This window comes from Erpetoichthys calabaricus, chromosome 9 (genome assembly GCF_900747795.2).
Source record: "Erpetoichthys calabaricus chromosome 9, fErpCal1.3, whole genome shotgun sequence".
Lineage (NCBI taxonomy): Eukaryota > Metazoa > Chordata > Cladistia > Polypteriformes > Polypteridae > Erpetoichthys > Erpetoichthys calabaricus.
In genome coordinates, this window is record NC_041402.2 from 103,754,713 (window position 1) to 103,826,801 (window position 72,089).

The following is a 72,089-nucleotide window of genomic DNA, read 5'->3' on the forward strand; positions in this document are numbered from 1 at the left end:
CATGGATTGCAAAAAGAAAAATGACGTACAATACACACTGGCCAATAACAACGGCAACCTAACAGAGGAACTTAACAGTTTGTTTGCACAGTTTGACAAGGACAATAACCAGCCTCCAGTCAGCTTCGAGCTGACTGGAGACTCACAGCCTTTGGTCGTGCACATACATGATGTGCGGTGGGCACTCGAAAACAACAATAAAAGGAAGACAGCAGGTCCTGATAATGTGCAAGGACGTGTGCTCCAGGCCTGCGCTGACCAATTAGCGAGGTATTTACACCTTACACACATATTCAACCTCTCTCTCTCCTCAGGTGTAGTCCCTTGTGCCTGAAATCCACAACTATTGTACCTGTTCCCAAAAAAAGAGGATAACCTGTCTTAATGACTATCGACCAGTCGCACTCACCCCTGTCATCACAAAGTGTTTTGAACGACTGGTAATCACCCACATCAAAGCCTCTATCCCAGCTGATCTAGACCAACACCAGTTTGCCTAACGGTCAAACAGATCAACTGAGGACGCCATCTGTGTGGCTCTACATGCTGCTCTCTCGCACCTGGAAAAGCCCAACAACTATGTTAGGATACTCTTCATTGACTACAGCTCTGCATTTAATACCATCATACCTAACCAACTGATCCAAAAACTCTATGCACTAGGACTTGCTCTGTCCATATACAACTGGTTACTGGATTTTCTCACCAACTGCCCCCAGTCTGTCAGGATGGGCAAACGCACATCCTCCACCCTTACCCTGAGCACTGGTGTGCCGCAAGGATGTCTACTAAGTCCCCTTCTCTATGCACTCTTCACCCATGACTGTCAACCCATCCACCAATCAAACATTATTGTCAAATTTGCGGATGATACGACTGTCATTGGGCTTGTAACAGACAACAATGAAGTTGCATATAGGGAAGATGTTCAGAATCTGACAGCATTGTGCAACAGCAACAACCTGGTCTTAAATACCAAAAGGACCAAAAAAGTTATTCTGGACTTTAGGACCACTAAAAAGACCAATCACAGTCAGATAACAATCAATGCAGATGCTGTGGAGAGAGTTTCCAGCTTTAAGTTTCTAGGAGTCACCAACTCAGAGGCCCTGTCCTGGGCTGACAACAACTTGGCTATAATAGGCAAAGCACAATAACGCCTCTATTTTCTCAGGAAGCTAAGGAGAGCTGACCTCCCCCAGAAGCTGCTGGTTCATTTCTATAGATGCACTATAGAGAGCATCTTAACTAACTGCATGATGGCCTGCTACAACAGCTGCACCAAGGCTGCTAAAGAAGCCCTGCAGCGGGTTGTAAAAACAGCCATTATTGGGACTGAACTGCCATCACTCAAACTCTTGTATAAGACTTGCTGTGTGAGAAGGGCCAAAAACATTCTCAAGGACAAAACTCATCCAGGAAATTCTTTGTTTGAGCTCCTCCCGTCAGGAAGACGCTTTAGGTCAGGGGTCTGCAACCTTCACTATCAAAAGAGCCATTTTGCCCCCTCTTCCTCCAAAGAAAAATAGTCTGGAGCCGCAAAACATAACACAGCTTATAAACTTTTAAAAGTTTTAATCTTTTTTTAGATTTTACATGTTACAACCACGGAATACAACAAACAGAAGTGCAGTGTGCATGTGTAGGCCTACTTTGAAATAAATTTAACTGAACTCTGCAGGCCTATTTGAGTCCTTCCTATACCTGTATAAAATTAAAATAAAAACTAGCCCACTTTAATATAAATAAAACATTTAGCTGTAGCTTAGCAGCTTTAAAAAAGTAAACATAAAATTCCATTTTAGTGTGCTCTCATCCTCTTCAGGTTTCCCTCTCAGCCAGCAATCAACTGAAGCACCTGAACATACAAAAAAAACCTACATCAGCTCCAGGTCTGAAATAAATGTGTGTTTTTTTTTTTTTTTTTTTTAAATATTAGCCTATTAAATGCTTTTGTTCTCACCTGTTTAATGTGACTTCTGTTTCTGAAGTTCGCTGCAGATCATCTCTAGCACTTTGAGCTACTTTTTGTATGAAAATGTGCTATATAAATAAATGTTGTTGTTGTTCTATGTCGGGGCTATACGATGTGACTTTGACCTTCACACAGGACTGCAGGCTCATGTGTGAGGTGGGAGAGATATTTGGACTTTATGAAGTTCATGCTTGAGAAAACTTGCTCACATAAGTATGTTGAGCCAAAGATGGACAGGACTCCAAATGCATATTTCTTCATGTTCATATATGTTTCGGGAATGGCACTCCATGTATTGAAAACAAGTTTGTCGGGTTTGGGGAGGTTTTCAATATCAGTCCATTTGTGCACTTTAGCGAGAGTAGCCTTCTGACGGGCGACTTCTTCAAGATCCGCTGTCAGGCATTTGAACTTGGACACCCATAAATCTTTATCCGCTATGCGGCCAGTTCAATTTCTAGATCGGGCTTACTTACTCCTGTGAATGCGGATGTGTTCAGCAGGGATGGGTCGATGTCCAGGGAAGGAGAGAGTGTTTTTTTTCTTTCTGAACTCACTGAATCTTTCTCTAAATGCAGCTTGCATTGCAATAATTGTACGGTGGAAATAATCACAATTTAAGTGAATGTTCACTGCTTTGAACTCTCTCAGGGAGGGGAAGTGAGAGAGTGTACCTTTCTGTACATCTCTGGCAAACACTGTCATCATGCGCTCAAACACCAAAACATCCTACGCCAAAACATTTAAAGTCAGAGAATAGATGCTCTGATATTTTTATGAACGATTCTTTCATGTATTCTCCGTCTGTGAACGGCTTACCCCTCCTTACGATCTCTTGAGCTGCCACAAAACTAGCAGCTGTAGTTGATTGTGGAGAAGTGATCCACTTTTTTTGTTTGCTCTGTTCAGCTTTCCGTTGCAGTTCCGAAATTGCTCTCTTTCGCTCATCTTCACTTGGGTATTTTTCAGTGAATGCTGAGTGCTTGTTTCGAAAATGTCTTTCAACGTTACATTTTTTGTTGTTCGATAATTTATCGCCACATATTAAGCACACCGGTAAGCCAGCGTCGTTGGCGGTGAAGGCAAATGCTTCTGTCCACGCAGAATTAAACTCTCTGTTCTCTTCTGGGATTTTTCATTTTTGGGATTTTTTCATGGTTAGTGCAGGGGTCGCACACTCCAGAAGCCACCTGCAGGTAAAAGCGAGGGCTATAGACGTAGATGTGACGCATATTTTAGTTGACAAATTATAAATAAAAAATAAAAATAAAAATTAGATGTTAAAGTGTATAACAGTAATAGTAGTAAATAAACATTATATATATTACATATATTATATACAAATTAAATTAAGAAATTGCCGTTATTCATTTTCATGTTTTTTTTTTTTTTTGTCAAGGCCAAAAGGAGCCATTACAAGGAGGCTGAAGAGCCGCATGCGGCTCCAGAGCCGCGGGTTGCCGACCCCTGCTTTAGGTCAATCCGTGTAGCTTTTTCCCATCTGCCATAAACTTTCTGAACTCTGAATCTTCTCAGTCTGAGATCATTTTTAATTGAACATGTGCAATAAGCTATATTGGTAATGTGCAATATATTAATGTAATACAATATATAATATGTAATGTACTATTCATTAACAGGTGCAATAACAATTTATGCTGCTGTACTTTGAGCAATAATAATTTGCTCTGGTTACTTGATCACTTAACACTGTATATGACATATTTGGAATTATTTGACTTTTCTTTAAATGCACCTTGGGGCTGTCACAAAAAGTAATTTTGCTGTGTTACACAATGACAATAAAGTGCTTGAACTTGAACTTGAACAAAGCTATTCAGCTATAACGTTGCGTCTCTTAAATTCTTGTTGAGCACAGCAATGACCATTTGCATTTTTCTGTTATGCTGCTTCACCTAAAAAAATAAGGACACACATAGCCAAATGGGCATTTGTCATAATTTTTTTCTACCGTTCATCAAATATTTCTTAAAGAAATCCATTTAATGATTTGCTCTACCTTCAGACATTATCCATTCGGGAAAATTACTCACCAAATTTAACTTTGGTCCCACTCTATGTTGCAAAGTTAGGAAAAATGACCTAATCAGAGAAGTGATGTTTACAGATGTTGGCAGCTTTTGGGGGTAGGAAGAAGTATTTGGATGGTAATTTGCTTACTTGAAATAGACTAATCAATGTTGGGCTACATTTTGTAGAATTGGGGGAGATTTTGACTGTGATTGGGCTGCAAAGTGTCTGTCAAATCTGGCAACCCTGCTCAGAAGATTCTTTTGATCTAAGCATTGTAATAACACACACTTCAACAACAAAGAGGCAACCAAACTAAGGTGTGAGGTTTAAGAAAGACAGCTTTATCCAAAATGTTCTCTAATGGTATTCTAATCATTTGTAACTGATCATGTGCAGTTGATTTGAATTTTAGGTAGTGATTTGAGGTAGTGATAAATGTAGGGGTGTACCTACTTTATTTACGCGTGAGTATTGTGGTCAGCAACACAGGAGTGCCGCAGGGGACTGTACTTTCTCCGGTCCTGTTCAGCCTATATACATCGGACTTCCAATACAACTCGGAGTCTTGCCACGTGCAAAAGTTCGCTGACGACACTGAGCTGCATCAGGAGTGGGCAGGAGGAGGAGTATAGGGACTTAATCAAGGACTTTGTTAAATGGTGCGACTCAAGCCACCTACACCTGAACACCAGCAACACCAAGGAGCTGGTGGTGGATTTTAGGAGGCCCAGACCCCTCATGGACCCCGTGATCATCAGAGGTGACTGTGTGCAGAGGGTGCAGACCTATAAATACCTGGGAGTGCAGCTGGATGATAAATTGGACTGGACTGCCAATACTGATGCTCTGTGTAAGAAAGGACAGAGCCGACTATACTTCCTTAGAAGGCTGGCGTCCTTCAACATCTGCAATAAGATGCTGCAGATGTTCTAACAGACGGTTGTGGCGAGTGCCCTCTTCTACGTGGTGGTGTGCTGGGGAGGCAGCATAAAGAAGAGGGACGCGTCACACCTGGACAAAATGGTGAGGAAGGCAGGCTCTATTGTTGGCATGGAGCTGGACAGTTTGACATCTGTGGCAGAGCGACGGGCACTGAGCAGGCCCCTGTCAATAATGGAGAATCCACTGCATTCACTAAACAGTATCATCTCCAGACAGAGGAGCAGCTTCAGCAACAGACTGCTGTCACTTTCCTGCTCCACTGACAGACTGAGGAGATTGTTCCTCCCCCACACTATGCAACTCTTCAATTCCACCCAGTGGGGTAAACGTTAACATTATACAAAGATATTGTCTGTCTGTATACCTGCATTGTCGTCACTCTTTAATTTAATAGTTTCTTTATCAGTATGCTGCTGCCGGAGTATGTGAATTTCCGCTTGGGATTAATAAAGTATCTATCTATCTATCTATCTATCTATCTATCTATCTATCTATCTATCTATCTATCTATCTATCTATCTATCTATCTATCTATCTATCTATCTATCTATCTATCTATCTATCTATCTATCTATCTATCTATCTATCTATCTATCTATCTATCTATTGCATTTATGTTTATTTAAATTTTGCAATGGACTGCAAAATGTAAATGTGGCATGTGTTTGTTATATATATATATATATATATATATATATATATATATATATATATATATATATACTGTTTAAATGAAGATATACATATATATTAAAAAAGAAAAGTTAATATCTCCTAGTGTGTACTGTTTATGTAAACAAATACTTGCAAATATATTGTACATTGTATAAAATTCTTTGCATTGCATGCTATGTATGCTTTTGTGTGAGCGTGTCTTTTGTTGGTATTGTAATATTGTCAGCTGTTCTGAGGTGGCATGCAAGAAAGAATTTTATTGTACTGTGGACTACTATGTGACAATAAACTTGTAACTTCACAAAGCTCTCCTATTAAAACTTAATGCTCTGTAGTTTACTTTGAGTGAGACCTACTGCAGAGTCACTTCCAAGGTCATTGCTACCCATCTGAGTTCTTTATCTGCCAGAACAGAGTGCTCTGTTACCTATAATTTCTCTGAGTCCATAAGTACACACGCATACCTAAATTATGTAAATCATTTAAGATTTTGATGAGAGACAATGTTATCAAAATTTTTCTTCGTATATGTTTGATTTACAGTGTCAAATTACTGATCTAAGAAATGCAAAATTATTGGTGCTTTAAACTGATAAATGTAAAAAATGGAATGTAGCTACAGTTAGGTCCATAAATATTTGGACAGAGACAACTTTTTTCTAATTTTGGTTCTGTACATTACCACAATGAATTTTAAATTAAACAACTCAGATGCAGTTGAAGTGCAGACTTTCAGCTTTAATTCAGTGGGGTTAACAAAACGATTGCATAAAAATGTGAGGCAACTAAAGCATTTTTTTAACACAATCCCTTCATTTCAGGGGCTCTGAATTGCCTTTCATAAGGTTTCTTCCATTTATTTTTTTCTCCTACAAGGTTTTTGTTGGGGAGTTTTTTCTTGTCTTCTTAGACAGTCAAGTCTGGGAGGCTGTCAAAAGACAGGGCCTGTTAAAGCCCATTATAGCACTCCTTGTGTGATCTTGGAATACACAAAATAAAACAGTACTATATTGTATTATATTGTAATTTATTGGATTAACTGTGTACTACAGTGAAGATGTACTTATGATAAAAACATTATTAATTTAATGTACAAAATGAATGGTACAGCATGTGTTAAAGGAAAACAATTAAATATGTGCATGCATTTCAACAATTATACTGATCTCTTCTTTGTGTTGTGGTTGAGTGGTTTTTGATCAAGCTGCAGAAGCATATGCTCCTTTGTGGAACTCAGGGCACAGTAGTAGACTGAAGAGTCACTTAATTTTATTGTATTTATCGTTAGATATGTTGTTTTAATTTTTGTATTTATAAAAGCAGAGAAATGACCATCAGAGGTTAGATCTGAAGTCATCCCACCAAGTGTGCTTGTTTGAAGAATGTATTGCATTTTATCTTCGGCATTTTTGCGGTACCACTGAAGGTAAGCATCTATGCTAGCTGAATAAAGTGTATAGTTGCAATTTAGTGTAATCATGTCTCCTTCTCTTGTTTTCAGTGAGGGTGGCCATTGGCTTACAGAATTCTCCTCTTTCCCACTGATGCCTGTAAAAATAAATGCACAAAAATACATTGACTTACATATTCTTTCTTTAAATTTGTAGTACCTGTAATAGAACTTCAGAAATACAGTATTTTAATGAGAGCCTCATATTTTGCATAATTAAACCTAATTAATTTTTATCTAATGAAGCAGTTAATTAAAATTATGTTTTATTTTTATTTGTTTAAGTCTTTAAATATTTACTATCAAAATACCTTGAACTGCAAACAAAAGGCATAGACACAGACTCTCATGAAACAGCATGTTTTTCAAGATGTGCCCGCTTGGAAATGTACTGCTAGTTTCAGTTCTTCGTTGTTTTTCATTTTAATGGTAGCTTATCTCTTTGATCAAGATTTCCCCACCCACATGTTTTGTATCAAATTATGTTATACTGCCACCTAATGGAGAATAGTAATATGACATAATCTTTTGCGACTATTTATTTATCTACTAGCAAAATACCTGCGCTTCGCAGCAGAGAAGTAGTGTGTTAAAGAGGTTATGTAAACATATACAGTGGAACCTCGAGATACGATCACCTCTGTATACGAGAAATTCAAAGTACGAGGAAAGTATGAGCGAAAAATTCAGATTTAAATACGAGCATTGGCTCACGTAACGAGCCACGAGCCAGGCTGTGGGTATAGCTCGCGGCTTAGCGAGGGGGCGTGGTAGCTGTAGCGAGCCGCAGGGCGATCTGCGGTGTCTGCTTTTCTCACCTAAGTGCACAGGATTTGTCCTGTGGCTGATGGGCTGGGCAGGGTTGCCACCCGTCCTTTAAAATACGGAATCGTCTCGTATTTGAGAATGAAATTGCGCGTCCCGTTTTGAATCAATACGTATGCGTTCCTTATTTTTTGTATTAAAAGTGGTAACCCTAGCAGCTGCCATGTCTTCCCCGCATATATAGAGAAGCGCGAGCCAGTTAAGGGGGAGAGAAAGTAAAAGAAAAGAGAGGAGAGGAGAGGAGAGAGAACGGAGGTTGCAGGAGGAGGCAGGAATCCGCAGCAGTAGGAAGTCGGTGCGAGAGAGCGAGCGACTACAGGCTCGCGTGTAGCTGAACAGGCGAGCCAAACAGCTGAAGCAGGACGGTGTAGAGAAGGTCAGCTGCATTAAGTGTCTCGCCTGTTGCAGAGCCCGCATGGGAGAAGCAGGTGAGACGCTAACAGAGAAGAAGCACCGGGGATTGTCATCTGTTTTTTGAAGACTGCTTCCTGTTGACGTTTTAACCTCGTGTTAAAGGATTGTTATTCTTATGTACTTTAAACCTCCACTTCACAACTGTTTTAAGGATTAAAGATTTATTGAATGCTCTACTGCACTTTGGACACCTGTTTTGATTCTTTTAATAATCAGTTATATTATTTACCAGTGTTATTTATTAAAGGTAGACTACAGTATATACAATTTATCAGTGTTATTTGTTAGGAAAATTGATTTTTATGTTAATATATTTGGGATGCGGAACGGATTAACTGGATTTCCATTATTTTCAATGGGGACGTTTGTTCTAGATACGAGAAATTCGCTATACAAGCTCAGTGCTGGAACGAATTAAACTCGTATCTAGAGGTTCCACTGTATATACATAAACATATATACTTATATTTACATATCTACATATCTACATACATACACATCTATCTATCTATCTATCTATCTATCTATCTATCTATCTATCTATCTATCTATCTATCTATCTATCTATTTATCTATCTATCTTTTTATCTATCTTTATATCTTGCCTGAAGAAGGGGCCTGAGTTGCCTCGAAAGCTTGCATATTATAATCTTTTTAGTTAGCCAATAAAAGGTGTCATTTTGCTTGGCTTTTCTCTACATTCATAATGGCTAACACGGTACAACACCCTAGTACTATCTATCTATCTATCTATCTATCTATCTATCTATCTATCTATCTATCTATCTATCTATCTATCTATCTATCTATCTATCTATCTATCTATCTATCTATCTATCTATCTATCTATCTATCTATCTATCTATCTATCTATCTATCTATCTATCTATCTATCTATCTATATAAATATATATATACATCCCCGTGCTTCGCAGCGGTGAAGTACTGCTTTTAAATTTGTATTAAGAAGAAAACCTTTTTAAATTGAGTGAAAATATACCAATAACAATTTGTTAAGGATCTGTTTTTTTGTGAAGCTGACTTCACACAGCCTCTCCGCTGTTTTATAAACGAACGCCATATAAGGTCTTCCTTTTTCGTTGCTTCGCCAACGGAAGCAGCCTTTTTATTTAATCCTGTTTTTACGATTGTTCTGTTTGTATACCACGTTGTCAGTTCAGCACTCCGGTTGGAATATGACCAAGCCGTGCAAGCTTACTGTTAAGAATGCAACATATAGTTGTACAGGAGAAAAGCAATCTTGCCTCAAATCAATGGCAACCTTTTGTAGGTATATGAACTTATTTAAACTTTAGGTTTACACGGTGCTCTGTTTCCATAGTACCTGCACTCATGAATATATCTGTATGCGTCAGTCGCTGAAATCCCCGTGCTTCGCACCGGCGAAGTATTGCTTTTAAATTTTTATTAAGAAGAAAAGAGAACCTTTTTAAATTGAGGGAAAATATAGCAATAACAATTTGTTAAGGATCTGTTTTTTTGTGAAGCTGATTTCACACAGCCTCTCCGCTGTTTTATAAACGAACGCCATATAAGGTCTTCCTTTTTCGTTGCTTCGCCAACGGAAGCAGCCTTTTTATTTAATCCATGGGTTGTCCGCTGTTTTTTTGTTCGTTTATTACGATTGTTATAGTTCTATTTGTATACCACGTTGTCAGTTCAGCACTCCGGTTGTAATATGACCAAGCTGTGCAAGCACACTCTTGAGAATGCAACGTATAGTTGTACAGGATAAAAGCAATCTTGCCTCCAAGTTCAGTCAGTTCACATGAGCCGCTCTCTTGTGTGATGTTGCGATGTCCACGGCTTTATTTAATGTTAGCTAAGACCCGGCACTTAAAAGTTTCTCGCTACAGCAATTTTAACTCCGTTACAAAGTGATTCAAAGTCTCGTTTATACCTCGTGTGTTCTCATTAAACTTGTATCTCGCGAATATGGTATTGCAAACGGCAGGGGGAGCGTTTCTATAAACTTAATTTAAACTTACGGTTTACACCGTGATTTCTCAATTGTGTAATGAATGTTTTCTTCAACGCTCTTTGGGGCTGTTCCTTGTTTTCAGTTCACGTGATTACGTAGGAGGCGTGATGACACGACACGCAACTCCGCCTCTCACGGCCATCGAGCTGCACTCCATTCCAGTACATGGACAAAAAGAGGTTCCAGTTATGACCATTACGCATAGAATTTCGAAATGAAACCTGCCTAACTTTTGTAAGTAAGCTGTAAGGAATGAGCCTGCCAAATTTCAGCCTTCTACCTACACGGGAAGTTGGAGAATTAGTGATGATGAGTGAGTGAGTGAGTGAGTGAGTGAGTGAGTGAGTGAGTGAGTGAGTGAGTGAGTGAGTGAGTGAGTGAGTGAGTGAGTGAGTGAGTGAGTGAGTGAGTGAGTCAGTCAGTCAGTCAGTCAGTCAGTCAGTCAGTCAGTGATGGCTTTGCCTTTTATTAGTATAGATTTTACTAACCTGTTAATATTGTGCAGGGTTTTGAAGCAGCTATAGCCTATCACAGCCATTATTATGTAATATTTATTCTGTAAAAAATTGAGTATATAAAATGTAAAGTTGACTCACTCACTCATCAACATAAGTGCTCTTTCCCATTTAGTTAAACTGAAATTTTCCAGGATTGTACAGTATATCTAGGACAGTACATATCTGCTAAGAAAGGAAATTTCGATATATCAATATTTAGTGGGCCCCTCCTTTAACCGCCACCTTATCGTGGTGGAGGGGTTTGCGTGTCCCAATGATCCTAGGAGCTCTGTTGTCCGGGGCTTTATGCCCCTGGTAGGGCCACCCAAGGCAAACTGGTCCTAGGTGAGGGATGAGACAAAGAGCGGTTCAAACCTTCTATGATGAATGAAAACTTTGGACGCCGTTTTCCCTTGCCCGGACGCGAGTCACTGGGGCCCCACTCTGGAGCCAGGCCTGGAGGTGGGGCTCGATGGCGAGCGCCTGGTGGCCGGGCCTGCACCCATGGGGCTCGGCCGGGCACAGCCCGAAGAGGCAACATGGGTCCCCCTTCCCATGGGCTCACCACCTATGGGAGGGGCCAAGGAGGTCGGGTGCAGTGTGAGTTGGGTGGTGGCCGAAGGCGGGGACCTTGGCGGTCCGATCCTCGGCTACAGAAGCTGGCTCTTGGGACGTGGAATGTCACCTCTCTGAAGGAGAAGGAGCCTGAGCTAGTGCGCGAAGTTGAGAGGTTCCGGCTAGATATAGTCGGACTCACCTCGACGCACAGCTTGGACTCTGGAACCAATCTCCTTGAGAGGGGCTGGACTCTGTACCACTCTGGAGTTGCCCCCGGTGAGAGGCGCCGAGCGGGTGTGGGTATACTTATTGCCCCCCGACTTGGAGCCTGTACATTGGGGTTTACCCCGGTGGACGAGAGGGTAGCCTCCCTTCGCCTTCGGGTGCGGGGACGGGTCCTAACTGTTGTTTGTGCGTATGCACCGAACAGCAGTTCGGAGAACCCACCCTTTTTGGAGTCCCTGGAGGGGGTGCTAGAGGGCATACCTTCTGGGGACTCCCTCGTTCTGCTGGGAGACTTCAATGCTCACGTGGGCAATGACAGTGAGACCTGGAAGGGCGTGATTGGGAGGAATGGCCCCCCCGATCTGAACCCGAGCGGTGTTTTGTTATTGGACTTCTGTGCTCGTCACGGATTGTCCATAACGAACACCATGTTCAAGCATAGGGGTGTTCATATGTGCACTTGGCACCAGGACACCCTAGGCCTCAGTTCGATGATCGACTTTGTGGTTGTGTCGTCGGACTTGCGGCCACATGTCTTGGACACTTGGGTGAAGAGAGGGGTGGAGCTGTCAACTGATCACCACCTGGTGGTGAGTTGGCTTCAATGGTGGGGGAGGATGCCGGTCAGGCGTGGTAGGCCCAAACGTGTTGTGAGGGTCTGCTGGGAACGTCTGGCAGAGCCCCCTGTCAGAAGTAGCTTCAACTCCCACCTCCGGCAGAACTTCGACCATGTCCCGAGGGAGGTGGGAGACATTGAGTCCGAATGGGCCATGTTCCGTGCCTCTATTGTTGAGGCGGCTGACCGGAGCTGTGGCCGTAAGGTGGTCGGTGCCTGTCGTGGCGGCAATCCCCGAACCCGTTGGTGGACACCGGTGGTGAAGGATGCCGTCAAGCTGAAGAAGGAGTCCTACAGGACCCTTTTGTCCTGTGGGACCCTGGAGGCAGCTGATAGGTACCGGCAGGCCAAGCGGAATGCGGCTTTGGTGGTTGCTGAGGCAAAAACTCGGGCGTGGGAGAAGTTTGGGGAGGCCATGGAGAACGCCTTTCAGACGGCTTCGAGGAGATTCTGGTCCACCATCCGGCGTCTCAGGAAGGGGAAGCAGTGCAGTGTCAACACTGTATATGGTGGGGATGGTGCGCTGCTGACCTCGACTCGGGACGTTGTGGGTCGGTGGGGGGAGTACTTCGAAGACCTCCTCAATCCCATTAACATGCCTTCCAATGAGGAAGCAGAGCCTGGGGACTCAGAGGTGGGCTCCCCCATCTCTGGGACTGAAGTCACCGAGGTGGTCAAAAAACTCCTTGGTGGCAGGGCCCCGGGGGTGGATGAAATACACCCGGAGTTCCTCAAGGCTCTGGATGTTGTAGGACTGTCTTGGTTGACACGCCTTTGCAACATCGCATGGACATCAGGGACAGTGCCTCTGGATTGGCAGACCGGGATGGTGATCCCCCTCTTTAAGAAGGGGGATCGGAGGGTGTGTTCCAACTACAGAGGGATCACACTCCTCAGCCTCCCTGGAAAAGTCTATTCAGGGGTCATGGAGAGGAGGGTCCGTCGGATAGTCGAGCCTCGGATTCAGGAGGAACAGTGTGGTTTTCTTCCTGGTCGCGGAACAGTGGACCAGCTCTATACCCTTAGCAGGGTCCTGGAGGGTGCATGGGAGTTTGCCCAACCAGTCTACATGTGTTTTGTGGACTTGGAAAAGGCATTCGACCGTGTCCCTCGGGGAATCCTGTGGGGGGTACTCCGAGAGTATGGGGTACCGGCCCCCCTGATAAGGGCTGTTCGGTCCCTGTACGATCGGTGCCAGAGCTTGGTCCGCATTGCCGGCAGTAAGTCGAACCCGTTTCCAGTGAGAGTTGGACTCCGCCAGGGCTGCCCTTTGTCACCGATTCTGTTCATAACTTTTATGGACAGAATTTCTAGGCGCAGCCAGGGCGTTGAGGGGGTCCGGTTTGGTGGGCTCAGGATTGGGTCACTGCTTTTTGCTGATGATGTTGTCCTGTTTGCTTCATCAGGCCATGATCTTCAGCTCTCTCTGGATCGGTTCGCAGCTGAGTGTGAAGCGGCTGGGATGAAAATCAGCACCTCCAAATCCGAGACCATGGTCCTCAGCCGGAAAAGGGTGGAGTGCCCTCTCAGGGTTGGTAGCGAGATCCTGCCTCAAGTGGAGGAGTTCAAGTATCTCGGGATCTTGTTCACGAGTGAGGGAAGAATGGAGCGTGAGATCGACAGGCGGATCGGTGCGGCATCTGCAGTAATGCGGGCGCTGCATCGGTCTGTCGTGGTGAAAAAGGAGCTGAGCCGCAAGGCGAAGCTCTCAATTTACCAGTCGATCTATGTTCCTACCCTCACCTATGGTCATGAACTATGGGTAGTGACCGAAAGAACGAGATCGCGAATACAAGCGGCTGAAATGAGTTTCCTCCGCAAGGTGTCTGGGCTTTCCCTTAAAGATAGGGTGAGAAGCTCAGTCATCCGGGAGGGGCTCAGAGTAGAGCCGCTGCTCCTCCGCATCGAGAGGAGTCAGATGAGGTGGCTTGGGCATCTGATCAGGATGCCTCCTGGATGCCTCCCTGGTGAGGTGTTCTGGGCACGTCCAACCGGGAGGAGGCCCCAGGGAAGACCCAGGACACGTTGGAGGGACTATGTCTCCCGACTGGCCTGGGAACGCCTTGGGATTCTCCCGGAAGAGCTAGAAGAAGTGGCCGGGTAGAGGGAAGTCTGGGCATCTCTGCTCAAGTTGCTGCCCCCGCGACCCGACCTCGGATAAGCGGGAGACAATGGATGGATGGATGGAATATTTAGTGGGTAAAAACAACCACTACAATAGAAAAACAAATATCTCAAAATCTAAAAAAAAAGCTTTGACTCATTTTATTGAAATTTGGCAATTTTATAGATAAAAGAAAATCAGCTGACCCATTTTTTTTTATTTGTCAATATTTTTCAATAATAATACTGCAGTGAGTAGGCTATGCCAACTCACATTAATCTCGGCACTGAGTAGGAATTGCGAAGAGAAACGGTGCCATCTGCCATTTGGTGCTTTCTGGTTTAGGCAAATAAAGCTGCCAGAAGAAACAATGAGCAGAGGTACACAAAGAGAGGTTCTGCCAATTGGTTGGATGATGTAATGTACAAAAAAGGCTTCCACAACAGGAAAGAGTTGGGGACCATCCCCATATAATGTCCAAAGGACTAAAGAAAAATGCAGATGCAAAAATGTGATCAAAAACCATTTACATAGCAGTTGATGATAGGAATACAATGGATGGCGTTTTTATACAAGAACCAAATGGCTGACGGAAATGGAAGTGATGTCATTAGAGGGTGCCGGAAGTGATGTTTGGTGGCCATCTTGGGAGCCCGGAAGTCTGGTAAGTACTTTATTTTTCTTCTCTGGGTCTGACAAAAGAGAGAGCAAAGCGTTAGTACCGTAAATCAACCCCTTGTCTCATGATACTTCACTCACCTCTGGGCTTCCTGACTGTCTCCTAAACGCACATGAGTGACAATGGACAAATGAAGAAGCTAGGTCTCCTGGACAAAAAAAAAGAGACAAGATCACGTTTGGCTTGTACATTTACATTACATTACATTTACTTATTTGGATGACACCTTTATCCAAGGCGACTTACAACATTTACTGTATGATACAATTGGTTACATTTCTTTTGGTTTTCCAATAGGAGCACAGGCAGGTCAAGTGACTTGGCATGTACAACTGAGCTGTGAAGTGGAAGGATGAAAATCTGGTGATTTTCAAGAAAAACTGAGTAAACAAATGTGCTATAAAGCTCCAGCACAGGTGTTACCTCACCACAAACAAAAAGAGAGAGAGAGAGAAGTCGAGAAGGAAGTGTCAACATTGGGTTCAAGGTAAAGCGGGAGTGATGGTGGCCCTTGGTAAACTTAAATGCTAGCAGAGCTCAGTTAATTAGTCTCTAATGGTCAGAACAGAGAAGGGTGGACACCGTACATAGTTCATCATCTCATTTCTTTTCACCTGTTAATTTCTGTGCAAGTAAAACACAATTCAGTTTTAGCATTTCATTGTTTGGATATGGATTAAGATTAAATAAAAAAATTAAAACATATTAATAATAATACTAAAAGTATTGCCCCCACCCGATCTCCTCAAGGTGAACATATGACTTCAGTTGAACCAACAAATTCTGAGTAAACAAACTGAAAACACACATCTGAAGCCAAGTTTAGTTCAGTTGGCTTGCTGCCATTGTGTGGTTCACACATAGAGCACAGTGCAATAGATTTTTTGTTTGCTGTACTGCTTATTTGATTTCCATCATTTCACTTTTGGAAGTTTATTTGAGGGTTATTTCAGTTCTTATTGACTGCAATTTTCAGTTCTTCATTTTTCTCTAAGATAAACTGTTATTCTCATACAACAGGCCTGCTTCGGTTTGCATATTACTTTTTGTCTACAGCCGGCTAATCATAGTAATGGTACAAGATTACATTCAAATCTTATTAAACTACCATTTTTACAGGATGTGCTATAGGGTGAAATTATACACAGTTTCCCAGTATTCCTAGTAAATACCTGCTTCAATTTAAACAAATACAGTTTTCTTCAAAATTGTGTTTTGCCTTGACTATTAACAAAAGTCAGGGTCAGTCACTAGGAAAATCAGAAACTAATCTACAGCAGGAATGTTTTACTCATATGAAATTGTACATAGAAAATTTAAGAGAGGGTGGCGCAGTGGTAGCGCTGCTGCCTTTCAGTAAGGATACCTGGGTTCGCTTCTTGGGTCCTCCCTGCATGGAGTTTGCATGTTCTCCCCTTGTCTGCGTGGGTTTCCTCTGGGTGCTCCGGTTTCCTCCCACAGTCCAAAGAAATGCAGGTTATGTGCGTTGGCAATCCTATATTGTCCCTAGTGTGTACTTGGTGTGTGTGTGCGCCCTTCAGTGGGCCTGCCTTGTGCCCTGTGTTGGCTGGGATTGGCTCCAGCAGACTCCCGTGACCCTGTGTTAGGATATAGCGGGTTGGATAATGGATGGATGGATTTAACTGATGCTGCTATAGGAAATTTCTCTGAGTAACAAAGCTAGTTTTATATTTTTATATATATATCTATTGTAATGGATGGCCTATATGTGCAGACATTCCAGCTGGTATCGAACATAGATCCTTACCTGGCTGGGAAGCCATTGTATAATGGAAGGACAGGGGAGGGCAGTTTATTCAATTTGGTTCCTTCCCCAAGACACTGGAGGGCAGCCTACACAGGCTAGTACCCACATACAGATTCCTGCAGGGCATGGTAGGTGTTGTAGTCCCATTGGGCAGCCCTGTTAAGTTCCATGGGGTCTGCCAAGGGGAACTGCAGGGATCAGAAATCCCTACTTTGTGGGGCTTCAGACTTACCAGGAGGTGCTTCAGCCTGGTGTCACTGAGTGCAGGATAAAGGAAGCAGCCCCGCTTCATTCCAAGAGCCAGAGTTGGGAGAAGTACAAAGCTTATTTTAAGGAGAGGAGGACAGAGAAGAAGAGAGCTACTAAGTGCGACAGAGTGCTAATTGCAAAGAGTGTTGGTTGTGGTGTGGGAAGCTTTTGCCTTGTAAGAGTTTCATACAATAAACCCTATGTTTCATTGGCAAACTTGCATCCAGGCTTGTGTGTTGGGAGTTTGGGGAGCTGCAGCGCCCGCTGGGTACCACAATATATACATTAGAACCAATAGTGGGCTCCACTGTGCCCCAAACCCCAGACACAATCATACCCAAACTAGTCACAGTTTCAGATATCATCTCTTTTTATTAATAAACATCATCAAAATAAGATCAAACAAAGTAAACAGTCCACAAAACAATCCTCCTTCTCCACACTTGTCTTGTCAAACTTCCTCCTGTCTGCCAGTTCAGATGATGTGGTTATCCTTTTATATTTGACCTGGCAATACTCCCAAGCCTAGGACATGGCCATAGAAAGCACTTCTAGGTGAGAAAGAAGATCCCCAAATTAGGGACCATATTTACCTACAGCGCCCCCTGTTGGTACCCACTGAACTCAAGAGGGCTGTGTTCTGGAACTGCAAGTCCCATGATGCCCTGTGGGGCGAAGAGGGGATTTAGAAATGTCCTCTGCAGCTGTCTTCTCTTTCCCCCAAACGAATCTTCTGTCTTGTCTTGACTTGTCTGGAGATGACGTAGCCATTTTGAACATGGACTCCGAATGGGGCCACTGTGGGTTGAACCCTCATTTTTAGAAAGGTTCACCATTATCTCTTTTGGCTCTTGAACAGCTTGAGGCCCTCTGTAAATTAAAGACAGGTCCATTATTATATGCATAGCCTTAACTAGACTTTGAGAAAGTTTTAAACCATAGCTTTGCTGGTTTAAGCACAACATTCTCAGGTTTGTGGGAGGCAGAGCAATTTGCCCCCCCATATTAGTCGTAGTGCCCTTTTCACTCTGAACTCTAATTTTTTTCTCCACCCTGATAATCTCCAAGGCTGCTGGATCATGCATGGAAGACTCTTGGAGCAAGCACTATTCGATTTCCTTCAACAATGTCCAGAACCCCTTCATACTGCATCCATTCCTCTATGCCTAGTCTGATCTCCATGGTCTGGGAAGTAATTTCCACAGATTTTAGTTCAAACAGGGATGCACTTTTTTATGCCCGACATAATTGTTGAAACAAGTGCTATTCAGCTCCCTTCACTAATGTCAGGTTCTCTGAGGCATATGGGGAAATGTAGTTTGAGGTGTATGTAACTGGATCAGTCTGTTCTGTCTTTTCCTTTTTATTGACGATTTTCAGACACTTTTCCCGGAACCCACTAGTATCCCCAGAAGAAAGAGGAAAGTCACTTACCCCTAGTTTGTTCGTTGGGGTCTCTGTTGCCATACTTCAAGAGTCTTGGAACTTCACTGTGGTATCTTCACTTTCCAGGTTCTCAAGAACCTTGTGGTTTTCTTGCTGGGTAGCCGAAAAACAGGAAAGCCTGTTCACAACAACCTTGCCATTATCATGGTTAGTTACTGCTGTGGTTTTTAAATCACTTTTTAGTGGCTTTGGTGCCTCAACAATACATACTTCCATTTAGTGTTCACAGAGGAGAGCATCACTGGAGAGGTAATATGGCACGTTTCCACCTTCATGCTCCAGTTGCCCATGGTGATCCGACTCCAGTACATGGAGCAGCTGTGAGTTCAAACTCCTGTGAGTTCAAACTCTCTCCAGGTGTCCTGACCTCCGACAGATGTCAGTGTTCCCCTAACTTGTTGTCACTCTCCGCCATTTTCCTGCTCATTTTATTTATTTATTTGTTTATTGGAAAAAAAAGTCACTATTCAAGCACTTTGGGTTGATGGCCTGGGTTTGGTTAGAAAAATATATATTTTTTTAATTGTCAAAATAAGAGAAAAACAAAGTAAGCAGCCCAAAAAAATCCTCCTTCTTCACCCTTGTCCCATTAAACTTCATCCTGGCTCTGTCTGCTGGTTCAGATGATGTGGCTCCTTTTATCTTTGACTTGGCAGTACTTCTGCAGTAGGACGTGGTCCGTAGGAAGCACTTCCAGGTCAGATAGGAGTCTCCTAGAGTAGTGACCATATCCCCCTGCAGCACCTCCCGATGATACCCATGGACCACCACGACAGCACTCCTGGGTGTGGCAGAAGTGCTGCAACAAAGGGCCAAGAGTTCCTGTAGCGCCCCCTGGTGGCTCCTACGGAACACAGCATGGCTGCTCTAAACTCCAATTCCCAAGGAGCCTTGTAGGAGACAGAGGCACCGCTGCAACACGGGAGGCTGCTGTCTAGTGCCCTGGGGGAGGTAAAGCCCTAAGTAAGTTCTCTCCTCCGGTTCTTCCACTGTCACGGTGTCCAGTCCAGGTAAAGGCTCTGGCCGTCCACCACAGTATATATAAGAGCACAGCTCTTTCTGAGGAGCGAGGTAAAAATTGGCAGTAGTAGCTTGCTAATCCCAAAAAAGGTTGTACCTGCCGCTTGGTGATCTGTCTGGGCCAGTTCAGAATGACATTAACTTTGGAACACTGCAGTCTAACAGTTCCCCTAACCCAACAGGTAACCTAAATATTTGGCTTCATTCAACCCAAAGAATCAGTTTTGGGTTGATCATTTCTTTGGGTTGATACACAGTCTGGCTCTAGCTAGCGTCAGCAAAATCGTATAGACCTACAGTATGTGTTCTTCCAATGTGCCAGAATAGATGGCAACATCATCCAAGTAGGTGGAACTATATTAACTGTGAGGTTTTAGCACTCTGTCTACCAGACATTGGAAGATTGCTGGAGACCCTTGCAATCCAAATGGGACAACCATATGTTTCCAGCGTCCACTACGGGTGCTAAAGGCATTTTTTTCTTTTGTGGAGTCCATTAAGGTAATTTGCCAGTATCCCTTTGTCATCCTACCCTGTCGAGGAGTTCATCTACTCAGGGCATTAGGGTATGCATCGGATTTAGAGACCTGATTGAGTCATCAGACGTAGATACAGAATCCCCAACTCCCATCAGGCTTAGGGACTAATACAATTGGACTGGACCAGGGACTGTGGCTTTCTTCAATCACACCTAGGTTCAGCATTCATTTGATTTCTAATTCCACTTAATTCCGTTTTGCCTCCCTGACGATCACCCTGGGTTCTGTGACAATGTCATGCTGAATCAACGAAGTCCTGCCAGGTAATTCACTCACCACTACTGGAATGGACAGGATAGCTGATTCCAGCTCCTGTCTTTGTTGGGGAGTCAGATTGGGGCCGGGATTAAGAGATGGCTTTAATGAGAAACGGGAGCGGGGTGGACCGGAGGGGAGGTCTGTCTCCCAGTCCTTCCACAGTTTCATGAAGTTGACGTGATAAACACGGTCACTCGGCCGGCGATTTGGTTGTTTAACCAAATTGTTACGAGACCTTTTTCTCTTTAATCTCATATGGGCCTTGTCGATGTGCCAAAAATTTTGAATGAGAAGTGGGTATGAGTACAATCACATGATCCCCTGGGAGAAACTCCCACAAGATGGTGTTTTGTTATAATCCCAGGCTTGCGCTGATTGAGCCTTACCCATATGTTCTTTTAGTATAGGACGAATCTTTTCTAAACTATTTTGTAACTGCGCAATATATTCCAATATATTAGTAGATGGGAGAGCCTCACCTTCCCGTCCCTCTTTTAGGATGTCCAAAATACCCTGGGGTTGTCGCCCATATAACAATTCAAAAGGGGAAAACCCTGTTGAGGCTTGTGGCACCTCCCGCTATGCAAAAAGGACGAGGGGAAGAAACTGATCCCAGTTTTTCCCATCCTCGCTAACTACCTTGCAGAGCATCCGTTTAAGAGTCTGGTTGAACCTCTCCACCAACCCAATCGGTTTGAGGGTGATAGATGCTTAAGATGCTTAATACAGAGTAACTTAGCAACTTTCCTGAACGTCTCCAAGGTGAAAGGAGTTCCCTGGTCCATAAGGACTTCTTTCGGGATTCCTACTCTTGAAAAGACCCCTACAAGTTTTTTTGAATTAGCTGTGCGCAGGGGAATGGCCTCTGGGTACCAAGTAGCATAATCTAGTATGACAAGTATATACTTATGACCTTTAGCCAAAGGTTCCAGGGGACCAACAAGATCGATGCCAATTTGTTCAAATGGTATGTCTATTAAGGGAAGTTGACAAAGTTAACACCTCGGGACATACAAAATCATCAAGCCTCCTCATTTATTTCTGGCCAGAAGAAACTAAGCTAATTCTCTCCAGTGTTTTATTGGCCCCTAAATGGGTGCCTAAGAGATGGGTGTGTGCTAGTTCACAAACCTCCCGCAAGTGGGTTTGAGGTTCTAGCTGCAGTGACCTACAGCAGATTGTTTTTGAATACAAAGTGGGGCCCTTGTGAAATAGGATCCTGTGTGAGTTGTCCATCAACTGACACAATTGCATTTTTAGCAAATTTTAGGGAATAATCATTTCACTGTTCTGTTTTAAAGGATGAAAGAGTGCATTTAAATTGAAATTGTAAAGACTTTAGGGAGTCGTTAGCAACCTCAAGGGGTGGGGTATCAACCTCCCCGACCTCTGCGGCGAGCGTTTCCACTTCCAGGCCTTTTTGCCTGTTGCTCTGGTCGAAGACATCACCCTGTTCAGTGGGAATACATGGCATGGGGACAACCAAGTCTGGGGAATCCCCCTCCATTATAAGGCCCAATTTCTTAGCAGGAGTGGTTACTTCCATACTGCATTTAGCATTAGACCAGAATTTTGGATACCAGCAGCACACAGATGTTCCTACCCATTGTAAAGGACATATCTTGGACCTGATCTGCTGCTCTGGTGTTGTTCTTCTCAATCTTACAACAGATGAACTCACTATAACCGATCATTTTCTCCTTTCATTCAATGCCAAACTTACCTTTTCTGTTCCTAAGCTTCCACATCTCATAGCTTTTCGTAACATTAAGAATATTAACTTGAATTTGCTGTCTTCTAGAATTGATTCGCAAATGGACTTTTATAATTTATCCACTCCCATAGAACTGGTCTCATATTATAACACTTGTCTTAATGGTATTCTTAATTCTCTTGCTCCGCTTAAAACCAGATCTGTTTCTTTTTCTTTTTCTGCCCCCTGGTTTACACCTAAACTTCAGCTTCTGAAAGCTAAGGGCATGCAACTTGAAAGGTTATATAAAAAATCTGGACTCTTTGTCCACAAAGAGATGTATAAAAATCATGTACTCTATTACAACGATTGTATAGTCCAAACCAAATCTAATTATTACACTCAGTTAATTACTTGTAATACAGGTAACACCAAGTCTCTGTTTTCTTTACTTAATAATGTTACACAACCTCCAGACTCTTTACCATCTCACCTTTGCTCAACTGCTTTCTGTAATTCTCTTACGTCCTTTTTCTAAGAGAAAATCCAAAGGATACATCAGCACCTTGGTCCAGATCCTCTCTGTATTCCTTCAGAACTACACTCACCTATTCACTCTTTCTCTTCTTTCCAGCTTCCCACTTCCTCTGAAATCTCAGATCTCATCTGCAAATCTAAGTTATCTACTTGTCAGCTGGACCCCTGCCTACTGTTCTGGTTAAAGCCTGCCTTCCCTCTTTAGTCCCTCTTTTCTACCATCATTCACTCTTCTCTTATTACTGGTATTATTCCCTCATCTTTTAAAACTGCTACTATAACCCCAATACTGAAAAAACCTAGTGCTGATCCTACTAATTTCAATAATTTTCGCCCTATTTCTAACTTGCCCTTTATCTCCAAAATTCTTGAAAAAATAGTAGCTATCCAACTTCACACCCACTTATCTCATAATAATCTATATGAAAAGTTCCAGTCTGGTTTTCACCCTCTTCAAAGTACAGAAATGGCACTTGTTAAAATTACCAATGACCTCCTTATGGCTGCTGACTCTGGTCTAATTATTATTCTCATCCTCCTTGATCTGAGTGTGGCCTTTGATACTATTTGTCATACCACTCTCCTTAATAGATTATATTTCATTGGCATTACTCACACTCCACTTGATTGGTTTAGATCCTACCTCTCAGGCCGCACTCAGTTCATACAGCTTAAAACCTTCACATCCCAACCCACTGCTGTTACTTCAGGTGTGCCCCAAGGCTCTGTCCTGGGACCTCTTCTTTTTATTATTTACCTTCTTCCCCTTGGCAATATTTTTCGTAAATATAACATTAATTTTCACTGTTATGCTGATGACACCCAGCTCTACCTTGCTAGTAAACCCACCTCCTCTTTTCCACCACCTTCGTTTATTGACTGCATTGCTAAAATTAAATCCTGGTTTTCTTCGAATTTTCTTAAATTAAACAGTGACAAAACTGAGGTTCTCCTCATTGGTTCAAAATCATCATTATCCAAAACCAATAATCTTTATCTTATTATTGATAACTCTGTTGTTTCCCCATCATCTCAGGTCAAGTACTCTATTTTTCCAATTTCACATTAATAACATCACCCGGTCTGCTTACTTCCACCTACGTAATATTAATCGCATTTGCCCCTCCCTCACTCCTCATACAACTGCCATTCTTGTTCATAGTCTTGTCACTTCTTGACTGGACTACTGCAATTCACTCCTTTTTGGTCTCCCTAATAAATCTCTTCATAAGCTTCAGTTAGTCCAGAATTCTGCAGCACGCATCATTACTCGAACCCCATCTATTCACCATATTACTCCGGTCTAGCAGCAGCTTCATTGGCTCCCGATTAAGTTTCGAACTGATTTTAAGATTCTGCTATTAACATTTAAGGCCATTCATAACCTCACCCCTCCATATCTGTCTGACCTTCTTCATTTTGCCATTCCCTCCCGTAACCTTAGATCCTCTTCCTTCATCCATCTCACCATCCCTCTCGCCCGTCTAACCACCATGGGGAGCACAGAATTCAGCCGTTCTGCTCCCAAGCTCTGGAATTCATTACCTACCGAGCTCAGAAACATCAAATCATATTCATTCTTCAAATGTAAACTTAAAACACATCTGTTTAAAATGGCTTTTTCTTTTTCTTTATGATTACAGTGGTTTTGTTTGGTTTTAATTTTTAGATTTTCTGATGTTTTAAGTTGTTTATAATTGTGTCTTTTATTTATTTATTTATTTATTTATTTATTTATTTATTTATTTATTTATTGTTCGGTGTCCTTGCGTTCTCTGAAAGGAACCTTGTATAAATAAAATGTATTATTATTATTATTATTAGACCAGTCTCACCCCAAAATCACCGGAATGGTGTGATAGGCAACACTGTGACCAAAAGGGCTTTAGGTGTGTCTTCCCAGGTTATGATACATTTGGCAGATCTATAATATCTGGTCTCCCAGTGTCTACACATTAAACTAGTGTTGGTCTTTTTAAACTGTCACAGTAGGACAAAGTGGCGAGCAACAACAGACATGTTACTCCCGGAATTGAACATAGCGACCACCCGATGTCCATTTACTAGTACCACTCCTGTATTTGGCTCAGACAGAGGATTGGACAAAGCACAATATCTTTCCCCTTTTGCCCAGAAACAGTCCATTGGCTGTGGACATGCGGTAATGATGTGTCCCAGTTCCCCACACGTAAAACAGCGGGGAAGACTGGGCACTTTTTCTTTTGTTTTAGCCAGTGGCTTGGTGCTGCGCTAGATGGGCTCAGTGTTAGCGACATGCACCTGTCGGGCTAGGCGAGCAGACCATTCTGACCTCTCCACCTTGGAAGCCACCCGGTAATGCTTAATAACCTCAATAAGGGCATCCGTGTTCTTATAGGACTCTCTTCAGACCTGTTGGACAATATGGTCAGGCAGTGCATTCACTAAGGCCTCACAGGAAATATGTTCCACGACTTGTCGGGTGTTGTTTACATCAGGCCGTAGCCATCACTCCATTTTCCCACAGATCTCAAAGGTTTGTCCTCGTGCGGGTTTGTTGGAATCAAATTTGTATTGCCTCCATTCCCTCACCTGCTGATCCGAGGTGATGCTGTAGAGCGTAAAGATCTCTCCCTTAAGAGTACCATAATCCTCCTCAGGAAGATCATAGTAAGTCGCTGCACGTCGCCTTTCAGGTACGGCGTGAGTATGTTCGCCCGCTCTGACCTCGGCCAAAGATTGCGCGTAGCAGTACACTCAAATATTAATAAGTATGACTCGATATCGTCCTCCTCTACTAATACTACTAAGCTTTCAGTTTTACTGCTTCAGTGAGTCGGGCTTATGTTTCCGCCAAATGTGTTCGGGTCTCTCCCAGCTGTAGTTTGACGGTTTGTAATTCTGTCAAAATTGCCAATCTGTGATAAGAGAAGAACACAAAGACACAGATTAAGAGTTGGGGAGCTTCCCTGTATACTGGCTGAAGTTTCATGTTGTCCAAATAAAAGCCAAAATGCAGTAAAACAGACATCTGACAACAACAGAATGGGTTATCGGATCTTTTATGGAGGCGTAGGAGGAGAAAATGAAATCAAAAAACGGATGTGAGGTTGAAGAAGAAGCTGGAGATGACATCAGAAGCAGAGGGATGAAACTGAAGTCATCGAGATGAGACCAGAAGTGAGGTAATTAAGCGGAGCCGGAAGTGGAGTCTTCTGAATCGAGCAATATGGAGGTGCATATGGGAGCATTTATATGGGAGCTTTTTTATTCTTCCGTCTTTCTGTCTCTGAAAGGATAAAAAGCATTAGTGCTCCGCTCCAATCCCCTATCTTTTGTTCTTTCGCGCCCTATCAAGCCCTTTGGCTGTCCCTTATTCATGAGTGTGTCACTATATATATATTTGCAAAATAAAAAAAATGAAATGTTACATTAACACAAGTATTCAGACCTTTTGCAGTATTCAAGTGAATCCTAAATGCATCCCATTTTATTGATCAGCTTTTCAATCCAGGCAGAAGGCTTACTAATTTAGTCAAGCATTACCTTGACTAGATGTGATGATTAGCTATGCATAATGCATTTCTGTTTGTTAGTCATTGGTACAGAAATGTCAATATTACAATATTTTTAAACTGTCACTAAACCTCCTGTTTTATGTTTCTCTGCTCAACATCTAGATATGGCACTTGGTGACACTGGTATACTGCCAGGCTGCTCTCCTACATACAGAAAGATCATCTTGGGTAAAGGAGCATTGGAGTCATTGGATGGAGAGAGCTTTCAATAGATTAGATGGCATGACAAGCTCCACTACAGAAAACCCAGGAGTCAGTCAGCCAGTTGGCCAAGGTCTTCAGGACTATAACTTTGTTTTTGACTTTCTCTTTTACATTTTAATCTCCTCGGTTGTCAACTGTCCATAGTTCATCAATTAATTAATGACCAAATGTTTTTGGTTTCTACATTGTTTTCTGTGTGTTTTAACCAATTTGCATTTATTTGTACTGGACATGTAATTTTTCTGTAATACTTGACTTTTTAATAAGTAGTAATGAAAAAGTGTACTTATTTCTTAAAAGCTGGCCTTGTATTACTTTCCTTTACTGTCATTCTTATTTTGCATGTAAACAAGGGGTTTTCAGCATTTTGTCTTGGTGTACCACATCAAGGAATTTTTTTTCCATCTTATTATTAAGTACTGTACTGTCATTACTGAAAACTAAATGTGATATTACTTTATTCAACAAAAATGTTGCATTGGGGTTTTATGAATAGTTTGTGTGGGTGTTTTTAAATTTTTCTTATGTACACCTATTTTTTTAACAAAAAATATTTTTAATATATGAACAGTCATATGGTTGGATAGCAGATAAAAATTAAAACCTGACACAGACAGACGCAGGACACATGTTCAGCAAACACACTTTTATTTCTTCTTTGCTGGAAACGCTTTCCCTTGTTTCCCACAGTATGATAAACACAAGAACACAGCACAAAAGCACACTTCTCTTCCACTTTCTTTTCACCACTTTTCACCTACACTCCTCTTCCAGCAAGCTTTGTCCACCTCCTCCTGACTCTGGCTCCCAGAGTAGTGATGACTGGCTCCTTTTATAGGGCACCTGGAATTGCTCCAGGTACTCAACGAATTCTTCGGGCAGCACTTCTGGGTGTTTTTAATTGCTTTAATTGTTTTTAATTGGGTGTTTGTGGAATTGCTGCCACACAGGGCGCAGTTGTTCCTGCAACGTCCCCTGCCAGCACTGATGGAACGCAGCAGGACAACTCCAAACTCCAACTCACCAGGAATCCTGTTTGTTTCTGAGCTACCTCTGCAACCCAGGGGAGCTGCCCTCTAGTGTTCCGGGGGAGGTACTGTCATAAATATGCTCTCTTCCCTGGTCCTTCCACTATATAGGTGTCCCCATACTTCTGGTCTCGAAGATGTCACTTCTGGTTCCAGCATAGATGACATAATTTTCTATGCAAGCCCTTACCTTCATTTTACCTCCACTTATTTAGTTTTGTTTTGGACTCAGTCTTGTAAACAACTCATTCTATTTCAATCCTTTTGCAGCCAGGATCATATTATACTGGTGGCTGCCGCAAACCTTTGTGACTGTCTGGAGTCTATTTGTTACAATATATTAGGTGCCATCGACTCGAGTTTGAATCCTAGTGACTTGATGAATTAAAGATTTAAAAAGAAGTCAGTTTTGTGGTAGTTTGGTGAGGTCCTCCAGGATCATCCTCATGGTTGTCATCAATGTGTCCAGCCATTTGGTTGCAGGTTGCCCTCTTCCACTAGTTCCTTTGATCTTCCCAAATATGATGTCCTTCTCCAGTGATCTCTCTCTTCTGACAATGTGACAGTGACAATAAGACAGTTGTAATTTCATCATTTGAGCTTTGAACAACATATCCAGTTTGATCTCTTCCAAAATTGATTTATTTGTTCTTTTGTTGGTCCACAACACAGAGCATACACAGACTCCTTCTCCAGTGCCAAAGTTCAAATTAGTCAGTCTTCTTTCTGTCTTGTTTCTTTTTGTCCAATTTTCACTTCTGTAATTGACCACTGAGAAAATTAGTTTGCAGATAAATCTGCATTTCGTTTTGAGTTTTATTTCCCTGACTTTGAATACTTTGTTGAGCACCTTCATTGTAGAGCTTCCCAGTTTATGAAAGAGCCCAGGAGATAGAAATTCTTTGCAACCTGAAATCTATCACCTTCAAGTTCAAAGTTTTAATCATTTTCGTGTTCATGAATTTCATTTTGTTTATGTTCATTTCTAAGTCTATGTTAAGAATTTCAGATATGACTTGTCTTAGTAGATGCAGCACATCTTCTTTGCTGCTGGTGATGCTGCTGGTGATGAGTGCTGTGTCATCTGTTCAGGTATAGCACAAGTCATTTATATTTTGGTCATCAACTTTGGGGTGGCACGGTGGTACAATGGTTACACTACTGCCTCACAGTAAGGAGACCTGGATTTGCTTCCCGGGTCCTCCCTGCGTGGAGTTTGCATGTTCTCCCCATGTCTGCATGGGTTTCCTCCAGTTGCTCCAGATTCCTCCCACAGTTCAAAGACATACATTTTTCATATATTCTTTCAATATTCTTTAATGCTTTCATTTATCAATTAGCATCTTTAAACATTCCTAGTTGAGGCTGGAATTTCTGCCACAATCTCTTAACATCTTGATAAACTAGTCTGTTTTTTCTGATTACATGCTCTGATTTAAATTTCTGATAAATATCCTTGAAATATTGTTACTTGTCATTTCGAATTTGACATTGAAACATTCAGTTCATTTGTGATACTATTTCTCTGTCATCGTAAAATTTTGCTTCTCTTCTTTATTCTGTTACATTTCTACTTTCTTCAGAAATCCAAGGTGAATTTTGGCGTTCTTTTTCTGGAGTGTTTTTCCAGTTTCATCGCTAATTACAGTTTTGATGTCATTCCATAACTCTATCAACAATGGAAAATCTGTTGTTCAATTTTATCCAATAGTTTTGTGGAATATTTTTAATGTTGTATTTTGGAAGGTCTCTTATAATCTTCTTTCTGCTAAGATTTACCTTGATTTTACATGTCAAAAGCTTGTGGTCGCTTCCACAATCAGGTCCTGGTTTAGTCTTTGCATCAAATCCGGCGATTTTTGTCTTTGCCATATGCAGATTGTCACACACGTGTGACTAGGAGCGAGCTGAATGGACCAAGTGGAGGTGATTACCTGCCGGGCCAGGGGGTGGCGGGGAGCTCTAAACCTATTTCTGTTATCTCTGCAGACCAAATACGGGAAAACCTGCCTCAATTAATGCCACTTCCTGTTCTGGCACCCAGAATGACATCACTTCCGGTTCCGGTCAAATTACATCACTTCCGGTTTACAGCCTATAAAATCTCCATCTTGCCAAACTAGTTCAGTTCGATCTGGAAACTCAACGTGAGAACATCCTATTGTTTCTTTAAACCTTTTGCAGCCAGGGACAATATACGGGTGGCTGCCCCAAACCTTTTTCAGTGTGTTGAGACTCATTCTTTCACAAGCTGTAATCAATTTAATTTCGATACATGCCATTTGGAGTGGTCCATATGTACTGGTGATGTTTGTGGTGTTGAAAATGCATATGCATGATTGATGCTTGGTTGATGATAACCAAGTTATCATTGGCTTCATTTTTTTCTACAATACTGTGCTTTTCTGTGTGTTTAGAGTAGCAAATTGAATGCTTGTTTGATTGAAAGTGTCCCTGTTCTGTTCATTTGAGTTCACTGATCCTTACCAAATCAATTGTGGCTTTTTCCATTAGACCTTTAACAATTTCTAATTTTCCTTGATTCATGCTTCGTTCGCTCCATGTTCCTATGTTGAGAATATCTTTATAGCTTATGATCTCTGTTTTCTATCCAGCAACATCAGCATAAGGAAGACCTAATGGTTTTGATCCATCAGCTTCACACACGCTGGCCATACTCTTTAGGTGACCATCGGCTCTTGGCTGGCAGCATGATGAATGCCTATGGGACCATCTTCCAGTACTATACAACAGTTCTTTTCGTTGTCTCATCAGGTTTTCTTGGTAGAATCCAGAAGTAGATTGCTGGGCCTTCAGTGCACTGTAAGTTCAATGTTGTTGCCAATGTCACATCAAATGCGATCTTTTGCCACCAAACATTATCTGTCTGCTGCTGCCCAGATGAGTCGTACATCATTAATCTGGTACACTCCACTACACATACTTTTAATTAATAAAAAAATGTACAGTTAAGAACTTGAATTTCATATTTGTTAGAAAGGGGGATTTACACAGAGGCTAACTACAAATGGGGGCATTTTACTCATTTTGAGGGATTTCACCATGTGGTTTATATGGAATGATATGATAACAGTGGAATACATAATTAATATTATTGTATGCATATAGTAAACTTATTCACTTACAGAATCTGTTTAAAACCTGAAAAAACTGCTCAAAACTAATATTGAAAATTCAAACACTACCATGTCATTATTACATGAATTACTGAACATCAAAGTAATTGCAAATGTTTTAATTTAAACAAACTCTTTAAAGTTGCTTTCATAAAAAACACACCTTTCAAATCAGATTTGTCAGAAAACTACTTTGTCAGGTATGTGATAAATGATGTGAGACTGCATTTGTGAATTGAGGAGATATCAGCTGGCTAGTAACAATTGCTGAAAAATAATATTTAATGGATAAGTCAAACTAGTTAAAATGGAAAATATCAGAAACACCTGATGCTTTAATTTGCTAAATCTCTCCATCCTTTTTTGTATTTTTTACAACTTTAAGATTATCTTTGTTAAATTAAAGTTTACAACTTTCATTACATTAAAGCTTACATACTGTTCAGGACAAATTTGACCAGTTTTCACATTTGACAGCAGTCTTTTACAACAACAACAACAACAACATTTATTTATATACAGTAATCCCTCGCTATATCGCGCTTCGACTTTCGCGGCTTCACTCTATCGCGGATTTTATATGTAAGCATATTTAAATATATATCGCGGATTTTTCGCTGCTTCACGGCATTCTGCGGACAATGTGTCTTTTTACTTCTGATACGTTCTTCCTCAGTTGGTTTGCCCAGTTGATTTCATACAAGGGACACTATTGGCAGATGGCTGAGAAGCTACCCAATCAGAGCACGCAGTTAAGTTCCTGTGTGCTGATTGGCTCAGCGACAGAGCACAGAATTAAATTCCGCTGCGTTAATCAGGAAGTCTCATCTCGCTCATTCAGCATCAACATGCTCCTGCTACTGCTTCAGGGGCCGTGCCCAAGTGCCAACGATTTCTGAAAAGGTAAAACTTTTGGATATGTTGAAGGAAGGGAACAGCTACACCGCTGCAGGACGCCAGTACGGAATCAATGAGTCCACGATTCTTTTTTATTTAAAAAGGAGGAAAAGAATATAAGATCTATGGCCACAGTGTCCTTTAACCAGGGTGCAAAACGAGTTGTAAGTGGATGTAATAAGGCGATAGTCCGGATGGAATCTGCTTTAGGGATCTGGATTGAAGACTGCCAGAAGAAGAACAACTGCAGTGTTACACAGTCGCCTGAAGAGGCTCCTTTAAAAGAGCTGTAACGCTCTCCTTTGTTCAGTAAAATTAAACTCATCGTTATCGGACAAGTCGCCGTGTCATTGTTGGTGAGTAACATAATTAATTTTCTACGTACAGTACTTATTACATGTACATAGTTTAGTATCACTGCACACACATTTTACTGTACAGTATACAATTTTTCTTGCATTGTACGTATTTATTGCTGGTGGCCTGCCTGTCGTAATGGCTGTAACATATGGGATATCGGAGACGCTCAATATGTTTAAAATAATATTTAGGTTTTACTGTATATAAACAGTGTGTTTACATACATAATTTCAATGAATCTTACCTAATATCTAAGAGAATACAAAGGGTTTATGCTGTATAATAGTGTGGGAAATGTTTATAAGAGTGTGGGTGAGTTTATAAGGGCTTAAAATATATAAAAATAACCATATGAACATATGGTTTTTACTTCGCGGATTTTCACCTTTCGCGGGGGGTTCTGGAATGCAACCCCCGCGATCGATGAGGGATTACTGTAGCACATTTTCATACAAAAAGTAGCTCAAAGTGCTTTACAGAATGAAGAAAAGAAAAATAAAAGACAAAGTAAGAAATTAAAATAAGACAACATTAGTTAACATAGAATAAGAGTAAGGTCTGATGGCCAGGGTGGACAGAAAAAACAAAAAAAAACTCCAGACGGCTGGAGAAAAAAATAAAATCTGCAGGGGTTCCAGGCCACGAGACTGCCCAGTCCCCTCTGGGCATTCTACCTAACAAAAATGAAATAGTCCTCTTTGTATTTAAGGTTCTCATGGAAGGACTTGATGATGATGGTCATGCAGACTTCTGGCTTTTAATCCATCAATGTTGGAACATCACGGTGCTTTGAGTAGATGGTGGTGGCGCAAGCCAGAAGAGAGAGTAGGGGTTAGTACGGATTTTAGAGCCACCGTGAATAGTTATTACAATGAATTGGATATACAGAGTATCAGGATTAAATTAAAGTGAAGTTATGAGAAAGCCATGTTAAAATAATGTGTTTTTAGCAATTTTTTAAAATGCTCCACTGTATTAGCTTGGCGAATTCCTATTGGCAGGCTATTCCACATTTTAAGTTTTGCTCTTGGAATTCTAAGGAGACACTCATTTGAAGATCTAAGGTTACGATTTGGAATATAAGGTGTCAGACATTCCGATATATAAGATGGAGCGAGATTATTTAAGGCTTTATAAACCATAAGCATAATTTTAAAGTCAATCCTGAATGACACAGGTAATCAGTGTAGTGACAACAAAACTGGAGAAATGTGCTCGGATTTTCTTTTCCTAGTTTGGATTCTAGCAGCTGCATTCTGCACTAGTTGCAAATGATTTATGTCTTTTTTGGGTAGTCCTGAGAGGAATGTGTTACAGTAATCTAGCCGACTGAAAACAAATGCGTGAACTAATTTCTCAGCATCTTTCAATGATATAAGAGGTTGTAGCAGTAGGGGGCGCTAGAGCTCCCTTGAACTCTCAGGTACCACTCCAACCACTGGGTAAAATTATAATTATTATTTATTTTATAATAACTATGTGCACAAAGCACCCTCCACTCCACACTACACATATAAGTACACTACAATAATCAATAATCACCAATCCTCCACTCCCAGACACTTCGCCACCCTACCTCCCAGCTCAGCTCAATGTCTGGGCTTTCCCAGAGTCCTTTTATATTCCCTGAGCCGGAAGTGTTTCCCATCCTACAGTCCATGTGATTTCTTATCACTTCCGGGTCAGATAAAAAGTCCTTCTCTTCAACCCGGAAACACGTCGTTCCCTCTGGTCATATGATCATGACATGCTTCCGGGTTATAGGGCACGTATAAGTCCTTGAGCCTCCCTGCAGCATCCTCTGGTGGGCCACACGGTGTCCAGCAGGGTTGGGAATAAAAACTCCATTGTCCATAATTCCCTGCTGGTCTTCGGGGCCCTTCCATGCTACAGGGAGGGCTCCATCTGGCGGCCTGGGGGTATTGGCCGGGATGAACAGCCGGCCATCTCCCACAGTGTTCCCCCCTCAGCGACGAATTATACTTCGGAGCGACCAGTCCTTAGAGGAACGTCTTTCTCCAAGGAGATCCACGTGCCAGGTTTGGGCTTCGCTGTCTAGACTCCCCGGAGAACCTAGGGGGAATGTTGTATTGCCAACTCTTCTGATCCCCTGTCCTCCGAGGACAACTTTGTCTTAGATGACCAGACCTATGACACTCGTAGCAGAGTCGTGGTCCCCTTGATAATCTCCCCCTGCGAGACCGGAAGCACCTCGGTACCTCTGGCTCCGTCCTTCTCTCCGCTGAGGCAGGTTTATTGGCCGCCCTTACGTTTCCCAACCTGTCAGGAGACTCCCGTTTTAATGTAGGGATCCCCTGTTTATTCTGGGGCTTGTGTCCAGTTTGGGTCTCTCTATTAGCACAAGAGAGCCATTTTACTGTCTGCACGCCCTTCACCTTTACCTTAATTAGGGGTGGCGTCTTCAGCACCACATCGCCCCGAGAGACAGCACTTTTCAGCTGCTCTGGTTTGACTGGCGCTTCCTCCGCCCCTTCGTTCATCACACCACAATCTTTTGTTGGGTTCGCAGTGACTTGGCACCTGCTACTTATTAATTGCGGGCCCAAATCGCACTGCGTCCCCTTATAATATACGGTACGATTAGGGCTTACCTGTACCGCCGAATCCACTAAGATCGGAGCTTCTCAGCCTAATTGCCACAGGTATTCCTGAAGTCTTCTCAGCGGCGCTTCGGCCGTTGCTCCCATCTCCTCCACACGTTCCCTCAGCTCCTGTAGACCCTAAAAGAAACTATGTATAGGCTCGAGCAACCTCTCGAGATCCTGAATTCCAATAAAGTCATTTAATACAGTCAGAGGCAGGCTAAAATCTTAACTTGCCCTACCTTCTGTCCGGGAGCCAATGAGCACATCCCCTCCTGGCACGTGTCCGGCTGGGCTTCGCGGAGGCTCTTGGGAACTTGAGTCTCGTATTTTAGATGGCCTGGGCGCTGGCAAAATTATAATTATTATTTATTTTATAATAACTATGTGCACAAAGCACCCTCCACTCCACACTACACATATAAGTACACTACAATAATCAATAATCACCAATCCTCCACTCCCAGACACTTTGCCACCCTACCTCCCAGCTCAGCTCAATGTCCAGCAGGGTTGGGAATAAAAACTCCATTGTCCATAATTCCCTGCTGGTCTTCGGGGCCCTTCCATGCTACAGGGAGGGCTCCATCTGGTGGCCTGGGGGTATTGGCCGGGATGAACAGCCGGCCATCTCCCACAAGGTCTAACTTTTGCTGTTTCTTAAGTGAAAAAATGCTGTCCTAATGGTTTGATGAATATACGATTTAAAATTCAGATTACAGTCAACAGTTACCCCTAAGCTTTTTACCTCCGTCTTGACGTTTAATCCTAATGCATCCAGTTTGTTTCTAATAGCCTCATTATATCCATTATTGTATCCATTATTGCCAATCACTAAATTTCAGTTTTCTCTTTATTTAGTTTTAGAAAATTACTATCCCTCCATTCAGAAATACAAGTAAGACATTGTGTTAGTGAATCAAGAGAATCGGGGTCATCAGGTGCTATTGATAAATACAGCTGTGTGTCATCAGCATAGCTGTGGTAGCTCACGTTGTGCCCTGAGATAATCTGACCTAACAAAAGCATGTAGATTGAGAAAAGCAGCGGATCCAGAATAGAGCCTTGTGGAACACCATAAAGCAGGGCTACTCAAATATAAATTTGAAAGGTCCACTTACTAAATTTCCATTCAGTCTGAGGTCCGGAAAAGTGATGGTCAAATTCCAAATAGAGAACTCCAAAAAAAGGCAATCCCCAAACTTTAGAACTATACACAAAAAAATGAAATGGTAGGCCTTTTAGTGTGAAAGGTGACACCTTCTTTGTGCCACCGGTTGTTTGAACTTGGGCATAAAAGGTGTGAGGGCAAGGCGGAGGCACTGATGTAAATGTTCATTGGTGAGGGTGTTGCAGTATGTGTTTTTCACCATGTTCATAGTGGAAAAGGCAGATTCACAGCAGTACGTTGAGGGAAACATTGTAAGAATTTGAAGGGCCATCTTCTGCAGGAGAGGAACACCTGCCTCAGTAACCATCTTTGTCCAGAAGGTGACAAGGTCACAGTGAGATTCCTGCAGTGCTAGGTTTTCTTGTAGCTCAATTAACTCTGTTTGCAGAGAAGCAGCACTGGCCCATTGGAAGACTTTTGTGGCTTCATTTGAGAATTCTGCAATATTTTTGACAAGAAATGGATTTTCGATGCACAGCAAGACTTGTTTTCCCAAAGGGAAATCTTCAAAGCGAGTTTGGAAATTTTTAATCAGCTTGTCCAGGAATTCAGCATAATTGTGATGGTGATGTTTTCCTGCAGTCTGATCCAAAAGTCTTGGGAAGTGAAGCAGGTCCTGCTGTAAGTCACATTTGAACACCTCCAGCTTCCTCTGGAAAGCACGGACAGCTAACATGAGGTCACACACTGTGCTGTTTTTGCCTTGGAGCTTCATATTAAGGTCATTAAGATGGGAAGTAATGTCCGTTAGAAAAGCAACAATTTCCATTTTCTCATCATTCTTCATGAAATCCACAAACGGTTTGGCTTTTGCACTCTTCTAATCCAACAGAAATGTCTCCAGTTCTTTCCGCAGTGCCCAAAAACGCTCCAGTACCTTGCCTTTACTAAGCCACCGGACATTGTTGTGAAGGAGCAAATCATCAAATGTTGCATTCACCTCTATTAGAAATGAGCGCAATAAACAATGTTGCAAAGTAGAGGATGCTCTCAGATAATTGACTAGTTTCATGACTGTTGTCATGACTTCTGAGTACCTTTCTCCAAGGCTGGCACACAAAACCATCTGGTGAATTATGCAGTGGTATGCCATGAGGTCAGGGTGGTGAGTTCTCAAGCGTGACGCTAATCCCCTCTCTTTCCCAATCATACATGGTGCGCCATCAGTAGCAATGGAAACAACATGCTTCAGGTCTATCACTCTGTCTCTAAGCATCTGTGTCAATGCTTCATAGATATCATCCCCCCTTGTGTGTCCATGGAGGTTTGTGAGACCCAAAACATCTTCATGAAATTCTCCCTTTTCTTCATCAAAAAATCTGACAAAGACCATGAGTTGTGCATTGTCCGTGATATCTGTGGATTCATCCACAGCCAATGAAATGAATATGGCTTTTTTTTATAGCAGAACTAAGTTGTTCAAGCAAATCATCAGCGAGTATTTCAGCTTGTCTTGCAGCAGTGGAATCAGAACAGGGTATTTGGTTTATTTTCTGGATTATTTCATCCTTTTGAGTCCCTTCAAACAGAGCAGTCACCACTTCACTCATACACTCTTTGACTACTTCAGCATCAGAGAAGGGTTTCTTGTTTTTTCCCAGGACCCATGCTACTCTAAGTGAGGATTCTGTTGCCCGCTCCTGTTGTGTGGCTGATCTAACTATTACACTGCTTGTAGCTTCATATGATGATTTCAGCTGGTTTATTTTTATGGTCCTTACCTCTGAGTTCTGAGGGTAATTTTGTTCGAAATGTGCATGCTTGGTTTCATAATGGCGTTTCACATTACCACTTTTGATTATTGCTACCGTCTCGTTGCAGATTAAACACATTGGTTTTCTGCTTCCCATGGGGAGCACGAACGCATATTTTTCTGTCCACTCACTCTTAAATTCGCAGTTTTCAAAATCAACTTTTCTTTTCTTATCAATGTACTGTCTTGAGCCAGCCATCTTCACTTTCAGTCAGCAAAAAAAAATTCAGTTATCGAAATTTGCACTGCCTGCGAGTGATGATACTGCCTGTTCACCGGCCTGACCCAGAGCACGTGACCGGTACATAAATCTGGCTGCCGTGAATGAGCGAGCGAGCGAGCGAGTATTGGGGGGGGGAGGTGGGGAGTAGTGGGAACGATACTGTTACAACTGCTGTAATTGGACATAGATGAAGCAACCAAACCGAGTAGAAACCTCAAAGATATATCGCGTGGAATCACAATTGCGCACTTCATTGAGAACTCATTTGGATTATGATTAAATTTGCATGTTTGTTTTGGCATCGGTCCAGATTTAACCGTATTTGGGTCCGGATGCGGACCGGAGTCCGCCTATTGAGTACCCCGGCATATAGCATATAGGATATCATGTGTCTTTGAGTTGTAATTACCACAACTAACAAAAATTTTCTCCCTACCAGGTAGGTTTCAAACCAATTTAAGACACTGCCAGAGAGGCCCACCCATTGACTAAGGCGATTTCTAAGAATATTATGATCAATGGTGTCAAATGCGGCACTCAGATCTAAGAGGATGAGAACAGATAAATGGCCTCTGTCTGCATTTACCCGCAAGTCATTTACTACTTTAACGAGTGCAGTTTCTGTACTGTGATTTGTTCTAAAACCTGACTGAAACTTATCAAGAATAGCATGTTTATTGAGGTGGTCATTTAACTGCATAATGACTGCCTTCTCTAGAAGTTTACTTAAGAAAGGCAGGTTAGAGATGGGTCTAAAATTTTCAAGAGCAGAGGGGTCGAGATTATTTTTCTTCAGCAGGGGTTTAACTACAGCAGTCTTAAGACAGTCTGGGAAAACTCCCGTATCTAATGACAAATTTACTATGTCAAGAATATTATCAATTAGCACGTCCGATACTTCTTTGAAAAAACTTGTTGGTATTCGGTCAAGGACGCAGGTGGAAGGTTTCAGTTGAGAAATTATTTTATGTAAATCAGGTAAATCTATCCTGGTGAAAGAATTTAATTTGTTTGTGTTGGGGAGATATACTATGTTATTTCTAATATCATTAATTTTTTGATTGAAAAATACAGCAATAGCCTCACAAGTTTTACTGGAAGTACTTTGGAGGCATTCCTTTGAATTACCTGGGTTTAGCAGATGATCAATCGTCGAGAATAAGACTCTGGGATTACTAGCATTGTTATTTATAATCTTTGAGAAACAGCAGTGCCTCTCAAGGTGGACTGTGTTATTGTATTCTGTTATTTCAACCTTTAATATTTCACAGTGGATAGTTAGTTTAGTTTTCCTCCATTTACGCTCAGCTCTACGGCATGTTCTCTTTCGATCAGTCACTTTTTGGGTCTTCCATGGTATAACAATGCTAGAAGATTTTTTAACTGTCTTTTCAGGTGCAACTATGTCAACAGCAGCTCTCACTTTAGTATTAAATCTTTCCATCTTACTATTTAGCATGAAACTTTTCTTAAAATGTCCCAAAATACACAAAAAGGAAAATGTTTTAAAATTTTACACTGTTGTAAAAGTATACAAATTTATTTTTGTACATTGAGGCTGTTCTGAGTCAACTTTTAGGTATTTTAGATCAGCCAGTGCCGGTCAAATTAAGGAAAATGGTGGTTTTGGGTAATCTTGAAACTGTGAGACTGTACATGGCATGTCTGTTTATATTTTTTTGGGACAGTGGTTGAAAACATCAAAGACCTTGACACTGTCCATGTTCCCACCACATTTGCCCAGGTTCCCATAAAGACAGGCACCTGCTGGTCTTTGAAGGGTCATGGGAGAATCTCAAAACAGTGAAAAAAAGCGTGTACAGGTCCCAAGGTAAGGCTGCTTCTAGTCTATAGAATGCTGAAACGGGAAGACCAATATTTCGTGCCACACTGACCATAGAAATGTTCTGTACCACATCAGTGGTATATAGATTTGACAATCATAAGACAAGAACTGCATGGTGTGTCACTGACACACTGGCAGTAATCAGGAGTATCTGGGACACATGGGAGGAACAGCTAACTCCCATGTACAACCCTGGTCCTGAGGTCACAGTGTATAAAAGACTGGCCCCATTCGGAGGCAGTAATTGCCTTTTATTGTTAGACTTAATTAATCACTGCTTCAATGTACATATTGGTTGTGATATCAAATGGTCAGATTCAGATCAGGTTCCTTTTAAAGCCTGAAAACAATGAGGATTGATTGAGATAATTTATGTTAGGTAGTATGCCTAGTGGAGGCTGGGCGCTCTTGTGGCCTTGGAACCCCTGCAGATTTTGTTTTTTTCTCCAGCCCTCTGGAGTTTTTTTTTTTTTGTTTTTTCTGTCCTTCCTGCCCATCAGACCTATAACAAAGGTGAACAATCAGGATATGGTGACAGGCACTGCAGTAATGGAAAACTAAAACCTCCTGTTGTTCAGAGTCATGCAATAGGATGTGGTCAGCCAGGCTCAGCCCAAGAGAATAAGAATAAGATTAAATTCATTCATTCATTCATTTTCCAACCCGCTGAATCCAAACACATGGAGCCAAAAAGTTGGACAAAGTCGTATAGTAACTGTAGTAATAGGGGTGGGGTACTGTAATATATTTCATTCATCCATGGTAACAATGATTACAGAAAGTTTCTTATAAAGAGAATTTTGAACCTATGGGTGTGGAATTGTTTAATGATTGTGTTTGGTTTAGACTTAAAGCAGCAAATGGACTAGAGATTCCATATGTGGGTTATTTAGAATCTGATATATTTGCCATGGGTCAGAAAGATTCTGATGATTCCTTTTCTGGGGATAGAAAGAGGGCAGTTCCTGTTTACTTGGGGGAAATAATATCCATGATTGTCATAGTTGTTTTCTCCAACAAGGGGTAGAAACTTTGCAACCAGCATGTTTAAAGCAATATGGCACTGGGTGTTTAAAGGCACAGGAATTATACAGTCACCTTTATTTACATATTGAAGGTCTGTTTGTGAAATTTGGGTGGGGATCTTTGTCACAAAGAATTCAAGCAGGTATAGTGCATATGGTGCAGGCATCTGGCTTACAATGTGTAAAGTAGCTGGCATATTCAGTCCTTGTGGAGCCATTATGTGTAGAAGAAGGGTGCTTCCCTCCAATGCTATGATTGATTGCACATTTATCAGTGTAAAAGAGGGTATGTTGTATGTCCTGATTTTAAATCTGAGCAAGGAAAATGTATGGTTGCAGCCTCATTTGCGGTTAGCAAAGTTGAGTGGAGCAGAAGTTGCCCCTTTTGAAGCAGAAGTAGTTTTTCAGTGGGAGGAAAAAAAAGGAAAACAGTGGTTGATGTGAGTCAAGTGCTGGTGGAAGATCAGGCAGTGGCCATAAATATGGTGATAAATCCAAGTAATACTGGCCAGGTGGAAAGATGTTAAAACAGTGCTGGTGAAACATGCATCTGTGTTTTCCACTAATGACAATGATTTGGGGTGTACTGAGATAATTCAGTCGAGTTTTTGATGAAGTTCCTGTTTGTCAAAGATATCATAGACTTCTACCTAGTCAATAGATAGATAGATAGATAGATAGATAGATAGATAGATAGATAGATAGATAGATAGATAGATAGATAGATAGATAGATAGATAGATAGATAGATAGATAGATAGATAGATAGATAGATAGATAGATAGATAGATAGATAGATAGATAGATAGATAGATAGATATTTTATTAATCCCAAGGGGAAATTCACATACTCCAGCAGCAGCATACTGATACCAAAAAAAAAAATTAAAGAGTAATAAAAATGTAGGTAAAAACAGACAATAACTTTGAATAATGTTAACGTTTACCCCCTGTGTAGAACTGAAGAGTTGCATAGTACGGGGGAGGAACGATCTCCTCAGTCTGTCAGTAGAGCAGGACAGTGACAGCAGTCTGTCACTGACGCTGCTCCTTTGTCTGGAGATTACACTGTTTAGTGGATGCAGTGGATTCTCCATAATTGATAGAAGCCTGCTGAGCGCCCGTCTCTCTGCCACGGATGTCAAACTGTCCAGCTCCATGCCTACACTAGAGCCTGCCTTCCTCACCAGTTTATCCAGGCGTGAGGCGTGCTTCTTCTTTATGCTGCCTCCCCAGCACACCACTGCATAGAAGAGGGCATTCGCCACAACCATCTGATAGAACATCTGCAGCATCTTATTGCAGATGTTGAAGGACGCCAGTCTTCTAAGGAAGTATAGCCGGCTCTGTCCTCTCTTGCACAGAGAATCAGTATTGGCAGTCCAGTCCAATTTATCATCCAGCTGCACTCCCAGGTATTTATAAGTCTGTACCCTCTGCACACAGTCACCTCTGATGATCATGGGGTCCAGGAAGGGCCTGGGCCTCCTAAAATCCTTCGCCAGCTCCTTGGTTTTACTGGTGTTCAGGTGTAAGTGGTTTGAGTCACACCATTTAACAAAGTCCTTGATGAGGTTCCTATAGTCCTCCTCCTGCCCACTCCTGATGCAGCCCACGATAGCAGTGTCGTCAGCGAACTTTTGCATGTGGCAGGACTCCGAGTTATATTGGAAGTCCGATGTATATAGCCTGAACAGGACCGGAGAAAGTACAGTCCCCTGCGGCGCTCCTGTGTTGCTGACCACAATGTCAGTCCTGCAGTTCCCGAGACGCACATACTGAGGTCTGTTTGTAAGATAGTCCACGATCCATGCCACTAGGTATGAATCTACTCCCATCTCTGTCAGCTTGTCCCTAAGGAGCAGAGGTTGGATGGTGTTGAAGGCGCTAGAGAAGTCTAGAAACATAATTCTTACAGCACCACTGCCTCTGTCCAATTGGGAGAGTGATCGGTGTAGCATATAGATGACGGCATACCTGTGGCCTCAGGTGGTGAAGCAGCAGCCGCTCCATGGTCTTCATCACATGTGACGTCAGAGCGACAGGCCGGAAGTCGTTCAGCTCACTAGTTCGTGATACCTTTGGGACTGGGTGATACAAGATGTTTTCCAAAGCCTCGGGACTCTCCCCTGTTCCAGGCTCAGGTTGAAGATGCGCTGTAGAGGACTCCCCAGCTCCAACGCACAGGCCTTCAGCAGTCGTGGTAATACTCCATCTGGACCCGCTGCTTTGCTGGCACGAAGTCTCCTCAGCTCTTTGCTCACCTGCACTGCTGTAATTGTGGGTGGGGATGTCTCTCCTATGCTGGTATCAGGAGAAGGATGGGTGAAGGGTGTAGTAGTCCGAGGTGAGAGTGGGTTAGGGTGGTCAAACCTGTTAAAGAAGTTGTTCATTTGGTTTGCTCTCTTCATGTCTCTCTCGATGATGGCACCCTGCTTCGAGCTGCAGCCAGTGATGATTTTCATCCCATCCCACACTTCCTTCATGCTGTTATTCTGCAACTTCTGTTCCATCTTTCTCCTATACTGCTTCTTCACCGCCCTGAGCTGGACTCTGAGTTCCTTCTGCATGCTCTTGAGCTCATGCTGATCACTGCCTTTAAAAGCCCTTTTCTTCTGGTTCAAAAGGCCCTTGATGTCACTTGTAATCCATGGCTTGTTGTTAGCATAGCAGTGTTCTGTTCTTACTGGAACTACAATGTCCATACAGAAGTTGATATATGTTATATATAAGTTCAATATAGTCATTATAAGGAGTTTAAGGTCCATATTCAACAGTTATTAGAATTGAAGGTGGTCAAAGAGAGCTGCAGTCCCTATTCGTCCTCAATTGAGGTGGTTCGAAAGAAGGATGGTTCCCTCAGAATGTGTATGAATTACAGACAGCTGAATGCAAAAACGAGGCAAGATTCCTTTCCACTTCCTCAGATTGAATAATCTTTGGATGCCTTTAATGGTGCTTCTTGGTTTTCTACCAAAAAACCTTGCAAGTGGATATAACAAGGTAGCAGTTTTGTATGCCTCTGGGCTTATTTGAATTTAATCGAATGCCACTTGGACTTTTCAATGGCCCTAGTACATTCCAATGGCTGATGGAGAAAACCCTAGGAGATGAGCAATTTCAGTCTTTATTGCTTTACTTGGATGATGTTGTCATCTTCTCTGTCACAGCTGAGAAACATATGCAGTGAATGGACCATGTATTTAGTCAACTTGAAACATTTGGCCTAAAAGTAAACCCTATTAAATTTTCTTTTTTTAAGAATGAAGTAAATATTTGGGGCATGTTATTTCTAAAGCTGGGGTAAGAACTGATCATGAGAAAATACAAGAAAGCTGTCACTAGCTGGAGACGCCACACTTATACTCCAAAACTGAAGTAATTTCTATGGTTCAAAAGCTATTATAGGAGATTTTTAGATGGTTTTACACATATTGCAGCCCCTCTACATTGCCTTGCTGAACAAGGGACTGGTAAGAAAGAGAAAAAGTCTAGGTCATCTCCACATGTCCCATTATTGCAATTGTGGGATGAAGTTAGCTTATGAAGCAGCAAATCAGTACCTGGAAATCCAACAGTATCATGGTTTCCTTCAAAGAACAATGTTCTTTTAGATGGACAGTTTGTACAGTATATGTAAGGATCTGTAATCTCAGAGGAAAACAGAAAATACAGGATACCTGGGAAGAGATGCCTCACAGAGTGTTTGGTACTTGAAGAGTAATAGGCTCGTGTCCAAGCCACCTCATAACATGTACTGCTATGAATTGCAACTCTGTCTGGAAGTTCAACAAAGTTTAGAAAAAATTCTAGGTCTAGAAGCACTGCAAGTATCTTTGGCCACTTCTACTTCCAGTGAGTTAATGAGAATTTAAATATGAGTGACACTGTCCCAAATGAGGAATAGTAGTACAACAGAAATATTAGAAGATGAACTTGAAGCTCCTCTGGAGAAGCAAGAAGATATTACTGTGGCCCCTGACAAAACAGAACAGCTACTACCCAATTTGAAGAGATCAGTATAGGAAAAAGCAGGCAAACATTCCCATTCATATCAACTGCCAAAATATAAATATCACCAATAGACGAGACTGAAAGAATAGAGGCCTTCCTAGTTGGTGAGGAACAGTGGAACTGTGATTCTCTTTTGTCCAAGTACTTATGCATAGTATCTAGATGAGTTTTTATAGTACGAGTGAAATGATCATCAGGACAATGATCAATTAAAGGGGGCAAGAATGAAAGATGCATAAATATGGATGGATATCCTAAATAGCAACACATGGTTTGTGAACAACCTGGGTGTTATCTCTTTAAGATACTAATTTGCCCACATACATGTATATAAAATGGCCTGGAAAAGGTCTGGAGCCAGGTGTGCAAAGAGATCAAGGGATAGCTGCATGTTGGATTGTAGAGCAGCAACGAAGTAAACTCCATGTGCCTCAAATTTTCTCATTTAAATGGTGCTTATCACATTTTTCTTTACTCTTTTCACTGTGTCGTTAGATTGATTTGCTGTGTGTTTAGTGATGCACAGTTTATGAATTTTTTTGTTTTATTTTGTTTTAATGTGATTTCACTAGTTCGTGTAAAGTTGATTTTTATGCACTTAGAAAAGTTCATTTGTATTCACATACTTACAGATGCCTTGATTAGTCATATTTTTTATATTGTATTTGTTTATATGTTATTTGTAATAAAACTTATTGCATGACTCCATAAAGGCATGCAGATTTATTGTATTAAATGCCGGACCTGTGCTACAATAGGTTTACAATCGAGAGGATAGAAGTGGGACGGGGTGTGTGCAAGACATCGGTTTGCTGTGGGCACCTGTAGGTGAAAGCATGGATGTTTCCATTTATTAAGCTTTTTTTTCTCTCCCTTGTATATACAGTACTAAGGATCCTTTGCCAGCAGGGCATAACATTGTGCACCCTATGGTAGTTCCAGCCATGCCTATTATAGTTTTCTCTATTCAATATTATAATCTTTACCTGTTTATTGAAATTTAATGCCACTAACTGAAATACTTAACGTAAAAAATGATTTTAAAATCAAGAAAATAGATGTAATTTGGGGTTATTTTCTAATATTGAAGCCTTAATAACAGAAGGCTTAAGTAGGCTTATTCTCACAAGGACAAAAGGATTTTGTGAGGATCATGTTTTTTTTATTTTTCCAGTGCATTCAATACCATTCAGCCATCCCAGTTAAGGAGTAAACTCAGACAGGTGGATGAGCCTATGGTGTCCTAGATAAAGGACTATCTAAGTCCTGTCTCTTTTTCTCTTCACCTTGTACACTTCAAGCCATAAATATAATACCAGGTCATGTCATTTGAAGAAATTCTCAGATGATTCAGCACTTCATGGGGTGTATTGATAAAGGGATGAGACAAAGTATAGGAGTCAGGTACAGAACTTTGTTTTTGGGTGCAAAGAGAATTTTATGCATCTTAATATCAGCAAAACCAAGGAACTGGTTATTGACTTCCACCGCACCAAAGAGCCTCTATTTCTGGTCACTGTTCAGGAAATAGAAGTGGATGTAGAGGTGGTCAACTCCTACAAGTACTTGAGGTTCACATTAATGGCAGGTTGGACTGGTCTCAGAACGCAGAGAAGCTACATAAAAAAGGACAGAGCAGGCTACTTTTCCCCTCTCTGTTCCATTAATTTGGGAAGCAACATCCTTCACATCTTCTACAATTCTGTGATAGCTAGTGCAATTTATCTATTTATCTTTTATTTTTTGTACAGTATGTACATGTCAGATGACTTACTGCCCTTCATTGGGTACAGACTAAAATGTTTGTATTCTGTTTATTTTTAAAATTTTCTACATAAAATCTGTGTAATAAGTTTTTTCCTGCACTGAAAGATTTTTCTTTATTAAGGAGCAAATCAGAACATGCTGGTTTGACTAGAAATCTAAGACGAAATGTAAATAATTCCTTCCATCCATTGTTAGTAGTGGTATGTTGAAATACATTCTGAAATAGTCAGAATTAGTTCCAGAATGCAAGCAATGTGATCAGTTCAAAAAGATGTACCGTTTGGTTTTCGTATCAGAATTAAACTTTCTTAGCAAGGCAAAAGTATTTTACCTTTGATAGTATTAATAACAAAACACATCCTCTTTTTTATTTAACTGTTGCAATGTCACAGTGATTATTTTACACAGAAAGTTTTTTTTTCAAATATGCTCTTGAATTAATTTGTTTATCTTTATTTTTGTTTTGTTAAGCACTAAGTTAATTGATTTCATTTGTGTTGTATAACTGGCAAACTAATTAAATAACAATGAAAGAGAGATTCTGAAGGAGATGCACATGACAGTGCAATCTACTGTGGTGCAGTCAGGACTTTATTGTCTGTGACATAAATTTTGGTGTAGTTGGCGGGATCTGGGCTTACTCAAAACAGGCACACACAATGAACGGAGCAGCGGTAAAGGGACAGGCAAGACCAGAAAGTATGATGCCAGTATTTGTGAGTGTTCCATTGTTACTGACATTTGCTAGTGGTGAAAATGTAATTAAGTTGGGGGATTGGCAGTTACAGAATAACACTATGTTTATGCTACAATGGTTAACAGAGTCTCAGAAGATTGATATGATACTTAATGGTTTAGATGAGGATGCTAAGAGGGAGATTCTTATTATAACATCTGAAAGGAGGTCACAGAGCACACGTTATTTTATAGGTTGATAGTATAGAAGGAATTTTTTTTTACATTAGGCATAATTAGCATATTAGTATAAATAGTCATAAAAGTAATTAAAAGCTTCTGAAACATTAGATTAAGCATAAATTAGAATGTTAAGCAAATAAGATAGGTCAAGCAAATGGTTAACTAAAAAATGTAGTCATATTGCATTATTTTTTGGGCTTGAAGGAAAGTTACCAGTATTAGGAGAGCAAGAATAGAGCAGGATAGGAATGGCGCACGGGGGCTGCCCAATGACAGAGGAAGGGGAGACCAGGGCACCTGTGTTCGAGGGTCAGAAAGCTGAGAAATGCTATCAGTAAAAAATGGTTCTAGTAGGCACGTAAGAATCCAGCTGGAATAGTGAATCAGCAAAGATGGCAAAAAGGCATTGCTGCCAAGGTCAGATATGATGTAATGTATGGAAAATAACAAAAATATATTCTAGCATAACTAAGTTTAGAAAATTATACTAGCATTTAATCTTAGTACAGAAATTAAATGTAAATCAAACATGCCAAGCAAATAATTAAATAAAGGCACATGCTATATTTCTTTTTAAATTAAAGCTTAGCGTTGAGCCACCAAGTATAAACTAGCATGCCAGCCAAGAAAGGAAATGATAAGAGGAAGCCCAAAAATGGACTTCTGCCCAGCCTTGGCCAGTTAAAGAAATAAGCAAAAAAAGAAACTAGAAATGAACAATAGACAAACAGAAATACCGAGGGGTCTGCTGCAGGAAAGTCAGGAGATAATAATGGTTCCCATGGGAACTCAAGGTATTGGCCGGACAGGAGTAGAGGGAAGTCAGAGAAAATGAGCTAATTTGAACGAGGTCAGAGTGATAAGAAAAGATATATAAGTTTTGGGTTTTGAACTGTTAAGGGCTCAGCTCAATTTGGCCATATTGGGTTGAGTATGTGTTATTTTTAGTATTATTATGGTTATTTTATTGCAATAAAACTATTGATTCTGTTTGCCTATCCTCTGAGTCCTAATAGCCTTCATTTCAGGTAAAAAGCCTTCTGGTGACAAGTTTTCACCACGACAATAGTGATAGTGAGACAATAGCAATGTTAATAGGTAAGTTATTTAATTGTCATCTGCAGCAAGGGGAAAAAAACAGGTTCCTTTCCTCTTAGGCTCCAAGAGTTGGCAAATAGATTGCAGCAGTGGGAGGAAACAGGAACAGTTATAGAGAATTTGGTGTTAAGAGATAAAGGTTATATACTGTAAGAACTTTGCAGACAAGTACAATGTACCCTAGAATTGTAATTTAAAGACTTGGTGGTGAAGGGGAGACATTTGAAGGAAGAAACCCAAGTAACTATGGGTTAAGAAGGCCTTTATTAGTCTATAAAATCTAATTAGCAGAACTCAATGAGCAGGGCTTTAGAACAATGGAAACAAGATTTCTGTGCAGAGATGCTGCAAGAAATGAGAAATCAGACTATTTTGTTGACTGGGGATATCTGTGGAAGAAGTAATTTTCCAGTGTCCCCTCATGTGCTTAACAAAGTGGCATCACAGCCAGTGGAAGTGGGATAGCCAGGGGACACCAATTTCTTATCTTTGCCAAGAGATTGATCACAAAAATATGCATTGTCCCCAGGATAGTAGTCAAGAGAAGTCCTTAAACTTCAGTCTTAAACCCAGCCACTATAGGGCGTGTAACTGAAAACTCTAACCAGAGTGGGGGATAATTACAGTCCAAAAAAAGATGTTGTCATCAATGGGCATACAGTCAAATTTACGTTAGATACTTGGTCCTAAATGTCCTTATTTAGTGAGAGTTTCTTTAAGGAATGTCTAAAAAAATGTCAGATGGAAACTTCCAAGCTTGAATGGTTGACCCTATAAGCCACAAATGGGCTAGAAATCCTTGATAATTAAAAATTGTTGTTTGGGGAAGGACAATGCAATACTAGGAATGAATGTGTCGATGTATTGTTGAAAATAGGTTTTCTGACAAGACTTGAGGTCAGATTAAGTGGGATCAAGGTTAGCTGGCAAAAACAGATTGTAGCCATCTACCAGAGTATTACCATGAAGTCCAAAAATGAGTTAGAAGTTCAAAGACAATACTTGGTGGTGGCCGAAGTCTTAAGGGAGAATCTTCCCATTGAGGTCGAGCATACTCAGGTACCAGTCCAAATAACAAATATTTATGCCTACGTAGTATATATTAGAGATGGATCATTGAGGCCTTTACTTTATTTTTAATGAGTTGCAGCCTGGTGTACTGTAAGTGGATGTTCAAGTTGATTGCATCCAGGGAGGATCCATTGGTGTTGGAGGAGGAAGGTTTGGAGTTAGAGCAGTAAGGACAGTTAAATGAACTGTTGAAAAGATAGGGGTCTGTTTTTGCAATGGACAAGGAAGTTTTTGGCTTCACTAATGTAGTGTCCCATATGATACATACAGTAAATGCTCCTCCCATTTGGTAATAATTTTGTCATGATGTTGCTGGGTGATATATTAGAATTGGAGGGGTTTAGGGAGTGTTCCAGCCCATGGGATGCCCCTAAAGTCATGGTAAAGAAAAATGCTGGAGGTTTTTCGTGGATTATCATAAATTAAATTCAGTGAACCAAAAGGTTGCATATCCTCTTCCACAAGTTGAAAAGTCATTAACCAAACTAAAACAAGCACAATTGTATTCTGCTTTTGACTTGGCTCTTGGATATTGGCGGATGGAGGTTGGATTGCATTTACTACTATACTTGGTCTGTATGAATTTAATAGAATGCATTTTGGTTTGTGTAATAGTCCAGCAACTTTCCAGCATTTGATTTAAAAATATTTATGAGATAAGATCGGTGAATCTTTCCTTGTGTATATGGATGCAGTTATAATGTATTATCTAGACTCATTTACAGCATTTGGAGACAGTGTTTGAAAGGCTAGCTCAACATGTGTTAAAACATCATCCAATCAAGTGCCACCTTTTTTCAGAATCAAGTTAAATATGTTGTGAGACAAATAGTTGTATCCCCAGAAAACTAGCTGTAATAAGAGATTGGGAAGTGCCAAGTACTGACAGGCAAGTCCATTCATTTTTGGGATTTGCAGGATATTATAGGCAATTTATTGCATTTTTCTGCAAGATTGCTGTTCCATTGTATACCTTGTTTTTAGGCACTGCAGTGAAGAAAAATATGATGCCTATTAAAGTGGACTCTGGATATCCAAGTTGCTTTTGATGCTATAAAAAGCATTCTGACCTCAACCACTCTTCATAGACATTATTAAACCATTCCAGCTGTATAGCAATGCCAGTCTGGGGGAATTAGGTGCTATTCTTTCCAAAGATCAAGATCGGAAAGATTGTGTAATTGCTTATGTCAGTCGGAGCTCACATCCTGCAAATGTAATGATGAGAACTATAATTTTTTTAAGTTGGAACTAAATGCACTTGAGTGGACTAAATGCACTTGGGGACCTGGTTTACAGTTTTTAATGACAATAACCTTTTGGTGAATCTTAACGCTCATATGTAGAACAAAGATGAGTTACACAAAAAGCTAATTATTAATTTGAAATAAAGCATTGCCCAGAATTTCCAAGTAAGAATGATGATGTTTTGTCTTAATTGCATCAGGTATTGAAAGCCCACTGTGTGGTAGCATCCATAAATGTTGAACAGTCTGTACAGGAGACTCTTATGAGAGTTGGATGGAAGTAACATAATTGGAAAGAATGGCAAGATGAAGATAAGGATTTGCAGTGGGTGAAAGAATGGGTGATGCAGCAAAGCTTCCCTCCAAGGTCAATGTGAAAGGCTAGTTGTAAGTTGCCTTTGGATATGTGATGATATTTGCTGGGGGCAGAATAAAGAAAGGAATACAGAAATGTTATGATCAGTATTTGAAAGGAAGTCCCCTTCTATCAGGCTACCTGTGTATTGGTCTGTAATTTTTGGGAGAAGGATATGTTGGCTCCTTATTAACATAAGTAGTCTTGGATTGTGATCAATCCTTTGCAGCCCTCACATCCAGTTTTTAAAATCAGACAAGAAGGTAGCGATGGGCCTGCAAGAACAGTACATCAAAATAATTTGAAGAAATGCAGGTTCCTGTAGAGTGAAGTGGGACCAGGAGAAAATGGGGTTGGTAGAAACAATGCCTTGGATTAAGTTCCGTCTGTGGAGGAATGTGAGCTAAGTAGGTCACAGAGACAGAATTAGGTATCATGAGGAATTTTGATTGTTAGGACAATTATCTTTAGGTGGGGTAGGAAATGTCACAGTGATTATCTTGCACAAAGGATTTTTATTCATTAAGTGTGTTCTGGAGTTGAGTTTTGCAGATTTGCACTTTTTAGTGTTAGGATTTTTTTTTTTTTGTTAATCATTAAGTTCATTGAGTTTAGGTGTGTCTTTCGTTTCTGCCTGTGTTGCAGCCTTCTCCCATACACAGACATCGTTGCCAACTTGACAGTAGAGTCTGTTTCTGTAGATTCCATGGAAGTACAGCAGGATAAAGGATGGTTTCTTACCCGGAAAGGAGGTAATAATGGATGAACTGGGTGAACAGGCATACGGGAAGTACAGTGGAACCTCGGTTCACGACCATAATTCGTTCCAAAACTCTGGTCGTAAATCGATTTGGTCGTGAACCGAAGCAATTTCCCCCATAGGACTGTATGTAAATACAATTAATCCCTTCCAGACCGTACGAACTGTATGTAAATATATAGTTTTTTTTTTATTTTTAAACACAAATATAGTTAATTATACCATAGAATGCACAGCGTAATAGTAAACTAAATGTAAAAACATTGAATAACACTGAGAAAACCTTGAACAACAGGGAAAACTAACACTGCAATAGTTCGCGCTATAGTGTTAGGAACCGCTCGCTAAAAACACTTTTTTTAATGAGTTTTAAGCACAGGGGAAAAAATGAATATTTGAAAATTCCGTAATTTAATAAACCACCAAGAAAAGTAACATTGCAACAATGCAGGCTACGAACTGATCACTGTAAACAACTGAAAACAAAAACAAGCCTTCTCTACCTTATGCGTCCCTCCCTCTCTCACTTGCTCTCTCTCTCTCTCTCTCTCTTGCGAGCCTGGAGTGCCTGTGTGTGTGTGTGTGTGTGTTTCTGTAGCGCGCTCGTGTGTGTGTGCGCGCCTCTTTCTCGTGCTCCTGTGTGTGTGCGCGTTTGTCTCTCTCGCGCTGCCTGTGTGTGTGCGCATCTATCTCTCTCTGGCACTGCCTGTGTGTGTGCGCGTCTGTGTCTCTCTGGCACTGCCTGTGTGTGTGCGCGGCTCTATCTCTCTCTCGCTGCCTGTGTGTGTGCGCGGCTCTATCTCTCTCCCGCTGCCTCTGTGTGTGTGTGCGGCTCTGTCTCTCACTCGCTGCCTGTGTGTGTGTGCGTGGCTCTCTCTCTGGTGCTGCCTGTGTGTGTGCGCGGATCTCTCTCTCTCTGCCTTTGTGTGTGTGCGGCTCTATCTCTCTCTCTCGCTGCCTGTGTGTGTGTGTGCACGGCTCTCTCTTTCGCGCTGCCTGTGTGTGTGTCTCGTGCTCTCGCTCTCTCTCTTGCTCACTGCACAGGAAATGCACATGGAGAGACTGAACATGTACAAACCGAAAGGGAACCTGGCTTGTTCGTATACCGAGTGTGTGGTTGTGAACTGAGGCAAAAGTTTGGCGAACTTTTTGGTCGTAAACCGATTTGTACGTGTACCGAGACGTTCGTGAACCGAGGTTTCACTGTAGTTCATTCCCCCACATGACAGATGGCAGTGTTCCTCAAGGGCTGAACCCGATTAGGACACCCTGAGTGGGGCATGGGACTTGGAAACTGTGAAACGCAGTCCTTTCGGGGTCCTGCTGAGTTTGACAATGGGATCCGTATATGTTGGAGGAGTATGTTGTTGGAGGTACACTGGATGGCATCTTCGATGGAGCGCTACTGTGGACGAAGTGTCGAGACAACAGCAGGCAAACACTTTTTCAATTAAGCAGAAATCTTTTTATTTCTTTTTCTTCTTGGAAAGCAGAGGTCTGTTACAAAGCCTGTCAGCTTGCAAAGACCCAAAAAGGGGGGTGAGCGGTATTTTTATAATACAGATCTTCAAAGAAACAATAAAAAAAAATAAGCTCAGTTTCATCCAAAGGTCACAGAACATTCTTACACAATTTGTTGATTTCAACAGAAAGCAGAAATTCTAATCTTTTCTATATTTTTAATTAAGCTTAACAGAAAACTTGTCACACGTTTGGCATCTTAATTGGACGATATCCAGACACTGCTGAGACAAGCCGGGAAGTAGCCAAGAGCTGCATTCCACACTAGCAGCCTTTACTCTAAATAAGCACGCATATTTTATCTGTTATAAAAATACCTAGCCAAACAGAGAACATGCAGATTTTCATACAGAAGCTAGCAATAGATTTTAAATTCCATTCCACATTCCTCCCTTTTTAAACTTTAAAGTTTAATAATAAGAAGGTTTAAGCTAAACAGTCCTTTATCATGATATGAGGGGTCTTTTAGAGTGATAATCAAAGGATTACAAGTTTCTACCTTACATTCGTGAATTGGGGTAAACCTTGATTTAATTTTAGAAAACCTTGTTTTTAAATCATGTTCCTGGGCTTCCCACGGATTATACCCCCAGTCCTGGTCGCCAGTGTTTGCAAACACATCACTCCAGCTTGAACATTCAGATAGACTGGAGGAGGGATTTAAATCAGTTTTATACCTGGGTCGAGTTACACAAACGTATTTTTCAGACAATCTCCATTTGTCTTGTCCACTGGACCCACAGGGAGCAATGGAACAAAAGTCAATCTGGAATGAGGCAGTTTTCCCTATTTGGAAAGTTAACGTGGGAAAGTCCCCATGTATTTGCTTTAATTGGTGAGTCAGATGGTCACCACCTGTTTATCCTTGTCCTAAAGTCAGATGGATAGAAAAGATTAGGACTAGCAGAGCTATGAATGCCATTTTTTGCAATGCGACACGTGAATCCAGGCAGGAAGTCCTTCGACTTTAACGGCGTGAGGTGTGGATAGCAGCACTTGGAATGGTCCCCTCCAGTGAGGTTGATGCCAGTGCTTCCTTCGGGTGTCTCTGACCAGTATCCAGGTTCCCAAAGGAATCTGTGACTCCGTTGGTGGAGGACTAGTTCGCCAAGCCTGGTTAACCTGCTCGTGGACCTCCTTCAGGGATGCTCGGAGACCTGTAAGACTGGAAAGAAGATCATTGTCCACAGTATGCAGATTGACATTGCCAACGACCATGCCGATAGGCATGGGTCGTCCAGTCAGAATTTCGAATGGTGACAGTCCCAACTGCCGGTGTGTCCTCCCTCTCAATCCCATTAAGGCCAGGGGTAAAGCGTCAGGCCAGGTTAAATTCGTCTGCTCACAGATCTTAGCCAATTTAGATTTCAGGGTGCCATTGCACCTTTCTACTATACCTCCGCTTTGAGGGTGGTACTTGCAATAGTGATGCACGTTAATTTGGAGCCAGGTGGTTAGTTCATTGATTACTGAATTCACAAAATGGGTACCATTATGAGTCTGCAATTTTTGTGGTATTCCCCATCTTGGAATGATTTCTTTTATCAAGGCTTTTGCCACAGTTTTGGCATCTGCATGTTTGGAAGGGAAAGCTTCCACCCATCAGGAGAACACATCGACAATTACCAAGCAGTATCGGTACCCTTTAGATGGTGTTAGTTCAATGAAGTCCATTTGAAGATGTTCGAATGGACCCATTGGGTTAGGTGTGACAGCGGGACTTACCGGGGTACCCTTTTCTACATTAAATTTTTGACATAGCTCACATTGCCTACAGAATTGCTCTGCAAACGTAGAGAAGCCTACGGCTTCCCAATTTCTCTCGACATCTTGAATCATGGCATCTTTTCCGACGTGGTCCAGGCCATGTGCGATTTTTGCCATACCTGGGAAAGAAGCTTTTGGGAGGAAAGGTTTGTTATTTTGCTTGTGAGTCCAGACCCCATCAGAGAGGGATCCTTCTTTGGACTATTTTCTCTTTTCTCTGTCCGTGGTTGCACTCTGTAAAGAGATGATTTGATTATCAGGATCTTTGTCATCTTTCTGTTGAAATAAAAAGATTGGTGTGTTATTGTAGGCAGTCTGTTTAGCAAAGTGATCAGCCAGATCATTTCCTTTGCTGACAGGATCTTGTTTCCCAGTGTGGGCCTGGCATTTAACTATTGCCAGTCTTGATGGTTTTATTATTGCTTTGAGGAGGGATTCGACTAATTTCTGATGTTGGATGGGCTTACCAGTACTGGTTTTGAATCCCCTTAATTTCCACAATGCTCCATGATCATGGCAGACTCCAAAAGAATACCTGGAATCTGTATAAATGGTTACTGCTTTCCCTTCTGACAGCTGACAGGCTCAGGCGAGAGCAATTAATTTAGCTGCCTGTGCGCTTAAACTTGACGAAATTCAGTTTGCCTCCAGCAGGTGGTCACCTTTGACCACTGCATAGCTGATTGAGGGTGTTCCATTATCCAATCGCAAGGAACATCCATCTACGTACAGTACTTCTCCTGTTTCTAGTGGAGTTTCCTGCAGGTCTGGTCTGGGTTTTATGACCTTAGTTATTTCGTCATGACAGTTGTGTGGCTCTCCTTCTTCTTCAGTTGGAAGAAGAGTGGCTGGATTTAGAGTGGAGCATCTTTCAATTGTGACATTTGACAGAGTACAGAGTACGTTTTGATAGTGTATTGCCCTAGCAGTAGTGAGATGTGAAGTTTTGGACTGTACTAAAATGGAGTGTACGGCGTGAGGCACCTTTACTGTTAGGGGGCTCATGAGCACTATATCTGTACTGGCTAGCACGGCTTCTGTTGTGGCTGCTACTGTTGGAAGTCCCTTAGCCACTGGATCCAATTTTTTTGAAAAATAGGCTATTGGCCTTTGTTTTTCTCCATGGAGCTGTGTTAGTACTGCATTCATATATCCCCCCTTTTCGTCCACGAACAAAGTGAATGGACGAGAATAGTCAGGGAGCCCTAACGCTGGCACAGTGAGTAGTGCACTTTTTAAATCACATAGAGCCTTCTCAGCCTGCTCATTCCACTGTATGCGGCCAGAAAGAGGAAGTTCAGCAGTGTCAGCTAGATTTTGTAAGGGCTGTGCTCTTTCAGAAAAATTTAAAATTCATTGTCGACAATAACCTAAAATGCCCAATACAGACATAACCTGTTGTTTTGTGACCGGTCTGGGCAGGTTTTGGATAGTGGTTATGCGGTCTTTTGACAGAGCTCTGGTACCACAAGTGATGTCATGCCCCAAATATTTGACAGTGATTTGAACTAACTGCAGCTTGGCCTTGGAGACTTTGTGCCTATTTTCTGCAAGATACTTGAGCAATAATTCTGTATCTTGTGTGCATGCTTTCTCTGTTTCGCTACAGAGTAATAAATCGTCGACGTACTGTATCAATACACTTTCTCTGTCAGGCCAGAAACCTTCCAGATTTTGAGCAAGCGCTTGGCTGTATACACAAGGAGCCTCTGTATAACCTTGTGGCATAACGGTCCATGTCCAACGGCGGTTTTGAAAAGTAAAAGCAAACCAAAACTGAAAATCAGAATGTACAGGAATAGAAAAGAAAGCATTTGCTAAGTCAATAACTGAGAAATAACATGCAGATGGAGGGATTGTAGACAGAATAGTGGAAGGATTAGGCACGATCGGTGCTCTAGGAAAGATAGCAGAATTGACTTGTCTGAGGTCTTGGACAAAGCGCCAAGAGCCATCAACTTTCTTTACTGGCAAGATAGGAGAGTTTACAGGAGAATATTTAATAGGAATTATAGCCCCCCTTTCAACGAGATCTTTATGTACCGCAGCAATTCCGAGTTCAGCCTCGGGAGAGAGTGGATATTGTGCACGATGAGGACGGAAGGAGGATTTTGGAAAGATTACTAGAGGTTCACAATTTGCTATTCTGCCAAAATCTTGCAATGAGTATAAAGAGAGAAACGGGTGACACAGGGAACGAACAACTGGCAGATCAATCTGAATTAATACTTTAGTAATTAGATGGTCTGAAGTGTCAAAAATACCTGGCGCAACGTACAGCCAATCAGTTCTATTTAGACATTTTTCGACCCAGTCCCCAATTTCAACCCAGTGAACGGTGTTAGATTTAGCTAGAGAGACATGGGGTACTGAACCACCTAGATAGAAAATAGTTTGTGAATATGTGAGGTGAACTGAAGCAGCAGCTTTAGTAGATGAAACAAAAATACATGGAGTGTGCAAATTTTCAGGGCATGTGTTGGAGGAAAGAAAAGATTCTAACCAAGGAGTGTCTACTTCAGCGGGGAAATATTGGACAGTACAATGCAGGGTGTCCGGGACTTGTAAGTGGGGAAATAGGCATGAGGGGAAAGAATGAAGGGCTTTCAAGAGGAGGGTGTGTGGGGAGACGTCAAGGGTCCATACAGCAAAAGAGGGCTTGGGGTGTGTAGTTTGGCATAGGAGCTTAGGAATGGAGCAGTAAAATCCTTGTTCAGTTAAAGAAATTGAGACAGACAATTTAGTCATAAGATCCCTTCCCAGCAAATTCACAGGGCACAAATGATTTAACAGAAAGCGATGAGTCAATGATGAGCTGTCAGTGCTGAGCTGCACTTGCAGAGGTTTTGAGACCAGCAAAGTATGAGGCTGTCCCGAGGCAGTAAGCACCTGTACTGTATCTTTCGAGGCAGGGACCTACAACAGTGACAAAGTGGAGCGCATGGCTCCTGTGTCCACAAGAAAGACAGTTTCTTTGCCGTTTACTATTAAAGTCAATGAAGGATCAGTATCAGCATGACGAGTAAGCAAAGGAAACTGAAAAAAGTGGCTGGGGGTCCCTGCTAATTCCTAGGACCAAGGAATGTCATTGGGCTCAGGGAGAGGGGGTGGCGGAGGGCGCTTGTGTGGGCAGTTGCGTCTGAAATGTCCATGTTCACCACAGCTGTAACAGATATATGACGCTGGCGTCTGCTCCGAAGGATTAGGCATCTGAGCGAAAGGATTATTAGGGTTGGATAATTGGAACCCGCGTCCTCTTCTGCGCCCTCGCCCTCGACCTCCAAAGAAATTTCTGCGTCCTCTCCCCCTAGCCGGGTCAGTTCTTCCAGTATAGTAATTTATTTGTGCAGCCAAAAGTTTGGTCTGTGTGTCTGACTCTTTTAATTTAGTCTGTCTCTCAGCATGCTCTTTATGACGCTTGACTTCCTCGAACGTAGCGCTCTTCCAGCCTATGCAGGACGTGCGAACCTTGCTTTGAATGTCACTTCTCAGTCCCGAGACGAAAGGAGGAACTGCAGCACGAGTTCTATCGTTTGCATTGTCTAGCCCAGAGTGATTAGCCATCAGATCTTGTAACAGGTGAGCCCATTCATCCACTGTCTCGTCTTTTTTCTGCTTAGCGGCTGAAATTAGTGACCAGTCTGTGCCCTTTTTATATTTTTCTGCCAGGTCTCCTTTCAAAGGCTCCCACTGGCCGAGGAAAGGACCTTCATTCCAGGGGCCTCGGGGAAGAGCTTCATTCCAACGCCAAGGGGTACCGTTATGATCACCGTGATTTACAGTTGCCCATGTGGTGCCCAGCTTTCAGCGGAGCACCTGTGTCCACTCTGCAGCATTTGGTTTATACATGTCATCCAGCTGCTGTAACTGCTCCACAAATTTCAGTCCACCGACCACTTTGGGACACCACAGTTCAGACCACAGTTCAGACACCACATCTTTTAATTCTTGAATGTCCCAATTTCGGTGAATCATTACAGTAGTGGGATTATTATTGCCTGGGGGTTGTACTGGATCATGTCGGGGGTTGGGGACTTCAATGAGGGGGCAAGAGAATGTCGGGCCAGAAGGCTTAGGGGAGCCGAAGGGGGAAGTAAAACCGTCCATAGGTTTAGAGCGGATGGTCTGACTTCTCGTGTGCTGGGAGACAGATGACTCTTCTGGTTTCTGCCATTGCAGCCCAGTAGCACCCTTGTGAATGATCTGAATTATCTTCCTCAGGGTCAATATGTGAGGACGGGTCATAATGATATTGTTCATCGTAAAAACCTGCTCCAGACTGTTCGTCTGTTAACAGGGGTGCAGTTGGAGGAGGGGGTGCAGGAGGTGGAGGCGGGGGAGTTTGGTAAGGAGGGAGTGGACAGATTACGGGGTATAGTGGGTCTTTCTTTTCGGTCTTCTTTCTTTTACTTTCAGGCTTGGGCTCTGTCTCTACCTCCATTTTCTGCAACGCTAGCAATAACTCTTCCTTTTCTTTTTGTGTTTTGACCTCAGCAGCCAGCAGCTCGTTACGCCTCTGCGCCGCTTCCAAGGTCCTATCCTTTATCACCAATACCCATCTATCAAACATGTCCATTCGATACGGACCTTTGTTACAACATTCTCGTGCATTCCTACATAATATTTTCCTTATTTCTTGTATTTCTGATATGTCTACAGTCCCGTCTATCGGCCATCTGCCACCACTCTGTTTATTCCATTTTTTACATGCTTTCTTAAAGTCTAATCCGGTTTTCTTTTCTATTAATTTTCTAGGTGAACCCCCTTTCAGACCCGATTGAAAGCTCGTGTCCGAGACACTTTCCAAAAATAATCCTTCTAACAGAGACTTTTGATTTCCCAAGGGAGTCTCTTTGACCAGTTTACTATTTTGCTTTCCCATAATGAATGGCACTGGACCACAGTAGAACAATTCAGTCCCCGTAGCATTCTGCTCCCAGTCCTGTCCCACTCCCGGATTAGTACTCAAGTGGTTTCGTGTCCGTTGTTTAGCAGAATCGTACAACAATATTCAGCGTGGAGTCTGGAATACAAGGTGCGCTCAACACCAATTCCTTCGTCAGACGCCTCCTATGTGTCAAACTGCTTGTGTATGTCTCCACCACAGAGCAACCCGAAGAAGCAGGATTATGACCAGACGTTAGGAACAGAAAACTCGTCCACCCACTCAGTGTTTTTCCCAGACACTCAATTCATATACTATTCTTTTCTTACTCCCATTCCCCTATTTAATAGGAGTGTGCCACTCACCCCTTTCTATTCCACTTCACAGGGAGTAACTTACTAACGTACTTGTAGTATCTTACACTGTCCCCCGAGGGACCCAAGTATTATTCTCTATTTTCCAGTTTTACCATCCACTACGTTAGTGATACAGTATTTATTCTCCTTAACTTTATTTTTCTTAACTTCCCGTAAACCGGTCAAATCCCTGAGCTACTTCATTCACTCAATCGGACTCCCTCGGTCTACTCACCAAGAAGTTCGTGACCTGCTAGGAAAATCCCAGTTGGTTCGACCCTCGTATTCGGTCAGAGGAGGCCAGGGACTTCTCACGCAGGATACGCCCGAGGCAGGCCAGTCCTAAGTTTTGCCGGAGCTGGTCCTCCTGATCCGGCCGGAATCGGTCCTCTTACCGGTCCTCTGGATGATCCCGCTCGAGGAGTCACCTGCCCGTCTCTGCCCCACGTCTGGGCTCCAGAAAACTGTGGACGAAGTGTCGAGACAACAACAGGCAAACACTTTTTCAATTATGCAGAAATCTTTTTATTTCTTTTTCTTCTTGGAAAGCAGAGGTCTGTTACAAAGCCTGTCAGCTTGCAAAGACCCAAAAAGGGGGGTGAGTGGTATTTTTTATAATACAGATCTTCAAAGAAACAGTAAAAAAAAATAAGCTCAGTTTCATCCAAAGGTCACAGAACATTCTTACACAATTTGTTGATTTCAACAGAAAACAGAAATTCTAATATTTTCTATATTTTTAATTAAGCTTATCAGAAAACTTGTCATACGTTTGGCATCTTAATTGGACGATAACCAGATACTGCTGAGACAAACCGGGAAGCAGCCAAGAGCTGCATTCCACACTAGCAGCCTTTACTCTAAATAAGCACGCTTATTTTATCTGTTATAAAAATACCTAGCCACACAGAGAACATGCAGATTTTCATACAGAAGCTAGCAATAGATTTTAAATTCCATTCCACACTACTCACTTACAAGCAACGAAGAGGTATGTTTTGTCGAGGGGACAAAATCACTGAAAAGTGTTGTGGAAAATCTTGTGGTTTCTAACAATGAAAATGGTGACAGGCCAACTGCTCTATTGCAGCTTCCCAACAAGAAGCCCATAAGGCACAAGAAGACTGGAGTGGTGAGGGCATTCATTATTATAACCCTGAATGCTGGGTCACTCACACAAGAATCTCCAATGAACAGACTGGAGATAAATGACTTTCTTTTCTTTCTGGGAGATGATAAGTGGTCTTGGAATTAGTGTTTGAATTCTGCTAATAAATTGTTTGAGATGGAACAGACTGTCCCTGTAAATAAAATTCCAGACTAATTTTCCCATAGTGCCATGGAAAACCCAATTGTGCATGCACAAGAGCAGCACTCGCTGGACTTACAAATATGGGATGGAGATTCATGAAGTTCCACCTGTAGTCAGACAGGCAGGTCAGAAAGCCAAATAGATCTCCGAAAACTGCAGGAGCTTCTAACACCAATAACAGTGTTTCAGTCCATGTTAAATACCGTGTTAAACGAGGACACAGTCAAAGAGCCACTGGAAGCAGTACTTAAGGACTTGGTCTGCTGCCTGGAGTGGATTTGGCCACACAGGTAAGCATTCCCTGTATGGTACAGCAGAAAAGAATGCAGCGTGAAGAGACTCCCAAAATCACTGAGGGGAATCAATCAATGTTTGATCCAACAATTCTGCCAAAAAGTCTCCCCATGGTCAGACACCAAGTCATGGAGGCTGCAACCAGACCACTGAAGTCCAAACGGGCAAAAAGATGGGAACGCAGTGCAAAGGGGCCCCGGACAATATTGAAGGGAACCGAGTAGCATTTACTCCAGAACTTAAGAGAACTTAAAGATGTCAGAAAAAAAATCCCTCTACTTTAATGGTGGCCACTCAAACAGTATAGGGCCCCTTTTTAACTCATAGTTGGACCCAAAACATTCACAGGCCACAATATAAATTGGGGAGTCTACCTAAGGGTAAAGACTTGCCAAACAAAATCAAAGCAACCTGTTGAAGGCACATAGCTTCTTAGTGCCACCAGCTCCAGCTACATCTTTCAATGACATGCCAGAGCAGGGTGCTGTACAAAGTGAAAAAGTATCAGGGGGGCAGAACAATCCAGCTCCATCTCTGCTTTAAAAATGTAAGAGTTTTGTTCAGTGTTAGTTACACTGATATGCAGTTTTATACGACAATCTAATGGATTTTTTAAAGCATCTTGAGTTAATAGCCACAGTTCTACAAACTTTGGCTGTCTCAATGGCTTGTCTCTCTCCAGGTAATCTCAAATAACCTTGGTGAAAGTAAGAGCAGAGTTCTGTGGATATCAAACCATCTGTTTCAGTATTCCATGTTCTTCTTTTTGCTGACAGTATTTCTTGGTTGTGTGTTTGGAGTTATTGCCCTGCTGCAGATTGAAATTGGGAATGATTAAAAACCTCCCTGATGTTATTACACAAAGGGTGAGAATATACATGACTTCCCAGCATTGAGTATTTAGTTAATTACAAAAGTACTAACACATTTTTAGAAATCCAACTCAAAACTTGCAGAAAACCTCTAAAATACTTCAATGTTGGCTAAAGACACTTTTCCACATAGTGCCCTCCAGCTCTTCTATGGACTAACTACCTCTTTTTTAAGATAAAAATTTTGAACTTTTGACTCAGTTGAGAGCATTTTTCTGCCACTTTCAGCACCCGAATCTTTGACTTTTATGTGTAAGTGAATCTCTTAGATTTGCTTCCAATTTGAAGGAATGACTTTTTGAGAGCAACTTTTCCAATAAGACCACTATGGACAAGATTTTTTGTGAGTTTAGGACTAACAGCAGTGCTAGACATCTTCTGATTTCAAGAAGACAATAAGTTGATATATTGCATTAAAAGACACTGTCTATGACCCAATTCTGATTATTAGCTTTTTCTATTGTTTCAAATTAATTTCAGAAATCCAATATAACTATGGGCAAATATTGACTGTATCCTGAATCTGAAATTTTAATAAGAATTACTTCATTAGACAGATGCATTCTAATAGACAAGATTTCTGTAAATTTGTCAGCTCATGTTGACATGATTTCATTGATGCTTTGAGTGGAATCCTAACTGCCATATCTGTACATAGAAACCTTTGAACATGAGTGAGAAGCCTGGAAGATAAGCTATAGAGGGGTTAGATATGAAAAAGCGGGCTGACAGCTTCATAGGGGAAATTTGATTTCTTTTGGCAGCCTATGTCTGCAAGATCCTCTTATAAAAAATATGCATGTGAGGAAGAACATTTCTGAAATCTTGTAGTAATTGGGAGGCCTTCCTTTTTGTACCTCAGATTTCTCTAAAAAGTTGAATATGTGTCATGTGAATAAGAAAAAAAATGCCATCACATGGTAGTAGAAGTGTATTTTGCATATTTACTTATTTAAACAACCCCTGTACTGTAAAAGGTACAACATACATCATAACTGCATCATTCAGTGCCATAAACATATTAATTAAATTTAAGTCCCCAAAATTAACTGACTAGTCTAATATAATCACACAATTCAACAAAATCAAAGTATAATGATTATCTTTAAAATTTACCCACCATTCTTGTTTACTATGTCTTTGCCAGCATATGCTAAGAAAGCAACATCATCTTTCAATTAATGCACAATGTAGGAGTTCTCCAGTGATAGACTGGCTATAGACACTATTCAGGGGTGCCAGGAGCGAATGTGTTATCTAGTTTTACTGAAAGTTTTATTGCAAGCCAATTTGGAAAATGGTTAAAATTTGATTTAAATTAGCAATTAGCAAAGCATTCAAAACACCATGTTGCAGTCCTGTTGCAGTGTGGATAATTTTATTTTATTTTGCAGCATTTGTGTCTCTTATCCTATGTCAGTTTGAGGATTATTATTATTGTTGCTGTTATTTTTGGATTGCAATCAATTTCTATGATCACTGATCGTTTCCCTGTTCTCCTTCAGAAGAGTTTGGGCAACACATCTTATAACACCCATCATTTGTGTAATTTTGGCTTGCTGATTTGATCAGTCTTGTCATAATGTCAGAAATTGGAGGTGAAACTGATGATTTCAATATTAAATTATCAAATCTGCCAAGCCTATGCCATTTAGTTTGGTTGTACTTCACCCAGCAAAATTCCTTCAACAACCATTTCTGTTTATGTTAATCAATTTAGTTTAACTAACTCATTTTACAATTCATCACTAGCACCTGTTTGTTGACCTTGTTTTATCATGCACTAGGCAATATTCTAACAAAGTAATCAGGATTTTTCAAGAGATGTCTATTATTTAATATGCTGCTTTATTTAAAACAATTAATTTTTTTGTAACATTTATATTTTTGGAAAATTAACTCTGGAAATCTGAAAATTGCTTCAAGGCACTTTCCCAATGCAGGAACTTTATTCAGGGACCAGGGGCTTATTAGAAACTCTTGGACTTTTGTAGCATTCTTATCACCTCAAGACCTTTTGTAGTTCCTGGTAAGTAGATCCTGGTACAGTGGAACCTCGGTTCACGACCATAATTCATTCCAAAACTCTGGTCGTAAACCGATTTGGTCGTGAACCGAAGCAATTTCCCCCATAAGATTGTATGTAAATACAATTAATCCGTTCCAGACCGTACGAACTGTATGTAAATATTTTTTTTTTTTTTAATTTTTAAACACAAATATAGTTAATTATACCATAGAATGCACAGCGTAATAGTAAACTAAATGTAAAAACATTGAATAACACTAAGAAAACCTTGAACAACAGGGAAAACTAACACTGCAATAGTTTGCGCTATAGTGTTAGGAACCGCTCGCTAAAAACACTTTTTTTATGAGTTTTAAGCACAGGGGAAAAATGAACATTTGAAAAATCCGTAATTTAATAAACCACCAAGAAAAGTAACATTGCAACTTTGCAGGCTACGAACTGATCACTGTAAACAACTGAAAACAAAAACAAGCCTTCTCTACCTTATGCAGCCCTCCCTCTCTCACTTGCTCTCTCTCTCTCTCTCTCTCTCTTGCGAGCCTGGAGCGCCTGTGTGTGTGTGTGTGTGTGTGTGTCTCTGTAGCACGCTCCTGTGTGTGTGCGCGTGCCTCTCTCTCGCGCTCCTGTGTGTGTGCGCATCTGTCTCTCTCTCGCGCTGCCTGTGTGTGTGCGCATCTGTCTCTCTCTGGCGCTGCCTGTGTGTGTGCGCATCTGTCTCTCTCTCTCGCTGCCTGTGTGTGTGTGCCCGGCTCTCTCTTGCGCGCTGCCTGTGTGTGTGCACGGCTCTCTCTCTCGCGCTGCCTGTGTGTGTGTCTCATGCTCTCGCTCTCTCTCTTGCTCGCTGCACAGGAAATGCACAGGGAGAGACTGAACATGTACAAACCGAAAGGGAACCTGGCTTGTTCGTATACCAAGCGTGTGGTCATGAACCGAGGCAAAAGTTTGGCGAACTTTTTGGTCGTAAACCGATTTGTACGTTGTGACAGATAGAGGTTTCCGTGACCCCTCTTGAACCCTCAGGTACCACTCTGAACACCAGGTAAAAGTATAAATAGTATTTATTTTACTAATATATCGTGCACAAAGCACTCTCCACACCACACTCATAAACACAATAAACTATTCTATAATCAATAAACAATAATCCTTCACACTCCCAGACACTTTGCCACCCTTCCTCCCAGCTCAGCTCAGTGTACTGGGCTTTCCTTAGTCCTTTTATAGCTCCTGACCCGGAAGTGGTTCCAAGCACAACCCACAAGTCCATTTCCTTCCGGGTCAGGGCAAACAGTCCTCTTCTTCATCCCGGGAGCACGTTGCTTCCTCCAGTCACGTGACTGAGACGCACTCCCAGGTTATAGGGCATGCAAGATCCCACTAGCCCCCCTACAGCGACTCCTGGCGGCCCCCAAGGTATCCAGCAGGGCTGTGTCACAACACTACAAAGTCCATGAGGCCCTGCTGGAACTCGGGGCACGAATATGCTGTCCGGTGGGCTCCTCCTAGCGGCCTGGGGGTGGCGACCGGAGTCCATAGCCGGTCGTCCATCACAGTTCTTCCCCCTTAGCGATGACCAGTGGGGCGGAGCGTTGATTCCCGCAAGGGACGTCCTCCTCCAGGAGGACGCGAGATCCGGGCCGTGGTTCTGCTGTCTAGATCCCCCAGCGAACCTTGGGGGAAACGGTGTATCTGCTATCCCACAGCTCCCCTGTCCTCCGGGGACAACTACGCCACATGTGGCCCGGTTGCCGGCAGTTGTAGCACCGCCGACGTCCTGCTGTTGGCTTCTCTTCCCGAGACCGGAAACATCTCGGGAATTCTGTCAGCTCCACCCTGTCCTCCGCCAAGGAGGGTTTAACGGCCGCTTTGCTGCTCTCTGCCCTTTTCTTTAATCTGTCAGGAGACCCTCGTTTTAATTCGGGGATCTCCTGCTTTCTCTGGGGCTTGTGCACAGTATGAGGCTCTCTATGGAAAAGAGAGAGCCTCTTTGCTGTTTGCACACCCGTTGTCCTATGCAAACTCGGAGGTGGCGTCATTAGTACCGTATCGCTCCGGGTAACAGCACTATTCAGCTGCACCGGGGTGATCGGTACTTCCCCCGCCCCTTCAGTAACAAGCGACAACCCCCTCTTCACGCGGGTCGGGCTCTTAAGGTCCGCATTGGTCCAGAGCGGCGTCTGATACCGCCGCTCCGGTTCTATCGGACAATTGCCCGACCACTCCGTCATTGTGCCACACTCCAATGTCGGGTTCACAGCGCTTTGGCAACCGCTACTTTTTAAACGCGGTGCCGGTTCACACTGTGTCCCCTTATTATATACGGTACAGAGGGCACCTACCTGCACCGCCGCATTAATCGAGGCCGGGGCTTCACGGCCTAACCGCCGAAGGTACTCCTGCAGTCCCTTCAATGGTGCTTCCGCTGTAGCTCCCAGCTCCTCCACACGCTTCCTCAACTCTTGTAATCCCTGGAAGAAAGCATTTAGGGGCTCGAGATATTTGTCGAGCTCCCATAAGTTTATAAAGTTATTTGTCTCGGCCGGCGGCAAGGCTACTTCCTTGTTATGATCACCTGCCGACCGGGAACCAATGAGCACGTCCGCTCCTGGCACGTGCTCTGCTGGGCTTCGCGAAGGCTCCTGGGGATTTGAGTCCCGCATTTTAGACGGCCTGGGTGTTGCTACCGGCCGAGAGCCAATGTGCACGTCCGTTGTCGGCACGTGCTCAGTGTCACGCAAAGACTCTTGGGAGTTGGAGTCTTCTGAGGGACGGGTGGCTGCAACAAGCCGACTGAGGTCTGCCTTTTTTCCATTAACGGCAGATCCTTCAGTCACATCCAGCCCCTCTTTCTCTTTATATAAAGTTGGCACTGCTTCGCTCGCCGCCCCCTTCCCCTTCAGGGAGCGCAGACGCGTTGGGGAATTATTTACCTCACCGACGGCTCTAAACTGACCTTCTTCCTGGTCGCCGTCGCGCGAGGTCACGTGGACATCGTCCTCGAATGGGCTTGTAGATGGACGACTCCTAGCCTGGCCTGCCTTCTGGGTAACGCGGCCATCTTGCCAAGGTATGAGGAAGGCATCTGACGCACCGTCTGCTTTATGGAGGCATGCCTCTGTAAAACATGAGTAAAAAGTACCCGAAACTTTGGGCGTTTTCCCAGTACATACCTCCAACCATGGTAGCGATGTCTCTAATCCATATAGGGATTTCGGTGCGGCCGATGGCTGACAGCAACCCTGCTGTTGCACCCTTCGGGCTTGTTCAGCCTTTATCGGCTCTCGGTCCTCCTCACACCCAGTCAGGTAAGTCCAGGTTAATTCGGCGTCCGTCATGGTCTTCACCCTGTCGGGACTGCCCTTCTTTTTTCCAGATTTCTTCCCCATTATGGTCTGCTGTAAAGGATGGTTCATAGCTGCAGCGCTCTTGGTCGCGGGTGGGATTTTCACCTCCGCGGTTTCAAGAGGGACCTTCTTAGGGTTCTGTCCACAGTAAAATTTATTTAAATCCAGGTCCTCTGCCAAACCCGACGGCCAGAGAATCCTGCCGAGACTACGCCAACTGTGACAGATAGAGGTTTCCGTGACCCCTCTTGAACCCTCAGGTACCACTCTGAACACCAGGTAAAAGTATAAATAGTATTTATTTTACTAATATATCGTGCACAAAGCACTCTCCACACCACACTCATAAACACAATAAACTATTCAATAATCAATAAACAATAATCCTCCACACTCCCAGACACTTTGCCACCCTTCCTCCCAGCTCAGCTCAGTGTACTGGGCTTTCCTTAGTCCTTTTATAGCTCCTGACCCGGAAGTGGTTCCAAGCACAACCGACAAGTCCATTTCCTTTTGGGTCAGGGCAAACAGTCCTCTTCTTCATCCCGGGAGCACGTTGCTTCCTCCAGTCACGTGACTGAGACGCACTCCCGGGTTATAGAGCACACAAGATCCCACTAGCCCCCCTACAGCGACTCCTGGCGGCCCCCAAGGTATCCAGCAGGGCTGTGTCACAACACTACAAAGTCCATGAGGCCCTGCTGGAACTCGGGGCACGAATATGCTGTCCGGTGGGCTCCTTCTAGCGGCCTGGGGGTGGCGACCGGAGTCCATAGCCGGTCGTCCATCACAACGTGTACGGAGACGTTCGTGAACCGAGGTTCCACTGTACTATCTTACTCCTACTCCAGGTTATTTACTTTTCATTCAATTAGGAACTATCATGGGTGGAGGTTTTGTGCTGGTGTGTCATCTATTTTTAAAACTGAATTTTATTACAGTATCAATGAAGAATATTTTTGTTACCTTGTTGGCTTGCTGCATTGGAATCTTGACTCTCTGCAGTCAAATCATCTTCTCGTTTGCACTCTAGGTTTCCTTTGTTTTTTAACCTTGTTGACTAATTCCATAAATCGGTTCTCTGAATTAACAATACATGCTTTTGCGATAACTTACAGCACAAGAACTAACAAAACCTAATGGTGCACTGTTTTGGTGGTATTGCTATGTATTGAAATTACATTAATAGTTTAACCTACAATCTTTGCATGTAACATACTTTGCATAACTGATCTACTGTTCCTGCCATGTGGTGGGAACACAACACACTAAAGTGGCCAGGGATCACAAGTGGCCCAAGGCGTACATCACGCTCTTACTCATTAGCTCCAGAAAAAAAAGTCCTGCAGTAGGAAAACTCCTTAAGACATCATTTTTTAAAAATTTGATGGTGCCTAAGACTTTTGCACTTTTCAAGTAGAACACCTCTCAGCAAGTCGAAATCACTGCTACAAGAGAACAAATTTATTGAAGAAAATATCTGAAAGTGTAGTGTAGCTGTGTTTTCCCAGGGTTACCAAAGTTCGGCAGCTCCAACTTAAAAAATGGGATTCAACAAAAGCCTGACGCGCAGAAATGAGTCCACAGACAAAATATCTTCGTTTTTAAGAGTTTAGAAAAGTTTCAAAGTAAAACAGTTCACACAAAAAAGATTATTAAAATAGCAAAAAATGGAAAAATTTATAATAAGAAAAGTTCAGTTCTAAGCTTAATCTTGTTATATCTTAAATCGTTACTATTCACTTATCATTTCTGAACCATTTCAAAACGTTTCTGAACCATTTCAAAATGGTCAGAAAACTGTATGCTTATCCCATTTCTAACTTAAAATGGGTCTTTCAAGTCCCTGTTTACTGGGACCTGTTCTAAACACAACTAGATCTATTATCACACTCTTTCTCAATTATAGTACGAAGGTTCTATCTCTTACTAACTTATAGGGGGAAAAGACTACACCATTGTCTATGACTATGGAAGAAATTATATTCTATTCAAATTAAGCAAACATTAATATGAGTTTAACTCAAAACTTTCATTTTCTAAGATTGGCTCTTACATTTCCGGCCCCTAATTGGCTATGCAGGAGCGGAGACAATTACTATACTTTACTTCAATATGAGCCAATTAACTTTATATTGACTATTGTTTTCAAATCACTAGCAATAACACTGCAAACAAACATTTAAAAATTTTCATATTTTAAACATTGGCTGTTTCTTGAAGCAGGCACAGTTTATTCATGGGTCTGTCCAGTGTGCTGGATTTGGTCTGCACACAAACTCTTCTGACTGCACCTTTGGCATCTGGCATTGTCTTGATGACTCAACCCATTACCCAGGAATTGCGAGGTGTAGCTTTATCTACAATTAAAACAACGTCCCCTGGTTCAAAATTTCTTCTTGGTGCAAGCTATTTTTGACGTTATTAAAGTATTGGCAAATACTCTTTTGTCCATCTTTTCCAAAACAAATCAGTCATGTATTTAATTTGTTTCCAGCGTCTTCTTGGGTATGGTTCATTTTCTGAAACGAGTTCAGGTGGCATTTTAGGTTGTGTCTTCATTAGGAGCAAATGATTGGGTGTGAGTGGTTCTAAATCATTGGGATCATCTGATGTCTTTGTAAGGGGTCTGTTATTGAGTATTGATTCCACTCTACACATCATCATCATCAGAAATGGCTCCAGCAACCCTAAAAAACTTTTTTCAACCATAAATCATCTTGTCAAACCTCCTTTACCTGCCCATTCTGAGACCACTGATGACAGATGCAACATGTATATCAACTTTTTTAAACAAAAAGTTGATAATATCCGTTTACACCTCTCTACCAAGGATATCTTGCCCTTCCCAACTGTTGACTCATTGTCTGAGACCGTCCATCCTCTTTGCTCTTTCTCTGTTGCCACACGGGAAGAGGTGGAGGATGTCATCAGGAAAATGAAAGCGTCTACTAGTTCCCTGGACCCTTTCCCCTCACCCTTGCTGAGGGCCAACATTTCTGCCATCTCTTCACTTATCACCAGGATAATAAATCAGTCCCTCCTGGCTGGCCATATTCCTTCTGCACTAAAAACTGCTGTCATCAGACCTCTACTGAAAAAATCCACCTTGGATCCTGAAGTTCTCTCCAATTATAGGCCCATCTCCAATCTTCCATTTCTCTCCAAAGTCCTGGAAAAAATAGTTGCAGCACAACTTCACGATCATCTCAAACTGAACAATCTGTTTGAAAAGTTTCAGTCTGGTTTTCGCCCTGGCCATAGCACTGAAACAGCCCTGGTCAGGGTCACCAATGATCTTCTGATGACGGCAGATACTGGTTCACCTTCACTACTTATCCTCCTTGACCTGACAGCTGCTTTTGACACAATAGACCATAACATCCTTCTTCACCGCCTGCAATACACTATTGGACTCTCAGGAATTGTTCTAAATTGGTTTACATCATACCTGACTGGCAGAACTGAGCATGTCGCCCTTGGCAGCGCAAAGTCCCACACCCACAACGTCGCCTGTGGTGTTCCATAGGGCTCTGTGCTGGGCCCTATCCTTTTTACTATCTACATGCTCCCCCTTGGAACTATCATTGGCAGACATGGTTTATCGTTCCATTGCTATGCCGATGACACTCAGCTTTACCTCAGGACTACTCCCACCTCCTCTACTGCTCCTCTGCCAACATCTACATTGTCTACCTGCCTGGAGGAGATAGAGGCTTGGATGAGGCTCAATTTTCTTCAGTTGAACAGATCCAAAACAGAAGCCATCTTAGTTGGTACATCACATCATCTTCGCTCTTCTACCATCACCAGTCTTACTTTCTCTGGCCAAAATATTCCTCTTTCCACATCTGTTACTAATTTGGGTGTTAGAATGGACTCCCAACTTACTTTTGACACCCACATCAAATATCTCTGTAAGTCATCTTTTTACCATCTCAAGAACATCGCCAAACTCCGCCCATTACTCACCCTGGCAGATGCAGAGAAGCTCGTCCATGCCTTTGTCTCTTCCAGGCTGGATTACTGTAATGCACTCCTCATTGGGATTCCTGGCAAGAGTATCCAGAGACTCCAGTATATTCAGAACAGCGCTGCCAGGATCCTGATGAGGGTGCGAAAGTATGATCACATCACCCCAATCCTGAAAACCCTTCACTGGCTCC